The 72,089-nt window shown below is 30.9% G+C and overlaps 3 protein-coding genes and 1 long non-coding RNA gene across 28 annotated transcripts; 2 read left to right on the forward strand and 2 right to left on the reverse strand.

The window, feature by feature from the left end:
* The first annotated feature begins 11,111 nt into the window (after positions 1 to 11,111).
* On the forward strand, positions 11,112 to 13,424 carry LOC107938824 (flowering time control protein FY). 25 transcript variants are annotated; one of them, XR_005912437.1, is made up of 7 exons: positions 11,114 to 11,402; positions 11,495 to 11,587; positions 11,662 to 11,864; positions 12,404 to 12,495; positions 12,843 to 12,903; positions 13,054 to 13,140; positions 13,251 to 13,424. XR_005912437.1 is itself a non-coding variant. In XM_016872061.2 (4 exons), the coding sequence occupies exons 2-4, from the start codon at positions 11,774 to 11,776 to the stop codon at positions 13,335 to 13,337; spliced, it is 270 nt and encodes an 89-aa protein (XP_016727550.1). In that variant the 5' UTR covers positions 11,114 to 11,402; positions 11,495 to 11,773; the 3' UTR covers positions 13,338 to 13,424. The 25 variants fall into 25 exon arrangements, 2 of the variants coding, with proteins under 2 accessions (XP_016727550.1, XP_016727551.1); XR_005912435.1 differs by having other exon boundaries at positions 11,118 to 11,402; positions 11,655 to 11,864; XR_005912433.1 differs by having other exon boundaries at positions 11,495 to 11,864.
* Positions 13,425 to 25,303: 11,879 nt separating this feature from the next.
* On the forward strand, positions 25,304 to 26,978 carry LOC107938830 (protein CREG2). Its single transcript, XM_016872066.2, has 5 exons — positions 25,304 to 25,616; positions 25,912 to 25,947; positions 26,146 to 26,347; positions 26,435 to 26,513; positions 26,590 to 26,978. The coding sequence occupies exons 1-5, from the start codon at positions 25,456 to 25,458 to the stop codon at positions 26,709 to 26,711; spliced, it is 600 nt and encodes a 199-aa protein (XP_016727555.1). The 5' UTR covers positions 25,304 to 25,455; the 3' UTR covers positions 26,712 to 26,978.
* LOC121216310 (uncharacterized) lies at positions 26,943 to 28,027 on the reverse strand. Its single transcript, XR_005912446.1, has 2 exons — positions 27,528 to 28,027; positions 26,943 to 27,266 (listed from the first exon to the last, which is right to left on the reverse strand). It is a non-coding gene; the product is annotated as an uncharacterized lncRNA (long non-coding RNA).
* Positions 28,028 to 56,163: 28,136 nt separating this feature from the next.
* Positions 56,164 to 57,589, reverse strand: LOC107938829 (gibberellin-regulated protein 14). The gene is made up of 4 exons (XM_016872065.2): positions 57,419 to 57,589; positions 57,304 to 57,336; positions 56,651 to 56,990; positions 56,164 to 56,541 (listed from the first exon to the last, which is right to left on the reverse strand). Exons 1-4 carry the CDS (start codon positions 57,587 to 57,589, stop codon positions 56,399 to 56,401), a joined length of 687 nt encoding a protein of 228 aa, XP_016727554.1. The 3' UTR covers positions 56,164 to 56,398.
* Between the last annotated feature and the right edge of the window lie 14,500 nt (positions 57,590 to 72,089).

A 72,089-nucleotide genomic window follows, 5' to 3' on the forward strand; every position in this document is an offset into this window, starting at 1 on the left:
TGGTATTATTCCAAGATTATTCAACATATTTTTGTTTTTAAATAAAATGTAATTTATTTTAATTTATACAATTTTTTTTTTCTGCGGGTTAAAATTAAATATTGAATTGAGTTTGTATTTTAAAAATTAAGACAACACATGTCTATAGTAAGATATTAATTTTGGGTGTTATGAGGGTACTAAAATTTTAATAATTTTAATATATTTTAATTAAGACAATCGCTAGAATTAGTTATTGCCATTAAAAATTCTATTAATTAACAATAGATTATTGATGTGACATTTTTTTAACTTTTGACTAAAACTAAAAACTTCATTATAATTAATCTAAAACACTTTTTCTTTTTTTGTTTATTTGCAACATAAAAAATTTTATCATCAATTCTCAATGCTACCCAACGCTCACCATGCAAATCACCAATCCTCATCATTTCCCATCCCCTGCTCCCCCATGCACTCCTCACTTCACTGTTTCACACTAGAAGAATTACCTTAAACGACTGTTTCTCCAACACGGGTGATGTAGTTATCCAATGAATTTAAGAAATGGATGTAGGTGATGTCTTCAATTACGCCCACCACCATCTTCACTTTTTTATTCTAGTTTTTATTTCAAGGATCAACCATAGATGACCCAAGATTTGCTATTACTCCCTTAATTCGATTTTGATCAAACCTTGGCTTTGATAATGAACCCAACCCTAATCAACATAGTTCTATCATTGATACAAGCAAGAATACTCAAGATTGAACAATGCCGTCATTTTATTATTTCCTTCTAATCATTTTCAATTTCCCTTATTTCATTTTTGGGAGACAAAAGAAACAGATAGAATCAAATCCCCCAAGCATTAATATTTAAATCTTGTTCAATTTTTATTTAAATATTTTGGAAAAACAGTCATGTAAGGTGGTTTTTATGGTGCGGGGCGACAGAGTGAGGAGCGATAGAGATGAGGGAGTAGAGATGAGGGAGTAGGGGATGGCAATGATGAAGATGTTTTTATGTTGCAAATAAATAAAAAAATGGTTTGGACTAATTATAGAGAGATCCTTAGCTTTAGTCAAAAGTAAAAAGATGCCACGTTAGCAATTCGTTTGTAGATTAAGAGAATTTTGAATGACATTGACCAATTTGAGTAATTATCTTAATTAGAGTGATTAAATTGAAAAAAATTAGAATGACTAAAATAAAAATAACGCTATTTTAGAGTGACCCCTGGTGACTTTGCTAAAGGGGAAGATTGTTGAGGCAATTTTCGAAAAGTGCCTAAATTAATGTATGGACTAGTGCCAATTAGTAGACTGTTTGCTAAAAAAACACTTTCCATGTTTAAGTTGACTAATTTTGGCAACATATCCTTTGAGATTGGTTTGGATTTATATTGAAGCAATCAATTTTCTAAGTTTGATAGATCGAATCAAATCGAGAAAAACTAGGAAGTATATCTTGAAGTTTCAAAATTTATCCTGAGTTACTTGAAGATATTCTTTATGTATATTATCTTACTTATTTCGAGTGAAGATTAGTTGTAATTGATATAGTATGTTAATAAGTCTTAATTTCATATATATATATATATATATATTGTGGAGACTTGTATAGGTATTGTATTAAATTATGAGCATCCATTTTTGTTCATTTGAAGAACGTTTCTTTGAGTGCATTGAGTGAAATAATTAAGTGTGACTTAATTAATATCCTAAATTATCTGAAAAAAAACTTAGAAGAGAGTTGTTTAAATCTCACATACAAAATTGAGAAATTAAAAAAAAAAAAAGGTGAATGTTAGAGCTTAAAAAAACTTCTACGAGGTGATGAGTGTAAATGTATCGTGTGTTTATCATTTTTGTTGATTATTCATCTTTTGTGTTTGAAGCAGTAGGAAGTGCTCTCAGCACTGCTTATTTCCCAGTTGCAAATATTGATTTGACTTAACATAAACGAAGACAACAATTATGTTGGATTTATTTACAAGATGGTTTATATTCACAAACAAATATAACAATGTATAATAATGGAAACTAGGTTTTTTTTTTCTCTTAAGATAAAAATTTTATTAAAAGCCCAAAGGGTAGAACTAAACAAAGTCCCAATGACATCATAAAACACAACTTTTACAAAACAACTAAGCACTTATCATTGCAGTACAGAAAACACTATAATAAACGTACCCAAAACCCTTTTACAAAGCAACTAAGCACTTATCACCACGAATTTTTTTCACTTTGCACACACTGATGGCAGTAAAAATGCGATTACGACATAAAGTAAGGCTTATTCATTATTACAGATGATTGTTCCAAGACAAGGTGTATACCTCTGGGAAACTTTTGGCATACAAATTGTATAAACAATAAACATACTCAGAATCTCACATTTTGTATTTGAGGTACTCGTCAACTGTGAGAGGTTTAGGGCCACCTAAGCCGTTGATTATGAATATGTTTTCTATATTGAGTTTGAAAAACTGGAAGTTATGACTGCTAGGCCACCCTGTCCATCAACTGGGTCATCAAAATCAACAGTTAAAAAGAACACAAAATCCAAAATACATTTTCAAAAACAAAATTAAATAACAGGGATTCTTTGTAATAATGAATAAAAAACGTAGAAGAAAATTTATTACTTTAAAACACCCCAAGTATTGTTGGACACCAACCAACGAGCATAACCGGCAACCTTGTCTACGCCAGGTTTTGATGAAGCTAACAACCACCTTCCCTCACAACAATCTTGACAACTCAGAAAAAACAAGACCAGAAAACAATAAAAACCTTTGCTTTTCATGTTTTGGTTTCTCTATGACTATGTAAGAAATATGAAGTTGAAGATAAAATGGACAGTATCTGTATTTATACACAAAGATTTGCTGTTTTAAAGACAGGTATGGGAGCAAAGGCAACGGATTTACCGTTTCCTGTTGTGTAAGCTTTCAGGTTATCTTTCTGATTTAAAAGTTTTTTTCCTTTTGTTCGAATCTATCTGAACTTAGATTATGCCGCCATAGAACTGTTTTTTTAAAGATGGGGTGTTGTAGTCCTATGCTGTCAAGAACGTGATATGCTTACGACTCTATTTTTGTTTATCAAAGTCAAAGTACATAATTGTAGAATCATATTTCATATTTATATATAATTAGTTACTTCAATTTCAATATTTTATATTATATAAATATTGGAATATTTGTATATTTATATTATTTTTTCTCCTAGGTTTATTATATAATTTGGAATCTCTGTAACAGCCTATTTTTAGTGGTATTGGAAACAGTGATTTGAGACCACTAAATCTGACTAGTGAGTCTTAAAAATTAATAAATTAATAATTATGGGTCAAGTGTGAATTTAGAAGAATTTTTGAATTAGTGAATTTTGTGATTTAGTGAATTTTTGCGATTTAAAAAGAATTTAATAGGTAAACTGGGTCTAAAACGAGGTTTCGAGACCTCGAATTCATAAACAAGCCATAAATATTTTTAAAAATATTTATGGAGTGTCATTGAGTTAGTATAAAAGTTTCGTTAGAAAATTATAACGTTTGGATAGTCAATTAATTAAAAAGGACTAAATTGAGAATAGTGAAAAATTGTTAAAATTATGATAAATAGCTTAAGTGACTAATAAGGAGGGATTTAAAAGGCAATTAGGCCCAAATTATATGGGCTGGACAGTTGGGCAAGAAAAATCAGCAGAAAGTAAAGAGAAATAAGGGTAAAATTGGAAATTTTACAAATTAAATATATAAAGCAAAGATAAAAGTGAAAAATCTACATATCTCTTCATAATTTATCAGCAAAAACGCCATAGGAGGTCTGAAACAAGCTGGTTTTTCATATTTTTACACCATGTGAGTTCAATTCTTGCTTTTTCTTTGAAATTTTCATGTTTTGTTACTTTTACAACTAGGTCCAACCATTGAATTCATTAGTTTTTGATTCCATGGGTGATTTTGTAAGTTACTATGAATAAGTTCTGGAATTTTATGATGAATTAATATATATTTAAAGTTTTAATTTCATTATATTATGATTTTATTAAGTGATTTTAGTAGAAAATGATTTTTAGGACCTAATTGTGAAAAAGTTAGGAATTGGGGTTTTGTACTAAAATTCTGAATATCAAAGGCTGTTCAGTAGTCTAAAATGGTTGGATAAGATGTTAATTGAGAAAATTTTGATCAATTGAAGGGTTAATTGAGTAGGGACCAAATTGTAAAAATTGTAAATTTTGGAGGTAAAAGTGTAATTTTGAAAATTGAAAGGCATAAATTGTGAAGTAAATTAGTATTGAATTAGATGCTAATGAATGGAAAAATTTATATTTTAGATCGGGAATCCGAAGATAAACGCGGAAAAGAGAAAGTATCGAACTAGTTTCTGAACTTTTACAACTTCTACAAATCGGCCCAGGTAAGTTCATATGGCTGAATTTTTTTATGATTAATTGTTAATGTGGAAATGATATATTGTATAAATTCGTATATTGTTACTGAATTATGATTATGGTAAAAATGAGAAGAATATGAGATTGTTAGTTCAAATTAAGGGATACGCAGGATTGAGTACACATGTTTGGCAACCAACGACGAATTGACGGATAAGTCCATGGTGGATCCATGGCAAAGTGTGAAAAGTAGGTATGGTGTTTCGGTGAAGAAAACCATACTGAGTTGTGAAAAGTAGGTATGGTGTTTCGTGAAGAAAACCATACTGAGTTATGAAAAGTAGGTATGGTGTTTCAGTGAAGAAAACCATACTGAGTTGTGAAAAGTAGGTATGGTAATTCCGTGAAGAAAGCCATACTGAGTTATAGCAATGTGAAATATTCAAGCAAATTGTGGCACCGGGCAAACGATGTACTCAATTCCGTAAGACTATCCTTAATTTGACAGGTATTTGTAAGTGCAATTGAAGCTAAATGTCGGAGTAGAAGTTGACTTCTGATATTGAGCTCGATTGGATATATTTATTATTTGAGATTGTGGTTGGCAGGAAATGTTGAATTTTTATTTGTTTGTTAATGTTAGTGAAATTCTGGTAAGATTTTATTATGAGCCTGTGAACTTGCTAAGCTTTCTGCAAGCTTACTGGTGTGTGTTTACTGTTTCTTGTAGATTGACGTGTATATATATATTTCGGAGGATCGGATCTACAACAACGATCACACTATCCAGATTTACTCCGGTAGATTTTGTTAAACAACTTTTTGGATTTATATGGCATGCATAGGGAATTGAAGTAAAAAGTATTAGTATGAATGACTAAGTATGCAAAATAAATTTGAATGTTATGGTTGTGTTAGATATCGAAATATATACATGCTTTTAGTTTGAAATGGTTGATTGGCTGAACTTCATTAGTATTTAAATGAAGTAGTTGAAATACTGGAATTGGTTGTGATTTAAATTTGCAGGGAAGGTTAGATAATTATAAAGGGGTTATATTGAATTTTTTTTTTTAAATTTGCAACGGAACAGTTTTTGGATATATTCATTGAGGTAACTTTGAAAAATCATCAAAAAGGGTGGAAATTGAATTAGAAGCTGAGTGAGATACTAAATTAAAGCTGAATGAGTCTACTTTCACATGAAAAAAATAGAGTAAGAAAAAGAGTTGTATATTTTTAGATATTTGAATTTTAGTGGGACAGGGTCAGAATGATTTTGAGGTCCCCTGTTCTGACTTTAGAAATTCATTAAAAATTTCACAGAAGGAATTATGAGTTATAATTTATATGTATATATTCCTTGTTGAGTCTATTTTCAGGATAAATAGGTGGAAGCACCATATGAAGTCTTTACAAAGAGATAATTGAATTTTAGTGACAAGAGGTCAGGATGGTCGGTCACTGAAACAGGGGAGACTTTAACTAATAAACTGTACTAATTGGCTAAACCAAAAATTTTGAAAATTTTATGGTGAAAAGATATATGAGTCTAGTTTTAGGGAAAATTTACGGATCTAAATTTAGAGTTTCATAACTCGAGTTATAATTAAATAAGTGACTGTTGCGCAGGTGGACAGATTTGCTGTAAATAGTGAAATAAATTTTCAAACCAAGTTTTTATGCTCCGAATTAGTAAGATAAGCTAAGTAATGCCTCGTGCTCGACTCCGAAAACGGTCTCAGGTAAGAGGTGTTACAATCTCGGTTTTAAAATTTTGCTCAATGCGATCATGTACTTGGTAAAAACTATATATTTTGATTTTTAAAGATAATCGTGTTAAATTTTTATATTTAATTTAAGTTTTAAAGTTGATTTAATGAAAGTTAATTTAATATATATTATAATAACAAGATACATACTTGCATGGTATTTGAGCTATCAATATATGTTTTAATATAGTACTTGTACTTTTATAAAACATTTAATACGATACTTGTACTTTGAAAATATCCAATCTAGTATCCAAATTATCAATATGAGTTTTATTATGATATTTAGTGTTAATCCCATTAGTAAATTGCTAAATCAACCAATAAAAATTCGACAGAAATTTTTTCCCCAAAATAATCAGGTTTGCATAGATGATATAACTTTATATGAAAAACTAAATAATAAACAAATAATAAACATATAGTTAATAAAGAAAAAAGTAAATACTAAACATGCATACTTGATCATTTACTTAAATGGAGAACTTTACATTTTTACTTAGGTAAATTTACCTCTTTTTTTTATTAACCATATATTTAGTTAATTTCTTTTCAATTTAATTTAATTTAATTTTTTTTATAGTTTTCACATAATGTTTTATAATCCATGGACTTGATTATTTGAAAAAAATAAATTCTACGCGTCGAATTTTTTTTGGTAAGTTTAGTAATTCACAAACAATGACAACATGTACCATAATAAAACACATATTAATGGTTCAAGTACCACATTAGACATTTTCAATGTACAAATTTCATATAGGACATTTTATGAAAGTACAAGTACCAAGTTTGACATAATTCCTTTAATTTTTCACAAACATTTCTTGTAACACCCCTTACCCGTATTCAATACCGGAATAGGGTACGAGGCATTACCAAAACACATGCACTTGTAAACGTATTTAACCGAGTTATAAAATTTCATCTAAATTAAAACTTTCAAAATAATTAACATGCTCCTATAACTTTTCACAATATATCCTCAAAATGTTATAATCATAATAATTAGGGCTTACGAGACCCGATACATACTTATGCAATTCAATGCTTCATTTCCATTTCCTTCAATTCGCAATTTCTCATGCTCACGATTTAGATCATATCACTAGCAATTTCCATTTAATTCACGTACAATTCAATGACATCAAGTTCAACACTAATACGTATTTACCATTTAACTCAATGTTTATTGATTATACCATTCAATAACACATTTATGAAATTCTCAATTTTGCAATGAAAATATCACTTTAGCTTGAATAACAACATCGTCCTGATATAAATACACTACCACTTATCCATTTACTTTAATTTTTTTAGGTCCATTTGTCACTTACCATCCTTAATCAAATTAGGGAAAGGTTACGGAAAATTGAGTACTTCACTTTCACTTTGCCATAGTATAACTATGGTCTTACGTATGATTACTTATCACTTGTCCCTGATCAGATAAGTGTAGCTAGGCTACCACTTATCACTTTGTCACTTGATCAGATAAGTGTAACTAAGGCTAACACTTATCACTTTGTCACTTGATCAAATAAGTATAGCACTTATCACTTTTTCACTTGATCAGATAAGTATAGCACTTATCACTTTTTCACTTGATCAGATAAGTGTAGCTAAGGCTAACACTTATCACTTTGTCACTTGATCAGAAGTACTCAAATCCGGCGTTTCGCTTAATTTGATCATTTATTCGATTTTTTTCACATTTTTATTTTATTCTCATTTCAAAAATGAATACATTTCATCATACATTGTATAATTCATGAAATTAACATTTAATCATTAAATTTCAGCCATATGAACTTATTATTTCATTATCTTTCCACACTTGTTTCTATGCACATCACACAAGATATAAGCATATCATTCAACCATAGTTGCAAGCTAGTGTATTTAAACATGACTCTTTTTGGAACTAACCACACGATAAACCATTGCAATGCATAACTTATAAATTTAACGTGGCATAATCTAGCCACTACTTGGCCAAAGTCTAAGCATATACACCAAATATGTTAGCCAAATACACGTATAGCATAAGTATTATAAGCATGGATGAGCACAACATTTATTCATGTATCAGGCTTACCAACATGTGTTAATTCATAAACCATTCATGACATTATTTCATGCCAAATCATATACCGAATATACCATACACACATACTATGAAACTTTTATTTTCACACATGAGCTTAAACCATGACCAATAATGCACAAATATAAGCATCATTTCTATTTCATCGTTTATCAATTAAAATCAAGCATATGACCAATTATACACAAATCATTCATATATTTCCCAATTTTCCTCCTCCTCCTCTTCATTCCGCATCCTTAATGTGTATAACACACTTAAACAACATTAGCTATAATTTCACTATTCACTCACATGTATATTCAAAACTGTTTATCCGAGTCAGAGTCACTAAATTATTTTTTTTCCAGAGCTACAGAGCTCCAAATTAAGATCCGTTAATTTTCCATGAAACTATACTCACATATCTTCATACCATAAAATTTTCAGAATTTTTGGTTCAGCCAAATAGTACAGTTTATTCTTTAAATTTTCCTCTGTTTCTCTGTCTGACAGTTCCGACCACTCTTCACTAAAAATTAATTATCTCATTGTACAGAATTCGGATGATATTTTTGTTTGTTTCTTCTAAAAATAGACTCATTAAGGATTCTAATCATATAAATTATAACTCATAATAATTTTTTTACAATTTTTAATGATTTTCCAAAGTCAGAATAGGGGAACCCGAATTCATTCTGACCTTGTCTCACAAAATCTATTATATCTCATGATTTACAATTCCATTGCTCACACTGTTTCTTTTATAAGAAACTAGACTCAATAAGATTTAGTTTAATATTTTATTCATCCTCTAATTCAATCTCTAAAATTTTTGGTTATTTTTCAAAGTTACACTACTGCTGCTGTCCAAAACTGCTTTAGTGCAAAATGTTGATTTCCATTTTGCCCCAAATTTCACAGTTTATACAATTCGGTCCTTTCTCAATTAACCCCTCAATTATTCTAATTTTCTCAATTAATACTTTACCTAGACATTATAAGTTGTTACAAAACTATTGAAATTCAGAATTTCCACATTTAACTCTATCTTCAAACTCTTTTACTATTAGGTCCCAAACATTCACTTTCTATTCAATTCTTTCAATAAAATCAGCATATGAACAATTTAAAGCTCTAATTACATGCTAAATCATCATATACTTCCAGCACATATTCATATCAACTTTCAACTTCTTTCATAAAATCAAAAACTAATGAATTTAACAAGTGGGCCTAATTATAAAAGTCATAAAAATACAAAAATTTCAAGAAATAGTCAAGAATTGAACTTACTTGTAGTAAAAATATGAAGAACCAGCTTGAAGAAGCCTTTCTATGGTGTTTTAGCTGATGATAATGCAGAAAAATGAAGAGAAATCTAGATAATTCCACTTTGGTCCTAACTTTATTAAGCAAATTTTGCAATATTCCAATTTTGCCCTTAATTCTTCTTACTTTCTTGCTGATTTCATGCCTTTTCGGTCCAGCCCAAATAGACCTTGGGTCTATTTTCCTTTTAAGCCCTCTTCCTTTTATCATTTAAGCTATTTAATTATTTCCTAAAATTTTGCATTTGTTACAATTTAGTCCTTTTTGTTCAATTAATTATCGGAACTTTAAAATTTCTTAACGAAACTTTAATACTAACTTTTTAACACTCCATAAATATTTATAAAAATATTTATGGCTCGGTTTAAAATCCCCGAGGTCTTGATACCTCATTTCGATTCTAATTGTTTTAATATTTATTTCTAGTGCACTATTCACTATTTCAAAAATTTTCCTAACTTCACATTTAACTTATACTTACTAAATTAATAATACTTTCTACCCATTTGTCGAATTTAGTTATCTCAAATCACCGTTCCGACACCTCTGAAAATTCAGGCCATTACATTTTTTTTTCTCGTCGGATTTGTGGTCCCGAAACCACTGTTCCGACTAGGCCTAAAATTGGGATAAAAATATTTATGGCTCGGTTTAAAATTCCCGAGGTCTTGATACCTCATTTCGATTCTAATTATTTTAATATTTATTTCTAGTGCACTATTCACTATTTCAAAAATTTTCCTAACTTCACATTTAACTTATACTTACTAAATTAATAATATTTTCTACCCATTTGTCGAATTTAGTGATCTCAAATCACCGTTTCGACACCTCTGAAAATTCAGGCCATTACATTTTTTTTCTCGTCGGATTTGTGGTCCCGAAACCACTGTTCCGACTAGGCCTAAAATCGGGCTATTACATTTCTAATTTAAACAGTGGCGAAGCCGGGGTCTGGCAAGCGCCCGCCTCCTAAAAATAGAAAAATTTTCATTTATACCCTTTATAATTTAAAAAATATTAAATTAGTAATGATAAAATTACACTTTGGCCCCAAAAATGATAAAAATTTGATTTAATCTTTTAAAAATTATAAAGATATAGACTATTAAAATAGTGAAATTACATTTTTATTATTGAAAAAATATACAATTTAATTCCATGTCCTCAAAAAAAAATTTCTAAGTCTGCCATTAAATTTAAATGTTGACGTGACTATCTAATTTTTTGACACATAAAATAAGTATAAATAATATTCATTTATTCATACAAATGATGATCATAATAATTATACTAATAATAATTTAGTCTAAACAACAATAAATTACTTTTAAAGTTCAAATTAAATTAATCTTATCTACAACAAATGAATAAAACCAGATAGTTAAATTTTATGTATAAATCATTATTAGTAGCAAATAAATAATTATTAATTAAATAAAATATGCACTATCAATAAATCAGCATTAATTTAAAGGAATATTTAAAAATGTCGAATTATTAAATCTTAAAGCATGTTTGGTTGGCATGAATAGCCCTTCCATTCCTTGCCTATTCCGCGTGCTACATTGAATACACGCTTATTCCACTGTTTGGTTCATCGTTTACTATTCCACCGTTTTGCTATTACTTGTTCATTCCCTCAGCAACTGTAATAGGTATTCAGGGGTGGGGGCAACGAATTGGTATTCACCGTTTATTGATTTCTTCTCCCCAAAATTTTGAGACCAAAATATCCTACTTTCTTCTCCCCAAAAATTTTGCTCCAGATTTCATATCCCCAAATCAAGCATCGATTTGCCTTCATCTTCATCTCCCCAAAGGTAAGTTTTCACAATTTCTTGCAGTTCCCGGGTAAGACTAGTTCAGTTCTATTTAGGGTTTTCACAATTTCTTCATCTTCCGCTTCTTGCAGCGACTGACAAACAATAGAGGGAAGGGAGGTAATCTTTTTTTATAGTCATCAAGCTTCATCCTCTCCGATGTTTCCCTTCCATTGATTGCAGAGGTAATCTTTTTACTTCATTGTGGTTTGGTTTTGTGCATCCTTGATCCCAACCCACCGCATGAAAAAGTGTTTAGGATCTCTGGGGTTTTCACAATGATGTACGGTGATCTGCAACAGCAACAGCAGCAGTAGAACAAACCGCACCCGCAAGTTGGGGAGTTTTAGAGAGGTCCTCCGCCTCCGCAAATGATGCGGCAGCCGTCTGCTTCTTCCACTACTCTTAACTCGAAGTACCACCACCCTAGTGCTCCTCCTCCTCAGATGCCGCCTTATGACGGTAGAGTAATTATCTCTGTTTCTTTTTGTTCGGGCATTGTAAGAATTCTATCGAAAAATAGTTACTTGGTTCTTGAAATTCAATGTTCAAGTTGGTTCATACTAAGGCACTTCTAGAGATTAGTAGAACACCCGGGGGGGACCGTGCTTAAGGTTGAGAGGCTTCGCGCCTAGGTTTATGGTTGCTTTATAGATTCTTCTGGAAGGCATATTTGCTGCTGGAATTCTAACAAACAAGTTCTTTAGGCTTCAATTAATTTTTGCTTTTGTATAACTTTGTCTGCCTAGTTAATAGTGGGGATATTTGATGTTCTTATACTACAGGCTTTTATTGCAGTTTGCTTCTATTGGCTCTAAGCCTTATGTATTTACACTCTGATGTTCATTTTCTACCATGAGCTTTATCTTTTGGTAACCCTTCTAGGTCTATGGCTACTCTCAACTGCCTGTTTAAATGAGTTACAATTCAAAGAAGTTAGGCTATCTAAATTTTAGTTCTGACAAAATTCTTTTATTTTTTCTATTAAATACTTCTTTCAGCTCATGGTGACAATTTTGCTACGAAAAGAATGAGAAAGCTGACCCAAAGGAGAGCTGTTGATTATACTAGTACTGTTGTGCAATATATGCAGGTATTTTTTTCATGTTTAGTTGTTTTCATAAGCATTTTTTTTCTATATCTTTCTATAAGTTGTTGCATGGTCAGATTGGTGAATCTGATTAACATGGATGCTTATGTTTGTTCTTAGATGGCTTAAATGTCTCTTCATTATTGTGGTTGTTGGCCTTCTCTTTATTAATATGGGCATTGATTTCTCTATCATAGAAATCAGTTTGCTTTTTTCTTCTGTAGCCTTTTGCTCAAGTTTATTATTCAATGTACTTGGCTGATGTATTTTAAAGTTTATAAAGCTCTGTAGCACTATTATAGCCATAATTGTATCTTTATGATAGCTTAACTTATGGAGTTGTGTTTCAGATTGCTGCTGGAAAATCCATTAATATAGAGGCAAAATGACTTGGTCTTGCTTGCCATTGATGTATGGTGTTAAGATGTTCTTTTTTTGCTTCATGGGAAAAATATTAAGTTGATGTCTTTTTATGTCATATTTTTCCTAGTTGCTAAGAGTATCTCCTCTTTATCATAACTTGGACCAATGCCAATTGACTTTGTGTTCATCATTATTCAGTTCATGATTCATGAGTAGAACCTATCATTACACCCATAATCCTTGTTCATGCTTAGGGGTGTAACGGTTTATATCCTTAGGAAGAAGGTGAGAAGGTGTTTATTTTGTTTGAATACATGTTCTCCTCTATTGATATTAAACGCAATTTTTCCCTTTTGAATCTCAAATGATGTTGACGTCCTTATATCTAATAACAGTGGCTTTGCATATTCGAATGTCACAGCGGGATTCATGGGACAGGACAATATTGCAGATTCGAATGTTCTAACTTTTTGATGTTGTAAAACTGTATAGCATATGGATTATGACATAGAATTTCATGAATTTCATGTAACCTTTTATTAATATATAAATATTATGTTTATGCAAAATATAATTCTCAAGTTATTTATTACTGCTAATATTTTTTTATTGTAGAATAATTGAATTATTTGTTTCACTAATGATACTTTAGCACATTAAATATGTATTGCAGTTTAAAAATAATAAAGTAGATTATATATTATTTTTATAGTATTATATATTATGATTTTAGTAAATTCATATAAGAATAATTATATTAAGAATTTTATTAAATTATATATTTTTATTAAATTATATTTAATAATTATTATTTTAAATTATATTTTATAGTATTATATATTATGATTTTAGTAAATTCATATAAGAATATTTAATATTAAGAATTTTATTAAATTATATATTTTTATTAAATTATATTTTATTATTATTATTTTAAATTATATTTTATAGTATTATATATTATGATTTTAGTAAATTCATATAAGAATATTTAATATTAAGAATTTTATTAAATTATATTTCATTATTATTATTTTAAATTATATTTTATAGTATTATATATTATGATTTTAGTAAATTCATATAAGAATATTTAATATTAAGAATTTTATTAAATTATATATTTTTATTAAATTATATTTAATAATAATTATGTTAAAATATTATTAAATTATTTATTATTTATATGAATAATCTTATTAAAATTTAATAACAATAACAATAACCATCTACTTAAAAAAATTCTGCTAAGGGTATTCTAGTCATTTTAGTTTTTTTCCTTATGCTATTACAACATTATTCCATTCAACCAAACACAAGAATACTATTACAGTTCTATTCCATTCCATTCAACCAAACAATTGAATTACTATTAAGCCTCTATTCCATTACAGCTCTATTCAATTACACCTTTATTCCATTACAGCGAACCAAACGTGCCTTAAGAATATTAAGAAACTATTATTAAATATAATAATTTCATACATTACATGAGTAGAAAAAAGGGTTAATTACTTACATTGTCGTTAAATTTTTAATGTGTTTCTGTTTTGGTTGCTCAACTAATAAAATTTCAATTAATCGCTACAGTTTTCAAAAAAAAATTTAGTCATTCTGTCACTGTAATGGCATGTCATTTCCTTCCCCAAAACCTTGACTCTTTGCTCCCAAAAGTCCTTGTTAGCTCGATTAATCAATCCGAAATCGCTAAAAGGAGGTGAATTGACCTTTTAAATATTTGTGGAAGCAAAGAGAATAAATAGAGACAATAAACACAATGAGATATGATGGTTAGGTCCCAATTGCCTACTCCACTACCTTAGCTTTCCACAAATAATAATTTTCCCAAATTCACTAATTTGACAACCTTTGAGGGTAAGGTTTAACCTTACAACTCCCTTAAAATTTCTACCAAAACCTTATGACTCAACCCTCTCAAAAAGAATAACAAATAAGCAAACTAAGAAATAACCCTTACAAGATCAGAGTGTTTGCAAATTAAGCACAAATACAAAGAGAAACACTTGAGCTGAATAAATACAATGAAAGCTCACAAGTGGTATAAAGAAAATTGTTGAGAATTGAAAGCACAAGGTTGTTTTGATTGATCTATAAGCTTGATAATATATCTTATTGCTGTAGGGCCTTTGAAGGATGGTATTTATATCCCCTAATTGATTTCCAACCATTGTGGTTGTTAGAAAAATGAATAGAGCCATTGGGGATGAAATAACCAGTGCATTTAATTCACCTGCAACCATGAGCAATGATATTTGCCAACAAAGTATTGATATTTTTAGCATTTAATGCAAAATTCAGTGACCGTTGGAGCCACAAATATCGATACTAGTAAACTTTTTATCAATACCACATGAAAAGTAACGATACTTGATAGATACTTGGCTAAAATGTTTAAGAACCAAAATTTCAATTTGGTATTGATTTTTGGTGAGGTGTCAATACACTATCTATGTGGGGGAAAATGTCGTGTGTACTCTGATCACAAGAGCCTGAAGCATTTGATGATGCAGAAAGATTTGAGTCTATGCCAAAGACGCTAGATGGAACTACTAAAAGATTATAATCTGGATATAGACTATCACTTTGGAAAAACTAATGTTGTGGCTGATGCTTTAAGCAGAAAAATAGTGGCAACATTAACATCTCTTTGAGCAAGAGTAAGTATGGCTGATGATGGATCATTATTGGCAAAGCTAACTGTTAGGCCAATTTTTCTCTCTCAAATTATGGAAGAGCAGATGAAAGATGTGCAGTGTAATATGTATAAGTATTATATGATGTTTTATAATGAAACAAATTTCAGTCTAGGCAAAGTTGGTGAACTGCAATTCATAAGAAGAATGTATATGCCAGCTAGAAATGGCTTAAAGCAAGAATTGCTAAAAGAGACTCATCATGGACCCTTGTCACTTCATCTAAGAGGTGTCAAAATGTATAGAGATTTGAAAAGTTTATACTGGTGGCTTGGAATGAAGAGAGAAATTATAGAATATGTTTCAACTTTTCCAACTTGCGAAAGAGTTAAAGTAGAGGATCAAGTTTCTTCTAGTAAGTTGTATCCTTTGGAGATGCCAGAGTGGAAATGTAATAGAATTACTATTGATTTTGTATTAAGACTACCTCTCAGTCCTTCAAAGAAGAATTCAATTTGGGTGATAGTAGATCGACTCATTAAGTTAACTCATTTTCTTCCAGTACACACCATTTATTCACTGGAAAAGTTAGCTGAGCTATATGTCTCTAAGATAGTGTGCCTTCATGGAATTTTATCTTCTATAACTTTAGACAGAAATCCAAGGTTTACATCAAGATTCTGAAAACAACTACAAGGATAATTGGGAACCAATTTGCAATTCAGTATTGTATTTCACCCTCAGACAGATAGTCAGCCTGAAAGAGTTATTCAAGTCCTGGAAGACATGTTAAGAAGTTGTGTGATTGACTTTGGGCTAAACTGGGAAAGGTAACTTTCTCTAGTTGAATTTGCGTATAATAACAATCATCATACCAGTCTGGGTATATCCCCATTTGAAGCTCTGTATGAAAGAAAGTGTAGAACACCCACATTTTGGATGGAGCTTAGTGAAAGAAAATTGGTAGGACCTAAGTTAATACGAGAAACAGAAGAAAAAGTCTCTGTCATCCGTAGTAATCTATAAGTTGCCCAAGATTGCCAGAAAGCTTATGCTAATTTAAAGAGGAAAGAGATTTTTTTAAGTTGGTTATAAAGTATTCTTAAAAGTCTCTCATTGGAAGAAAATTATTTGATTTGATCAGAAATGAAAGTTGAGTCAACGATTTGTAAGGTCATATGATGTTTTAGAGCAAGTTGGACCAGTGACATATAATTTGGCTTTACCTTTAGGGTTATCAAAGATTCACAGTGTGTTTCATGTGTCTATGTTAAAAATATATCGATCAAATCTAGATCATATTGTGCATATTGAATATTTAGAGGTGGAACCCAATTTTTCATATGAAAAAAAGTCTATTTGTATCTTGGCAAGAGAGGTGAAATAGTTAAGGAATAAGAGGATTCCGTTGGTGAAAGTATTATGGAGAAATAATACAAAAGAAGCTACTTGGGAAAGAGAAAGTTTAATGAAATAGCAGTATCCTTAGCTATTCATAGGTATGAATTTCGAGGATGAAATTTTCTTAGTGGGAGAGAATTGTAACAGCCCGTCCGACGAAGTCTTTGTATTTGGTTAGTATTTGGCATATAGATGGTAAATTAAGGATATATTTGAGTAAGTAAAGTATTTGTTCTATCTATGTATAGAATTCTGTGTAATACGTCATTTGGTGAAATCTTAGTTTACGAGCTTTAAGGTTTGGCAGAATCTTTTGTTAATTATCCACCCAACCAAGATGTTTTGGGCGAACTCGTTAAGTTCGCAGTTGTTTAGATTTGTTTATTATTTTGGTATGATGATTTAGTTAGTCAAGTTGAGGTCTTGTTAGAACAAAATTGGACTACTGTAGATGAGAAGACCTAAAATTTGTTAAGTGTACTTAATCCTTGTCTCTATGCTTAAGTATATAAGGATAGTGGTAGTCTTTCTAAACACCTTTACGCATTCTTCTTCTTTCTTGATTTCTTCTGAAACTTTCTGAAAACCTAACTTTAGAGAACTTCTTCAAACTGAAGGCTCGTAGTATCTAGCTAACTTATACATTAGTATCAGCTCACTGATAATTACTGATTAACCTTGAAGTTGTCATTGAAGTAAATTACGTGCTTTTTGTATTGCATGCATAAATATTAGAATGGTGTGTGAGGAAGGAAAATTCCTGATTCAGGATTAAGCATTGTTGATTCTTGCATGCATGTTCAGATTTGATAGATTGATGATATGATATGTATAAATATCTTTCTTTTAGCTCAAAAAGCTAACAAAGGTCTAAGTGATAAAGGCAAAGGACCTGATTTGTATATTGTGCTAGAATTTCTAGTGAGTTTCTTCTTACTCCCATGTGTTGTAAATTTCTTGTTTATATAATTCGTATAAGATAAGTAATCGTCCTCTGTAATAGATGAAAAATGTATATGTGGATAATGATTATCCAAAGTCATCAGTCTGAGTTCAGTCTGTTTGTGAAACGAAGTAAGTGCCATTCTTCATGCTTAAACCACTACCATCTGCTTTTGATATGTATGGTATGATCTGATATGTGGTGGTGGAGATAAAGAGATATGTTTGTGTAGCCTCCAGTAGGAAAACTATATTTCCAACCAGATTGGCGGATCATGAGAAAACATGCTATTCTGAATGAAAATGATATAAGGTGTTAAGGGGGTAAATGTATGAAAATGAGAATGTATGATATGCTTTTGATTTTGAATTTTGGGTACGTGGCCAGTATGAAGATGAGTTGTCTAATTTATGTTAAGTTGGCTTGTAATATACACCCATGTGTTAAGTAAGTTGGCGTACTTATTCTGTCTGTGTTCTGTATATGCCATTGGGCGTACTATGTTCATTGTGTATAAGTATCATTGAAAGGTTATGTTGTGTTGTAAGTAATGTTATATATGAATTCTTTTTGGAACTCACTAAGTTCTTTTGAACTTACTTTGTAACACCCAAATTTTCAGTAGTGTTGGAAACAATGGTTTGAGACCACTAAATCCAACAAGTGAGTTCGAAAATTTTATTATTTAGTATTTATAAATTAAATGTGATTTTAGGAAGACTTTTAAAATAGTGATTTGTGTTTTAGAAGAAAGTACTAAGTGGTTTCAAAAATGAGGTATCGAGACCTCGATTTCATAAACCGAGCCATAAATATTTTTATAAATATTTATGGAGTTTCATTGAGTTAGTAGTAAATTTTGTTAGAAAATTTTAACGTTTTGATAGTTAATTAAACAAAAAAGACTAAATTGAAAAAGGTGCAAAATTTGTTAGTTAAAAGAAATAGTGATTAAATAGCTTAAATAGTAAATGAGGGAGGATAAAAAAAAGGCAATTAAATACTTATTAGAAGGCTGAAACGGCATGTGCAGAGAAAAATCTAGAAATTGGATGAATTAGGGGCAAAATGGTCATTTAGAAATTAAGGTAAAAGTTAAAACAATGACTAAATTGAAAATCTAGACATTTCTTCATCAATCTTCAGCCAAAAACACCATAGAAGAGTCTCCAAAAGCTGGTTTTTCATATTTTTACATCATGTGAGTTTAATTCTTGCTCTTTTCTTGAAATTTTTCTGTTTTTAAAACTTTTACAACTAGGTCCAATTATCCATTTCATTAGTTTTTATTTTATGAGTAATTTTAAAACTTACCATTGATGAGTGTTGGATTTTAGTGATGAATTAATAAGGATTTAGGGCTTTAATTTTGTTATATGATGATTTTATAAACTGAATTTGATAGATATTGATTTTAGGACTAAATTGTGAAGAATTTAAGAATTAGGGTTTGCTATTAAATATTTATGTATCAAAGGCTGTAAGATAGCCTAGAATACTTAGATAAATTGTCAATTGAGAAAAATTAATTCATTTGGTAGACTAATTAGTAAGGGACTAAATTGTAAAAACTATAAAAGTTGGGGTAATTGTGTAATTTTAAAATTTGAAGGGTACTGATTGTAAAGTGAATTGAAACTGAAATATATGCTAATTCATGAATAATTTTACATTTTAGATTAAGAACCCGTAGATAATCGTGAAATAGGAAAATTAGCAGAATAGTTCCTGAATTACTACAAATTCTACAATGTAACCCAGGTAAGTTCGTATGGTTAAAGTTTATTAATTATATTGAATTTATGAATGATATTATGTATTTAGTATATTGTTAAAAAATGAAATATTATTAAATTGTGAATTGAAATAATTGTTCGGCTAAAGTGGAATGCGGGATTGAGTACGACCGTTATGTGGCAAAGGAAGAATTGACGACAATTTACCCAAGTAAACTGAGGTTCAAAATTTGTTACGAACTTTTGTGTTTACTTTTCGTTTAGCTCTCATGAGCTTCAGTTAACTCATATGAGTTTCAGTTTAACCCTAATTGGTTTCCGTTCAGCTCTTTTGAGCTTCAGTTTTAACCCTTTTGGTTTTCTATTTAGCACTTATGTGCTTCTATGTAGCCTTCGAGCTTTTGAATACGATGTACTCATTTCTGTAAACCGTTCTCCGATTTGGTAAAGCTTGATAAAAGACTTATGTGACTGGAATTGAAAGATATGTAGTTATCATTGATATTGATCTGAAATAAGTGTGATCATCAATTTATGTTGTGTTTGACAAGGAGAATATGTGATTAATTTACTATTTGATTTATTAAATTAAGTTTGGTAGGATTTATGTTTAAAACCATCAAACTTACTAAGCTTCATTAAGCTTACTTGTTTGTTTAATGTCTTTGTAGATTAACTTGAAATCGGAGGATCAGATCAACACATCGGGCCATACTATCCAGTTTGTTCTGGTAGATTTTGTTATTCATATTATTGTTTATATGGCATGTAAAGGGTTGGTATGGATATGAAATACTTTGAAAAATAGTGTGAATGATATAGGCTTGTATGTATGTAATGTAGTAATAGATTTTGATAAATCAATGAGATGGATTAAATAGGTGAGTTTAAGAGATTGAGTATTTGTGATGTTAGGTCATGCTTAAAACATGATTTTGGCTTGATTTAATTGCTTATTTGGGATGTATTGGAGTATTGAAATGTTGTGTATAGGTTGATAGCAAAATGGGTGAGAAAAGAGGCCATAAAATGGCCTATTTTCGTCCACACGGGCGTGTCTCTCGGTCGTTTGTGACACATGGCCTAACACATGGGCGTGTGGTCTGGCCGTGTGTCCCCTACACCTTAAAATTTCAAAACAAAATGCCTAGGTTTTTGCATACGGCCTAGCACACAGGCGTGTGGCTTGGCCGTGTGACCCTTGCACCTTCTACACGGCCTAGCATATGAGCGTGTGGCTTGTTTGTGTGACCTAAGTCAGAGAGTTACACGGGTATGGACACGGTCTGAGACACGACCATGTGCCTCACATCGAATGCCTAAGCGACTTAAGACACGGGAGTGTCTCCTCACACGGCTTGGCCATATGAGCGTGTGTCCCTTACTCTCAAGAAAATTTTAAAATTTTGTGAAAAATTCTCTGAGTTTCTGATTTAGTCTCGATTCACTTCTAATGTGCATATTGGGCCTCAACGGCTCATACAAGGGACAATATAAGTATTTTATGAATGGTTTCTGACATGTTTATTAAATGTTATAAAATATTCTTATTTATTCTGTAAAGTTCGATAATGCTTCGTAACCCTGTTCCAGCGGCAGATAAGGGTTATGGGTGCTAACATTTTCCTTCTTAAGCTTGTTGACTAAAGGAAATCTTTATTAGAAGGACTATGCCAGAATGCTGCTACTATTGTGAATTGACTATTTTGTTTTGTATCATGCATGACTTTTAGGGGTGGCATAAAAATGTGTTTTGGAAATGATCTATACAAAAAAAAGCTACTATTTTTACAAGACTCTATTTTTTACAAGATTTCTATTAAGTATCATTGTCTAGATTTGAATTATTGTAATTTGTTTAATGAAGCTATTCTATTTAAACTTATACGCCAAATGGTTTGAACGTTATTTCAAACTGTTAATGATTTCATTCAAACTTCAATAAAACCACAACTATCATATGTTTATATGTATAACTTTGGAATAATTTTATAAAGCTTCCACAAAATTGTTTTGCTTTAAGCTAGTCCGATTTTGAGTAATGACACATCAAACTCGGATCCTATCATAGGGTCGGGTTTGGCGTGTTACATGACATGCAAACTTCGAAGCTAAAAATCTTAAAATAAGTTATGACCTGCCTCGAGAAATAGAATTCCTTATCTCGAGAAATGAGTTTAAAATAGTATGGGGTGTTACAATGTTTTTATTTTGTTCAACGAACAATAGAAACTTCCAATTTTGTCAATAGTGTTATTGTTCGATTTCGTATTGGTTACAATATGTTAAATTATTAACGAAATTGCTAAAGCGACATTTTTCTAAGTGGTATAATAACACATGTAGTCCGCAAACACTTACACATTCTTTCAATTTGGTCCTAATTCTAAATAATTCAACAAATTTAACCATTCATATTTAAAAATAGAGTAAACTACAGTAGTGACCCAACTATTGGTAAGTTTCTTGTTTGGTTACCCAATAATGAAAAGTTACAACATGGTCACTCAACTATTCGATTTTACCTTTTTTGGTTCCTAGTTGTTAAATGGCTAACAGAAAGAGGATGTGACAATTTTTATATTGGCATAATAGTAACTTTAACCCTCAACGTTTACGCATTGTGTAATTTGGTGTTTTTTGGTAGTTTTATTTTTCTCATGCTTTTAAAATTAACCATCAATGTCACAAACAAAAACAAAACTACAAAGAAAACCAAATTACACAATATGTAAATGTTGAGGGTTAATAAAATAAAATAACCCATATTTCCCGAGAAAACTCCATTGTTTTTCTCAGCAATTCAACAACTTTTCCTCTCAAATATCCAAATCTTCTTTCCCATTAAAGTTTGAAACATTTCAAGTTGGTTCACAAAACCCAAAAAACTAATTTCATCTCTTCAACACCCAAAAATCTGCAACACATTTCATCTTTCAAGTTCTTTCAAAAAAAACCAAAAAACTAATTTCCTTAACAATTTGGTTCCTCCCCTAGTTTAAGTTTTTTCGAACTTCCAAATCAAGTAACATGTTAAAAGAATATTTCTATGAAAAATTGAAGCAAATGATAATTAACATTAACAATTCCACCAAATATCTAACGTATTAACAGTATATGGCATGTAGAAACAAAAGGTTTGCTTGCTTTGTAAAAAGAAACTGTGGGTGCAATACTACTTCCAATTATATTTACAGTTTCAACCACGAAATTTAAAGTGCGTAAAAAAATAAATATCAACATTGAGATTGAATTTTTTTTTAAAAGTAGAAAATTGAAATATTTAAAATAAACTATATTGAAGCAAGAAGGAAAATTTCAATTGAATAACATATTAATAAAAATATTAGTTTAATTTCATTTGGAAGTTCGAATTTTAAACTAAAATATGTGAAAAATATTATGATATTTTAAATAATTGGTTTTTTATATTTGGAAAATTTTAAGAACATTTTTATTTATTGTCATTGGAATATTCTAATTTAAGATTATTTTTCTAAATGATTTAGTTTTAATAAATAATACTTTTGTTATCAATAATATTGAGTGTAATAATAATACACATTGCGCTTTCAAGAGAAAATTCAAGTTCACCTCCTGAAAATAACATTGTTAGGAGGATACTTTAATTACACAAAAAAAAATTTATTACTTCCGTTTTTCAAGCATAAAAAAAATGTATAATATTCTTTATTTTTTAGTAAAGGTATAAAATATCTTATGAGCTTAAGGCTAAATTTTCATAGTTACATACATTTAGCATTAAATTATATCCAAATGGAAAGATTGATTTTAAAGGTTTTTATCGTAAATAATACTTAAATTATCAATGGTCCCAACTTATTTAAAAAACAACATCAACCAATAAAAATATATATTAAATATACATTTTTTTACAAAAAAATATTTTAAATATTAATTTGAAAATCAAGATATAATTTAGGGGTCAATTTTCCACTACACTAAAAATTTATTACTAAAATTTACTATAAAATACTGCTATAAAAATTAAAGAATTATAAATTACACTAACTTAATTATAACTTTTCATACAAATAAACTAAATAGAAAGAAAGATAAACATTCTCGTGTATTCTTAATATTTTCTATTGAGACATTAATTGAATCTTTTATACCCAAATCTTAGTCTCACTGTATCAATTCTCTTCTAAATTTATTTTAATTACTTAATTTAAATTAAATAATTAAAAATTACTATTACTTTCTTACAAAATGTTTTAAAATATAATCAAACCACTCAACACCAAGTTAATATATTATAAAAATATAGAATTTAATGATAAATACTTTTAGGATATTAAAATAGCAAAATAAAATTTTGAATTGGATGGATAAACCATTTTATAATTTGAATAGGATCCGAAGTAAATCGAACAAATATGTTTTAAACTCTCCTCTTTGCCTACTTCTATGTCAGTTATAACCATATAATCTGATGACGTACACAATATAACCCACAAGCAAGAAGTTTGGTGGATTTAGGATCATTTACCTGACTCTAACAATATCTTGAAACCGAAAGCCATAACTGCCGTTTGGGACAACTGAAAAACATTAATTAGATTTGATTAGTGACGGTACGTGGAAATTATATGTAATATGTTATAGTTGATTGAGTTTTAACTCGATTGGCATCGGTATTATTGTCTGTGTAGGAAGACGTAGGTTCCAGTGTGTTAAAAGTGATGGGAAGGGGTTATGGATAGTTTTAGTCATTGTATCAAAAAAAGCAGATATGATAACAACTTATAGTGAAATTAAGTTTACTTAACATGTCAAAATATTAAGAAATTTTACTTAACATGCGATCAAAATGTTATCACGTGGATGAAAGCAAAATTCAATGTTAAAAATATTGATATAAATCATAAATAGAGCGCTAACCTACTTATAAAAACCCTCAGCAATAGACATTAGGTAACATTTAATAATAATAAAAACAAAACCATCGCGAAAATATTATTTTTTACTTTCTTAAAAATAATTTTTATAATAATTTCAATGATTAAGTTGGTCCTGAGTTGAATTACAACACCAACCACATTTATCTATACTAGTAATTTTATCACATGCTTATCATTTAAATAAATAATGAAATATATAAGTAGTTTAAATTAAAATAAAAATAATTTATGTGTGATAAATAATGAAATATATTATTTGAAACTAATAACAATAACATTCAAAATTAAAATAAAACAAGTAGTTTAAATTGTGAGTAAAAATAAATTTATATTCAAATCCCATTATCGATTCGACTCGTGACACCAATTCAGTCACACACTTAAATAATAGTAAGAAAAATACATAGCGCCTAATATGGGTGAAAATATAATTTATGTGAAAATTCATATATAAAAAAAAAATAGGTTTTAGTTAAAATGGGAAACTTAAAGATTTAAATTAATTCAAATCTCTTTACATTTTTGTAAGTTTATTTAAGGGATGAAAATACAAAAATACCCTTTACGTAATATCTAATAATGATTTAAAATTTGGTTTTTTGATATTTTTCTTGATCGACTTGGTGTTGCATTGACTTGTACCACAAACTTTGTCACACACTTAATAAAATTATAGTATAGAAGCATAGATATAACTACCAACGATTTGATTGAAAATATTTTTACGTAATAATATTAAAATATACTAAAAAAAACAACAACAAAAAAGATAACTTGAAAGTTTACACAAACAGAAACGTTGAATTACTTGCCCTTGCCCGATACCTGTCTTTAAAACAGCAATTTTTTATGCATAATTACAGATATTCTGTCCAGTTGAGTTGAGTTCATCTTCATCTTCATCTTCATCTTTCTTACAGAGTCATACAGAAACAAAGAGCATGAAAAGTAAATGCTTTTACTGTTTCTTATTCTTGATTTTTCTGGGTTTTCAAGATTGTTGTGAGGGAAGGTGGTTGTTAGCTTCACCAAAACCTGACAGAAATAATGCTGCTGGTTATGCTCGTTGGTTGGTCTCCCAGAGTAGCTGGGGGATTTTAAGGTTATAATTTTTCTACGAAAATCATTATTTCTAAATGCTGAGATAAATCCATCAGTTCAATTTCTTGTTTTATTACTGAATTAAGTTTTAGTTTATACACTTCATTTTCCTTAAAATGGTAAAATACTTATCTTTAATATTCGAATCAGACATATATAGTTCAAACTATTAGTACATGAACATCTTTAAAGACAAAATCAAACACACCTATGTTGTATTTTCACTACCAAAGTGGAGTAACATACGAAAATATTGTTGTGTAGGATTGGCTTATTTTTCATTTTAAATTTTGCAGTACAATATCAATGGAATTGGGAGGATCACCATTTGGGTAAGTTTTCATAACCTACATTTTATTCTTTGTTAATGAATTGAAGATATTCCTCATGTTTAAGCTCGGCTTTATTACTTTCAAGACCTTATGCTTGTCCATCACCTGATCTATTATGGGTATTTGCAATGTCCGAACATGTCGTGATACTCTGTTATGGCCCTTCATTTTCCCCTACTTCATCAACTCGTGCTGCAGGAATGTTGTTTCGTTTAGCGATGGGGTAGTGGACAAAAGCACTGGCATCCCCTATTTCTACTTGACAACCCTCGATCCCACCGCAAGAAATGCATTGAAAGACCATCGGTCCTCCCTCACAATCAGTGAGAATCCGCTCGGAACTTGTGGAAATGCGGATCCAGAGAACCCTGTTTGTGCAAAAATCACACTCACAGGAAAGGTACATTTGCTATAAATACCAGTCACACACACATCGACTTTTGTAATGAAACTTGAACCAAATTGGGTTCTGTTTTTGATGTTTTAGTTGGTACTGCTTGATGCAAACTCCAAAGAGTCGAAATTTGCTCAAACTGCCTTGTTCACAAAGCATCCAGAGATGAAAGGTAATTCTTAACCCAAACCCAAAATGACTATCATTTACTTGGTGTAGCGACCAAAGTTGCATTCGTTGATTAACAGGGTGGCCTAAGAGTCATAACTTCCGGATCTTCAAACTTAAGATGGAAAACATATTCATGATTAACTGGTTTGGCGGCCCTAAACCTCTCACCGTTGGTCAATACCTCAAATACAAAATGTGAGTATCAAAGCTCTATATTGTGTTCACAATTTGTATGTCAAAAGTTCCCAAAGGTATACACTTGGTACTGAAAAATCATCTGTGATGATGAATAAGCCTTACTTCATATCGTAATCGCATTTTTAATGTTTGGAAATTAAATCTTTTCGTCACGGAAAAAAATAAAATTCAAATCTGAACTCCATTATTGTACTTCGTTATATTTGTTTATGAATATGAACTAGGATGTAAATAAATCCAACATAATCCTTCCTGTTGTTTACATTTATATGATTCAGAATATTGTATTTTGAAGCAATAAAACGATATTAACGTGGAAAACGTGAAGTTGTATGATGTTTGTAATAGCCCAATTTTGGCCCGGCTAAAAAAACTAATTTTAAAATTAACAGCAGTCCATGGCCCAATGGCCCAACACCTAAACCTTAGCCCAACACAAAACTAAAAACTAAGAAACCCTAGGAGCAAAGTCCTTCGCCGCCGCCTCTAGCAAAGTCCCCAGGCGCCGCACATCTCGCAACCGGCCTTCTCCACGCGCGCCGTACTCCACGTTCACCTGCAAAACAGATTCAAAGAATCCAAACAGTGTAAAACAACAAAAAATAGGGAAAGAAGTAGTTCTCAGGCTATAAAACGGCCAATATTTTGTATTGAAAAAGGGGAGGGGGATTTCAAAAATATCAATAGAAAAACTTTAACGTTTAAATCCATTTCTGCTTTACTCTTTTTCGGCATTTTTTTAGTCTACTGTTATTGTTTATTTCCTACACTATTTACATATACCAAAAAACAAAACAAAAGAAGGGTTTTCACTTACCTCGGTCGCCGAAAGGAAGAGAAAACTGAAGGGATTTCTCGTTTTTGGCCTGATTGTTGCCAAAATCTCGGTGTTTTTGACCCAAATCTGGGCTCTCCTCGAAAAAAGGAGTGAAAAGAGGGGGTTTTGAATTTTCCGACCACCGCGCAAAGCGACGCCGTTGCCGGCAACCTGCGGCCGGCAAGGCGGCGGTTGACCGGACCCTTGGCCGGAGCTAGACCGGTGCCTGGAGGGGGCAGAGGTTTTGAGAGAGATTTTTGTTTTTTTTTTTGAAGAAAGGAACTGAAAATGAATTTTTTTTAAAAAAAAAATTTATAGAGCAGGGTTAAACGACGTCGTTTTGGCCTGTGTGCATAGCCCCAAAACGGCGCCGTTTTAACCTGGATCGACCCGACCCGAACCGCCTAGGATCCGCGGGTTTTTGGAAAAAAGGGGTTATTTCCGCCGCTAGTCCTTCCGATTTTGAGGCTGTTTACAATTTGGTTCTCTTCCTCATTTTATTCCTGATTTCTCCCTTAAAATTTTGTTTTATTTTCAATTTAGCTCTTTTTTTTGTTATTTTAGTTATTTTCTTATTAAAGTAAATAAATTTATTATTATTATTATTATTATTATTACTCTTATTTATTTATTTACTACTATTATTCGTTTATTAATGTATGATTATTTATTATTATTCTTAGTTATTATTATTATCACTATGTAATTATATATACTTTTTGATCCCAAGCTTCATTATATGTATATACTTTTAATTGTTATATAAAGTTTTCTTTTTATAAATACATACATTTTTTACAAAACATATATATCATTTATCTTTTAATTCCAAAGATATTTTTACTTTATTTTTGTAAATATGTACATATATACATATTTTTACATTCATATATATATACCTATATACATACATATTTTAATTTTTATATATACATATTTCTATTTTTTTTTCTTTCATATATTTTATAAGTTATATACATATCTGTATAAATCTAAATACATTTTTTTAATTTTCATAAATATATATACATATTTTCATAGTTTACTTATATATTATACTTATACATTTTTTTATATATTTTGTAAATACATATACATATATAATTTAAATTAAAGCATTTGTTTCATGTTATACATTAACATTTTATCATACTTTTAAAGAAAATATATTTGGATTCATCAAAGCATTGAAATCATTTTTGTTCAAAGGCTTTCAAGATCATGTAATATTCGATATTTGGGGATTTTCGAGAAAATTGAGCCCTAACGTATTGGGTTTCAATTTTTCTTGTTAACCCTAAATAATCGAGAATATTTTTAAAAAAACGCATAAATAAAAATCATTTTCGAGAATACAACATGTTGTGTCCTAATGTATTGGGTATGACATATTGTTTTCTTGAGATGAAAGTTTTCCTATAAAAAAGGGGTAATATTCCAAGTTTGGGAGTTTTGAGAAATTGTACTCTAACGTATTGAGTCTCGATTTCTTCATTTAACTTAAACAATTGAATAGTCCCTCAATAAGAAGATTTTAATATGTATACAAGTTTTTAAATACAAAGATCATATTTTAAAAATCTTTTTAACCTTTTGACATCACGGCATTAATAATCAATTTGGTACCGATTGTGGGCGTTACAAGGGTGCTAACCCTTCCTCGTGCGCAACTGACTCCCGAACCTGTTTTCTCAAAATTCGTAGACCAAAATAGTTTTTAAGGTGAGCCGATCACACCTCAACATAGGATCGGTGGCGACTCCAATTTTTATTTTTTAAAGTCGACAACTAAATTTTTTTGTTTTCAAAAAATGGTTTCGAAAATGTTTATAAAGACAAGTCATGGCTCTTACGGCTAGCAAAGGTCTAAGTTACCTAAACTAGGAATCCGTGCGGGATAATGAGAAAATCATGCTAAACTTTTTCAAAGGACTTTCATTTCCCAATAACAAATATTCAAATATGTGGGCAATATGAATACCTTAAGGAAAAGGATATCATGAGTAAAGTTGGAGCCGATGCTTGATATTCAGGCAAGCAAATGTTCCCTTTGTATGATCCCATTCTTAGTGAATGTTATTTCAATCATTCGTTATTTAGAAATATTTGTATCTGACATATTTGAATATGAATACAGAGATATAAGTCAGCAAGTATCCTATCAGTACATAAAAAATACATATGCATTCAGAGGAACTTTTTTCTCCCTTTCGTTCTTTTTGAATGCATTTTGGGTTGACTTTGGCAGCAATTCGATTATAGATATTGAACATTATGAATTGTACAAGTTGTGATAATAGATACCAAGCAGCATTCATCTCTTCATTTTCAAACTCATTCACTCATTGAAATCCATCAAATGCCAATTAGCGGTTTGACTTCTTATAATATTCATATCACAGTTTTGGTATGTGTAATCTCATAATCCTGTTCAAAGTTTTATATTTATAAGATTACGGAAAGTTTTTTTTTTGTCGTATCATATTTTCTTTATTGAGTTTTTATTATATAAGATAGTTTTCGATGAGCTTTGAATATGATGTGGGTTTCACATTGAGCAAGCTCTTGTCATTCATGCGCATAAAATGTTCCTATCTGGGAAACTAATCATTCAGCGAATTTGGTGAAAGAATTTGCTTGTAAACATGTTACAAATTCATGTTTCCAATTAGAACATTTTTATAACTGTTCAATAGTTTGATTAGCAGTCGGGATTTCAGATGGTCAAAGCGTTTCTTTTTTTTTTAAATATGAGAATTTATTTTTATCTTTAAAGTAGATAATAGTTTATAGCAAAGTTTCTCCTTTATCGGAAGAGTCTTTCTCTTCTGCTTTACTGGAACGATCAGGATCCTCGATCTTTGAGGGCCTCAAGAGACCCCCAAAAAAAGTTAAGAATAAATCTCCTGATGATCCTGAACTAGAGGATGTGGTAATGGAAGATGGCTTCCCAAAGATTTCATGGCAAAACAAACTTGTAGGAAATGTGGAGGATAGGGGGTTAGGGGATGAAGTGGTTGTGGAGTCAAAACTTGAAATTGGGGAGGATGACTACACGACTAGTATTGAAGGCGAGTATCTTGAGATTACTTTTTCTGAGCAGACTCATGAATGGATTGATAGGAACATGGCTAAGACAGTTGTAGTGCTAAGACAATTGTAGTGCGTTTCTTTGGAGAAAAAAATTGGCTACAAAGTTATGGTAGGTCAGCTACAGTCATTATGGGGTTTAACTGGGAGATTCCAAGTGGTTGACCTTGATAAAAATTCTTCCTGGTTAAACTCAGTAATCAAAAGGACTATGATAATGCTCTGATGGAAAGGTAATGGATGATTATCTTGTGGTACAACCACAGACTCGAGATTTCACAACAAGTGAAAGTTATCCTTCAAATATGGTAGCCTGCGTAAGGTATCCTTGACTCCCATATCAAAACTATACTAAAGGTTTGTTGAGAATCATCTCCCAAGTGGTGGGAAAGATTATAAAAGTTTATTATAACACGATAGAAGCGAAGAGGGGTCGCTTTGCTCGCCTGGTGGTAGTGGTTGATCTAAAAAAACCTTTAATTTCTTGTGTTGGTATTGATGGTCATGTTCAATATATGGAGTATATGGGCTTGCTTGTCATCTGTTACAAGTGTGGCTACTATAGGCACACTAGGAAGAGTTTTCTGAAATAGCAAGAGAATGAGAAAAAGGTGGACTTAACAGAGCCAACGATGGTGCTAATTATTGATATTGTGACGATTACAACTATGGGTGCTACGAAGGATTTGGTTTCTCTCTACGGGCCTTAGATGCAAGTTTCGACCCGTAGACGATGACCAAATATTTCGGGAAAGTCTACAATGAAAGGAAAACAATATCAACTGTTAGTTGAAGGAGTGAGCAAATCATGCTTCCAAATCTTGGAAGATAATGGTGATGAGAATGAAGTTGTTTTTGATAAGGACACTGAATATTATCAAATGAAAAATAAGGAAATTGAATATTTTCAAATGAAAGATAAGGTGAATTTGAAAGGGAAATAATCAAGGCGAGAGATTTTATAGGGATTAAATTTTGAAAGGTTGGTGAATGATTCACGTGAAGGAAAAATTAATGGTGGGCCAGTCACGAAGACTAATGAGAAAAGGTCACAATCTACCCTTGAGAAAGACTGATCCAAGGAGATGAGGTAGGAGAAAGTAAGGGAAATGGGCCTTTGATCCTACCTAGTTTCAATCCAATCATGATTAATGCTACTACCTTACCAGAATCGAGTCACACAGCTGTGATCATTGAAGACAACAAGACCTTAATGGGTAAGGCTTGTTAAAATTGAATGTCGATAATGGCAATATAGAATGACCACAAAGCAATAAGAAAGAAAAAACACTTATGTGAAAACCCTTTCAGGAAAAAACTACGGCATAGGATAAGAAAATTCAATAATGTTGAAAATCGAATGATACAAGAGGAGTTTCGACTACATCTATTTAAAGGTTAAAAACCATATTCTAATCAATGTCAAATAGAAGAAGTGTAGTTCTATATAGATCATCTAGTTTTTCCACAGTATTTTATTTTAACAAGGACTAGGGTCACGCAACTCTAACAATCTCCACATTAACATGAATTCTCAATGAACAAGTTTTTCACCATGAACTCTCAACGAATAAGTTCTCCACCTCTTCCACGAAACCCCTAAAGGGGTATTCTTCAATAATGAACACCAAGTCCAAGCAATGCTCAAACTTAGTTATAGGAAGTGGCTTAGTCATCATATCTGTAGGATTATCATGAGTACTAACTTTGCTCACAACAATATCACCACAAGCAATAATATCACATACAAAATGATAACGAACATTAATGTGTTTTATTTTCTCATAAAATATTTGATCATTCGTAAAGAATATGGCATTCTAACTATCACAAAACACTGTACTAATATGAAGGTCTTTACTAGCTCACCAAAGAGTCCCTTTAACCAAATAATTTTTTTACAAGCCTTAGTAATTGTCATGTACTCAACTTCAGTAGTGGACAAAGCAACTATAGTTTGCGAAGTGGCTTTCCAACTAATTGCACAACCCTCAATAGTAAAGACATACCTTGTGAGAGATATTCTTTTATCAAGGTCTCCAGCAAAATAAAAATCAACATACCCAATGACTCCATCTCAAGTTCTTTCAAACTATAAGCAAACATTAGTGGTACCTCGTAAGTATCTTAAAATCCACTGAACTGCTTTCCAGTGTTCTTTACCGGGATTTGTCATGTATCTACTAATTGTACTAATTATACATGATAAATTTAGGCTTGAGCAAACCGTAGCATACATGAGAGATCCCACTACACTAGAATATGGAGCACGTGAAATGTAGTCAAACTCATCATCTGATTGAAAAGACAAAGCCGATGAAAGTCTAAAGTGATTTGCTAATAGAGTACTAACAGGCTTGGCACTCTACATATTGAATCTACAAAGAACTTTATCAATGTACCCTTTCTAACTTAGGTACAATTTACATGTGTTTTTATATCTGGGAATCTTCATCCCAAGTATCTTCTTTGCTACTCCCAAATCTTTCATTTCAAATTCTTCACTAAGTTGGGCTTTAACCTTTCTTATCTCTCTTTTATCTTTGGTTTCTATCAACATATCATCAATATAAAGGAGTTGGTATATAAATAAACTATTACTATTTTTCTTAAAATAAATACAACTGTCAAAGTTACTTCTTTTGAAATCATGAGTAGTTATAAATGAATCAAACCTCTTGTACCAATGCATTGGTGACTATTTTAAGCCATAAAGGGATTTTTTAGTAAACAAACATAGTCCTTCTTTTCTGAGACTATAAAACCCTCTAGTTGTTGCATATAAATATCTTCCTCAAGTTCTTCATGTAAGAACATTATTTTTACATCTAACTGCTCAAGCTCTAAATCATACATGGCCACAATACCAAGTAAGGTTCGAATCGAACTATGCTTCACAATTGGAGAAATCACATTTGTGAAGCCTACATCTAGAATCTGGCTATAACCTTTTTACAACCAACATTGTTTTATATATGGGTTTTTCAACTCCTAGGGTCCATTCTTTCTTCTTGAGCACCCATTTACAACGAACAACCTTTTTACCCTTAGGAAGCTTCACTAGGTCCCATGTTCTATTATTATAGAGTGATTTCATTTTTCTTATATGGAAATCATTCACTTTCCTGAATCTTCACAGCTAACTGTCTCAGAATAAGTAGATGGCTCTTGATTTGCATCTATATCTTCAGTCAAGTTTAAAGCATAAGCAACTAAGTCAACCTCGGCAAACCTCTTTAGAGGTTTAATTTCTCTTCTAGGTCTATTCTTGGCAATAGAATATTGTGGTGAAAAACCAACTCTACTCTAAGTTTCTGTAACAACTTGAAGAGTAGACTCTATTGTAGGTCGTGGATCAATCTGAAGCTCCGCTTGATTTGAACTTTGTTGGTTTTTATTAGAAGAGTCTTTAAGAGGTAAGTTAGGCAACATAGCAAGTTCATCAAAAATAACATCTCTACTAATTACAACTTTCCTCGTTTTAGGACACCATAATTTATAACATTTAACACCAACCTTATAACCAAGAAAAACACACTTAATGGATCAAGGTTCTAATTTCCCATTATCAATATGAGCATACGCAGGACACCTAAGAATCTTCAAATCAGAATAATCAGCATGATTACCAAACCATACCTCTTGTGAAGTCTTTTTCTCAATGGCAATGAATGGAGACCGGTTAATCAGAAAACATACAGTAAAGGCTGCTTCAGCCCAGAACAACTTTGGTAAACAAACATTTGACAACATACATCGAACCTTTTCCATGATTGTTCTATTCATTCATTCTACAACGTTGTTCTGCTGTGGAGTATGGCGAACTATCAAGTGTCTCACGATCCGTTCTAATTTTCACAATTCATTAAACTCATTAGAACAGAATTCCAAACCATTATGTGTGAGGGTGTTTTATCTATTTTCCTGTTTGTTTCTCGATTATAGTTTTCTAATCTTTAAATGTGAAAAACACATTACTTTTCAGCTTTAGAAAGAATACCTAAACTTTTTCTAGAAAAATCATCAATGATCGTTAACATATAATTAACGCCACCTCTTGAAGCCACTCTAGATGGTCCCTAAAAATACAAAATATATATAATTTAACGTTTTCTTCGCGTTATGAATTCCTCTGGTGAATCAAACTCTCTTTTGCTTCCCAAAAACATAGTGCTCATAGAACTTTAGTTTGCTAATACCTTGTCCATCAAGAAGTTCTCTTTTGCTTAATTCTGCCATGTCGTTCTCACTCATATGCCCTAGATGCATATACCAAAATCTAGTAACATCATCATCTGACAAGGAAGAGGAAGCAACAACTGCATCACCAATAACAGTTGAATCATTCAAAATATATAACTTGACAGTCTTTCTCTGCCCTTTCATCACAACGAGGGAACCCTTGTTAATTTTTAGAACCACACTTTTAGCTATGTACTTGAACCCTTTTGAATCAAGATTACTCAATGAAATCAAGTTACTCTTCAATTTTGGTACATGTCGTACGCCACTAAATGTTCTGATGACTCCATCGAACATTTTAATTTTGATCGTGTCAATGCATGCGATTATACATAAAGCATTATTTTCCATCAAAACAACATATTTAGACACTATTTCATATGTTGTAAACTAATCTCGATTGTGACTTATTTGGAGGGTGCAACCAAAATCGATGATTCACTTCTTACTTACTTTAGAGTTGTCAGCAGAAGCAACTAAGAGTTTACCATCACTGTAATCTCTCATAACATCAGTTTCACCGGATTGTTCTAGTTGTTTTCCCTTTTGATTCGTCGTTTTTCTTTTGATTTTATTCTACAACTTATAGCACTAAGACTTAATGTGCTCTTTCTTCTTACAGAAGTTACAGGTTTTATCTTTGTTTGAAGATCTCGATCTACCTTTAGATTTACTGCGAGGATTTCGTCCTTGTGTCCTCCCACGATTATCATTAGTATTTCGTTCTTGTCTCCCACGAATAATGAGAACCTCTCCCTGAGAGTTAGATCCAGGCACAAGATGCTTCATCTTATCATACAAGGCTAAGGAAGGCTAAGGAAGCATAGACTTCATCAACTATGAGAGATTCGCAACTATACAAAATTGTATCTCTAAAAATTAAATAAGACAAGGGCAACGAACAAAGTAGAATTAACCCTAAATCTTCTTTATCATATTGAACATTCATGGCCTCTAGGTCTAAAAGAATTTCTTTAAACACATTTAAGTGTTCGTACAAAGACACACATTCCTCCAAAAAATAAGCATAAAAATGCTGCTTCATATGCAGCTTGCTAATTAGGGTTTCGACATACATAACTGCTGCAGCTTTGCCTATAATACAGTAGTGGTCTTCTCCTTCAACACGTCCTGTAGAATTTCATTCGATAGATACAGTTGTAATTGTGTTAAAACCTTTCGATCTTTACGCTTCTTCTCTTCATTTGTCAATTTCGAAAGTATATTATCTAACCTTAGAAGGGCATCCTTCAAATCCATCTGCGTAAGAACTGTCTGCATCTTTACCTGTCAATCTAGTGTTGCAGTCAAACAGTGAAATATCATACTTCATTGTCACAATTATCGTGATCGAGAAAAGTAACCTGAAAAGCTCTGATACCAGTTTGTTAAAATTAAACGTCGATAATGGTAATATAGAATGATTGCAAAGTAATGATAAAGAAAAATAAAACACAAATTTACATGGAAACCCTTTTGGGAAAAAATCACGGGCAAAGGAGAAGAAAATTCACTAATTTTGAAAATCGAATGATACAAAAGAAGTTTCGACTACATCTATTTAAAGGTTGAAAAACCTTATTCTAATCAATGTCAAATAGAATAACTGTACTACTATACAGATTATACTTATGCAACATAGTCTGTACACAAATCCTCTAGTTTTGCCATTGTATTTTAATTTAACAAAGATTCGGGTCACACAACTCTAACAAGGCCCATCACATGGGCCATTGTATTACTTCTTCTTCAGAACATCCCATGTATGCAATGAGGAGGGTTGGTACGCCTGTGCATGAAATAACCAAGTGTGGGTTTAAAGTACAAAAATAAACAAGGTCATGCCAAATCTTCAAGGTCGTTGTTGTCTGCATAGATTGATTCAATGACTCGTTAGTTGGATAATGTTGATAATGTTTCGGGATAATTCATGGTTGTCGTGATGTGTTATTAGAAATAGATTATTTGGAAGCGTTGCATCATATTAAGGGTACTCTAATGATACAACAGTCGAATTTTTATGTCATTCATGTCATCTGAGACCTGTTGCGTCGAGATTGGCTATTGGTATTAGACATGTGCGTCGAGAATGCGATAGGATGGCTGATTGCTTTGCAAAGGCTGCAGAAGGAATGGTTATTGACTTTTACTCTTGGTCCTAACCTCCTAATTTTACTTTGAATATGTTGTATGAGGATATTACTAGTTTATCTTTTCCTAGATTGATTGATATGTAATAGCTTTTACCTTCCTTAATAAAAAAAAGTTCAATTCAGCAATTCTTATAAAACCAGATCAACACATGATTAGCTAGGAGATGTATCTTTAATCTAACAGGATTGTGTTTTCGCCTTTTTATCCTTCATTTGATTAACATTAAATATTATTATTGGATTTTAATAATATCACATTATTGAATCTCAAACTGTGACTATTAATAGGATTTTTTTTAAGAATAATTTAAATTTAAATCATCATTTTAAAAAATAACATTGTATTATTCAATCATCTCATGTCAATTATGTATTTATGAAATATAGGCCTTTTAGACTATTAGGCTTGAAACCTAAATTCCAACTGGTTAACGAATGGAATCCAATGATTTTTTTATCAATAAAAAGATTGCAACCTTTTCTCAAGTTTTTCGATGGTCGAATGAAAATTTTGCAAACCCAAAACTTGGATATTCACTCTTTACGGAGTTAAAGTGAGAAAATCCAATTATTACACTATTTGAACATTGAAAAAAAAAAGTACCGTCAAGAACAGTATTTGAATGTAAGCCCCTCCATTCCCTAATCACAAACATTTTAATTTTAAATAATATTAATATTTTCATTGATTGCAACCTATCTGTAGTATAATTCATGTTATAAAGTAAAAGTGGAACAGTTGATGTTTGATGGGATCATTTGATTTTCACTCTGTACCAAAACAATATCCGACATTACGATTATTCTTGGTTTGTCTGCATTTAATTGAATGAGAAGGACAAGAATTTATATCACCAAGGATGGATAATATTGAAGAAATTATATCACCCATAATTCCACAAGCAAGTTTGGAGGTCATCAAAGTCATTTAATGTTTTTATTTGTTAATTTTGAGCTCTGTTATTATTAGACGTATTTTTCATTTGTTACTGAATAAAAATTCGTGAAATATTCAATAAATTTTTAGAAACTGTAATAAAAATTTTGACTGTTTGACCAAAATAACTTTTGATACTTAACAAAGATTGAAGATTTTTGAAGAAATTTCGAGAGAGGTGTTAACATTTTTTTCTATGGTCCAAGCAAAGGATGTGAATAAAAATGGATTTTTTTATCTAAAATATTAATAAAATCAATTAATCATATCAAATGTTATTATTTTTATATGTGAAATGTTTTAAATAATTATTTCAGATACACATACATAATATATATAATACTAAAATATTTATAAAATAAAATAACTATTTTGAAATATTTCACATATAAAAATAACTATTTCAAATATCATTACTTTTAGTAATTATAATTTTTATATGTAAAATATTTACTTTTTTCATTCATATCATGAGTGTGGCAAATTTTAGTATGATATATTTTTGTATGTGCAGTTGAAATAATTATTTGAAATACTTTAAATATAAAAATTATAATATTTGAAATAATTATTTTATAATATTAAAATTTATCATGCCCACAATGGAGGTGAAAAATAATGATATTTGAAATAAGGATAAACTACACCCAAGATTACTAAACTATTAGTACGTTTAAGTTTTAATCACTCAATTTTAAAAAAGTTATAAAATGGTCATTGAATTTGTTATTAAAGTTAGGAAAAGAAAGGAATGAATTTCAGTATATCTATTGTTGTACAAGTACTAGATATTTATACTAGTACTTAGAAACTATACATGGAAACTAACTAGTCAAGATCCTAAGTTATAGCCTAATTTGCAGGCTAAAAATACAAATTTACATTAACATAGTTAAAATCCTAAGTTATAGCCTAATTTACATGGTAAAATACAGATTTACATTAGCATCCCCCTTCAAACTCAAGGTGATGTTGTGGACCATAACTTGAGTTTGGAAACTAAGTTATGAAATCTGATTGAAAGATGCGTCTTTGTGAAAATATTTGCGATCTGGGCTAATGAGATGACAGAAGCAAGGTGTAGAGTGCCTTGAGTAACATGATGTCGTACAAAATGACAGTAAATCTCTATGTGTTTTTACCTTCATGAAACACATCATTATGGACGATCTGAATTGCACTATGATTCTCACAATGCAGAACAGTAGTAGTAGGAGACAAGAGTCCCATATCTTCAAGTAGTAGACTTAGCCAAAGTAACTCCAAATTTGTATCAACAAGAGCACAATATTCATATTTGATGCTAGAGCAAGCAACAACAGCATGTTTCTTACATTGCCAAGAAATAAAGGAATCATTAAAAAGAAACAATAACTAGTGGTTGAGCATCAGTCTGTAAGATCTCCTACCCAGTCAGCATTAGAATATCCAATAAGAACCAATGAGGAGTGAGTAGAGAAATGAATACCATAAAAAGTGTACCATTGACATATCAAAGAATACGAAGAACTGTTAAAAAATGAGATGACCTGGGAGATGTCAAGAACTAACTAACCATATGAATTGCATGAGTGATATTAGGTCGAGTCACTATAAAATAAACTAGGCTGCCAACAAGTTATACGAAGTAGGGTAAAAAAGATGAGTGTCATCTAACGGAGCAATTTTGGCATTTAGTTCCAAGGGAGTAAGAACAATCTTACTGTCAGTAATATTGGCATGAGAAAGTAAATCAGAAGCATATTTTTCCTAAGAAAGATAGTAGCCATCGTCGTCAAAGGAAACTTCAATACCCAAAAAATAACTAAAAGACCCAAGATCCTTCGTCTCAAATGTTGACTAAGGTACTGTTATAGTTCAATAATCTCCTTTGTGTCATCCTCTGTGATAATCATATCATCCATATAGAGAGTAAGATCATACTCGGATCAGAGCGTCGAGTAAATAATGCAAAATCATGAGGACTTTATACAAGACCAAATGCAGATACAATAGAGCTGAATTTAGCAAACCAAGCTTGGGGGCTTATTTCAAACCATATAGTGCATGTTGAAGTTTACACACTTGATTGAGAGAATGAGAATACCCTGGTGAGGGATACATGTAGATTTCCTCCTATTAATCACCATTGAGAAAGGAATTCTCGGCATCCATCTGATGCAATTTCCAGCATTTACCTGTAAATATGGCCAACAGACTATGAACAGAAGTGAGACGTGCCATAGGAGGAAACGTTTCATCATAGTCAATACCATACCCCTTCATGTACCATTTGCCTGCAAATCGAGATTTATAGTGCTCAATAGATCCATTAGAACGGGTCTTGATTTTGTACACCCATTTACAGCCAATCAGTATCTTTCTAGGAGGAAGATCAACCAGATCCCAAGTATGAGTTTTCTCTAATGCCTGAAGTTCATCAAACATTACTTGCTGCCAAGAAGGATTGGTACTAGCCTTACGATAGGATTGAGGCTCATGGAAGGTGACAATGGCATAAAAATAATGATAATTTTTTAAGTGAGAAGGTGGTTCTCTTACCCGATTAGACAGACGAATAACAGAAGTAGGAACAAGATCTTCAACTGATTCAGATTCAGTGGATGTAGAAATGGAAAATGGAAGAGAATTGAGCTCATCTGATGCATCAGAACAAGGGAACAACTCAACATAAGCATTTGTGAAAAAATAGATAAGAGGACAAGGAAGAATAAAATGTGTACAAACAAAACTTAACATCTTCCCAAAAGATAACATGTTGAGAGATACACAATTTATTGAATATTGGATCCCACCAACGGTAGCCTTTATGCTCAATATCGTACCCAAGAAAATAGAAAAGATGAACAGGAGGTTCAAGTTTAGTATGTTCATGAGGTAGAAGGATACAGATCAAGCACATCCAAAGGTTTTGAGAACTGAATAATATGGAGAGTTGTGAAAAAAAGTGTTCATGTGGAGAGAGATCATTAATAACTTTAGTGGGTGTATGGTTGATTGTATGGGCAGTGATTAAAGCAACTACCCCAGAATTTTTCAGGGCATTTGGCTAAAAGAATGAGGGCCCTAATGGAATCCAAGATGTGTCTATGTTTACGCTCAGCTTTGTAACGACCCGAAAGTCAGTAGTGTTGAAAACGGTGGTTTTAGAACCCCATCTCCAATGTCCGAGCTCGTAAATATTATTATTTGATATTTACATGTCTGATTTAAAGGTATATTGAGTTTTTGTCCCATAATTTTATTTAATTTATGGTTAATTAAGATTCAAGGACTACATTGTAAAAGTGATAAAAATTAATCGTTGTTGATTTTTATTAGTTAAAATGGTTAACTGGTATTTAACCCAGGTTTTAAATGGAAAATAGGCCATTTGTAATTATCTTGGACAGTTAGTGTATGTTTCTTTGCTTTTATATTAAAACAATTTGTTTAATTAAATAAATATTATAGGTTTAAAATATGAAAACAAAATCATCATCTTTATCTTTCTTTATTCTTGCCCGAAACACCAAAAACAAAATCTTGGAAGCCATTTTTGGAAGCTTCATCTTTTGTTCAAGCTTTCATCTTTGCATGGTGAGTAAATTTTAGTTCATTTTTTGTAAATTTTATGTTTTTGATATCATTGTAGCTCGATTTAGCTAACATGTGTGTCAATCTTTGAAACTGCTAAAGTTTATAAATGATGCCATTAATGAATACTTGAAGTTTTAATGTTAAATTGTTAGTTTGTAAGTTTAGAAGTGAAAAATGACTAATTTGTAAAGTGAAATTGGTTAGTTTTGAACATATGGACTAAAGTGTAAATATTTCTAAGTTTATATGTAATTTATATAATTATAGATATTATAGGGTTGTATAAGGATAAAATTGAGATTGGTTTCGAAATCGAGGCTCAAATTTGAAAGTTATGACTATTTCAGTTTTAGGGACTAAATTGGATAAAATGCAAAATATTAGGGGACATCCATAAAATGAATTTGAATTGATATATGTTTATAATAGGTTGTTGTAAAATGTTTGGAATTGATAAATTGAAATAAATTATTATTGCTCGGGAATTGAATTAATCGAAGGATAATCATGAAAAAGGAAAAAAATTACAAATTAGTCCTTGACACATTGTTTGTAACACCACATACCCGGCCTATACTTGGCCTAGAAGTTACGTTCGGATCATGGAGATTACATCTAACGCACAAAAAATTCAACTGAATAATTTATTTTTGAAGAACACAGTGATTTTTTTTTCCGAAATCGCAGTTTAATTGTGTCAAAATGTCAAGGGGTAGATTGTTGGAGTTTTGGACATTGTTAGTTCCATATTTTGTTAGAACAAAAAAAAAAATTCTATTTGGGCCATGGGATATTTTCTGCCTCATGGACGTTTGACATTTTTGGCCTATGGAGCAGTGGCATGTTTGACAAAACAACATGTGATTTTCACCCAATACTCTCTAACTCTTCAATTAATCCTTTTAATGAAGCTATGAGTCTACTGAATAAGGATTAAGTTCCTATCATTATCACCTTTGTTGGATGAAGGGTTGATTAAAGGATTTTTATCAGATTTATCCAAGGAAATTTCCAAGAAAATTATTTGCTACTTTATTGAAGATTATCTTGTGATATCAAGTTGCTAATTGACACTATAAATAGGTGCCACTTTCTCTTGGGCTACAAGACTTGGAGAGTTGGAAATTTCACAAATTCTCAAGTACTTTTTGTAACCAACCTTTGCTTATTTTTCTTGTGTTGTGCATTTCGATTATTTGGTTGATTGTTGGTAAACACTCTTGAGCGGAGTTGAATGTTACTCTTGGTGTATGTTGATTGAAATATTGTTCTCCATTAGAGTTGCATGAACTTAGCTTGTAAAGGGGTTTATGGGTTTTAACTGATAAAGACGAATTGTTACGGTTATTTGATTCAGTGATTGAATAAGAGTATATCTTGAGTAAGGCTCCATAGACGTAGGGTCGTTGTGTCTAAACTGCATTAACAAAGATTGATTTTGTCGTTTCTTCTTCCTCTTTCTTATTTCTTTACAAGTTCTATTTATCGTTGCAACAAAATCTGAGCATAGTAGAATTCATCATATTTGCGAACTAATTTTATTTCAAATTTGATCCTAAATCTAAAAAATTCAAGAAATTTAACCCTCAATGTTCACAATTTTTCATTTTAGTCTTAATTAAAATATTTTAAAAATCTTAAAAATTTTAAAACTAAATATAAATTTTAAAAAATAAATTAAGTAAATATAAAAATATTTTTAAGATTTTTGTACCCAAAATGACTTTCAACGATATCTTACACTTTGTTCTTTCTTTCATTCAATTGGTGAAGTTGAAATTCATTTTGGGTACAAAAATCTAAAAATATTTTTATATTTCTTTTGAAAACTTTTAAATTTTTTATAAATTATATTTATTTTTATAATTTTTAATATTTTTATAATTAGGACTAAAATGACAAATCTTGTGAATTAAGTGTTAAATTTGTTTTTCTTAGATTTAAGATAAAATTGATAAAATTTGTAAACATTGGAGAGCTAAATTTATTATTAGGTCAATAAAACAAAGCTTACGTTAGACTTCCATTAAGCAAACTAAGGGAAAAGTGACTAAAATATTTAATTTTGAAAAGCTGATTGACTAAAACAAAAAAAATTAATAGTTAAGTGACTAAAATAGAACGAATTAAATAATTGGATGAATATTGTTATAGTTTACCAAATTTTTTTACTTTTTTTAAATATAATTAGTATATTTGGTCATATGTTTAAATGTTAGTGATTTTGTCATTTAGTCATGGATTTGATTTCTCTCTCTCACATTTGTATTTTTTATTTCAGGTTGGTTTAAGCTTTTTATTATTTTTAATTAATAAATATATTATTTTCAATTTTTTTATTTTCATTTCATCTTTTTAATTAATATCTCTTTTAATCATAAAATCAAATAATAAATATGTAATTATATAATAAAATATATATTTTACATATATCATTATGTTAAAAATATTTGAAATTAATAACTCCTTTATATATAATATAAACATCAGTTAATTTTCTTAATATATTTTTCTTTATAATATTTAGGGTAAATTACACCCATGGTCACTTTTGTTTACCTTAGGTTACGTTTTAGTCACTTATGTTTGAAGTGTTACGTTTTAGTCACTTATGTTATCGTGTTGTAACATTTTAGTCATTTAGCCGTTAATTGTCGTTAACGGTATAACGATAAGCTAATGTGGCGCTTTAAATCATCATTTCAAACAAAAAATTAGGTTAAATTATATAATTGGTCCCCATATTTTTCATTTTGGGCAATTTAATTTTTTCTTTTATGTTCTTTTAACTTTTTTTTTTCATTATTTTCCATTCTCTTCTGTTTTTCCCTCTATTTTCCTACCTTCCCATTTCTTTCAACATATCAGGAAGTCGAATTGGCAGTGAAGAAAAAAGCATGGTATGGGTTTAATGGGTTTTGGTTATAGGCAATGATGGTTTTCGACTTCCTACTTATTTCTTCACTGCCAATTTGACTTCTTGATATGTTAAAAGAAATGGAGAATGTAATAAAATATAAGGAGAAACATAAAATAATGGGAAATAATTAAAAAATTAAAAAAATTAAATATGAAAATAAAAAAATTAAATTGCTCAAAATGAAAAAATATGAGGATCTATTCTTCAGTTGCATGTATTAATAATGTTGTTGATTGAGTTGATATTATAAGTTAACTAAATATCAACTCAAGATAGATGGCATTACCATGATAAACAATTGTAGTACATTTAGTTTTGTTAATATGATGTATTTATGTTTTAAATTTCATTTTACTCACAATTTAATCTATTTTTTTCAATTTAATATTGTGAATATTTAATGTGTCATTATGATTGTTAGAATTAAGTGACTCAAATCCTTATTTAAATAAAATATAGTGGTAAAATAAAATAAAAGTAAAATCCATATAGAACTACACTTTATTTTATTTTATTTTAGAATAAGGTTTTTTTAAACCTTATTAAACTCCATCTATTTGATATTGATTAGAATAATGCGTTTCAATCTTACTACACTCCTATTAGAATATGATTTTACAAGCCTATAAATAGATATAGTCTACTCCTCTTGTAATCATTCAAATTCAACATAGTGAATTTTCTTCTCCTCTGCCCGTGATTTTTCTCGAAAAGGTTTTCACATAAAAATCTATGTGTTCTTTATTTTTCTCTCTTTTCTTTGCAGTATATATTGTCATTACCGACATTCTATTTTTTACAAACTGGTATCTGATCTTCCGGGATATTCATCTCAATCACGGTAATGGCGTCTTTGAAGTATGAAATTCCACTATTAGATCGCAACACCAGATTTGCGTTGTGGCAGATTAAGATGCAAGCAATTCTTGCGCAGATGGATCTAGAGGATGCCCTGCTAGGGATAGATAAGATGCCTTCGACATTAACGGATCAAGAGCAGAAGTGTGAGGATCGAAATGCGTTAACAAAATTACACCTGCATTTGTCTAACGAAATTTTTTAGGATGTGATGAAGGAGAAGACCGCCGCTGCATTATGGAAAAGACTGGAACAAATATGTATGTCAAAAACTCTAACCAGCAAGTTGCATATGAAGCAGCATCTTTATACTCATCGTTTGGTGTGTCTGTACACGAACACTTAACAGTGTTTAAAGAAATTTTCTCAAACTTGGAGACCATAGAGGTTTAGTATGATAAGGAAGATCTAGGGTTGATTCTACTTTATTTGTTGCCCCCGTCTTATTCAACCTTTAGAGGCACGATTTTATATAGCCGCAAGTCTCTCACAGTTGATAAGGTTTATGATTCTTTGACCTTATATGATAAGATGAGGCATCTTGCGGTTAAACCTGACTCTCAGAAAGAGGGTCACATTATTCGTGAGAGACAAGATCGAAATACTGATGATGATCGTGGAAGGACACAGGAACGAAATCCTCGCAGTAAATCTAAAGGTAAATCAAAGTCTTCAAAGTGAGGTAAAACTTGTAACTTCTACAAGAAAAAAGGGCACATTAAATCTGAGTGTTATAAGTTGCAGAACAAGATCTGAAGGGAGGCTGCGAATCAAAAGGGAAAACAACCAGAAAAATCTGATGAACCTAATGTTGTAGAATACTACAGTGATGGTGAACTTCTAGTTGCTTCTATCAATAATTCTAAAGTGAACAAGGAGTGGGTCCTTGATTCGGGCTGCACCTTCCACATGAGTCCCAATCGGTATTGGTTTACAACTTACGAAACAGTGTCTGAAGGTGTTGTTTTGATAGGAAATAATGTTTTGTGTAAAATTACAGGTGTTGGAACGATTAAAGTTAAGATGTTTGACGGATTTGTTAGGATACTTAGTGACGTGCGGCATGTTCTAGAATTGAAGAGAAATTTAATTTCGTTGAGTACTCTCGATTCAAAAGGATATAGATACACATCTAAAATTTGGGTTTTGAAAATTTCCAAAGGTTCACTCGTTGTGATGAAAAGATAAAGAAAGAGTGTCAAGTTATATGTTTTGCAGGGTTCTATTGTTACTAGTGATGCAGCTATCGCTTCCTCTTCCTTATCAGATGCTGATATTACTAAACTTTGGCATATGGGCCTAGGGCATATGAGTGAGAATGGCATGGCAGAATTGAGCAAAAGAGGACTTTTTGATGGGTAAAAAATTTGCAAACTAAAGTTCTGTGAGCACTGCGTTTTTGGGAAGCAAAAGAAAGTTCGATTCACCAGAGGAATCTATAACACAAAAAAAATGTTGGAGTATATTCATTTTAACTTGTAGGGCCCATCTAGAGTGCATTCGAGAAGTGAAGCTAATTATATGCTAACTATTATTGATGATTTTTCCAGAAAAGTTTGGGCGTTTTTCCTAAAGCAGAAAAGTAATATGTTTTCCTCATTTAAGTCTTGGAAAACTATGATTGAAAAGCAGACAGGAAAACGAATAAAATACCTCCACACTGACAATAGCTTAAAGTTTTGTTCTGATGAGTTTAATAAATTGTCTAAGTTAGAAGGGATCATGAGACACTTAACAGTTCATCATACTCCACAGCAAAACAGCGTTACAGAACGAATGAATAGAACATCATGGAGAAGGTTCGATGTATGTTGTCAAATTCTAACTTACCAAAGTCGTTTTGGGCTGAAGCAGCCTCTACTGCATTTTTTTTATCAGTCGGTCTCCATTCGTTGCCATTGAGAAAAAGACTCCACAAGAAGTATGGTCTGGTAATCGTGCTGACTATTCTAATTTAAAGATCTTTGGGTATCCTGCTTATGCTCATGTTGATAATGAAAAATTGGAACCGAGATCAATTAAATGTGTTTTTCTTGGTTATAAAGTTGGTGTAAAAGGGTATAAGTTATGGTGTCTTGAAAATAGAAAAGTTGTGATTAACAGAGATGTTGTTTTTGATGAAACTGCTATGCTACCTAACTTATCTCTTAAAGACTCTTCCAACAAAGAAAATCAAAAACAGGTGGAGCATCAGATTAATCCAAAATCTATAATAGAGCCAACTCCTCAAGCTAGTACAAAAATTCAAAATAGAGTTGCTTCTTCACCACAATACTCTATCGCCAAAAACAGAACTAGAAGAGAAATTAAACCACCAAATAAGTATGCCGAGGCCGATCTAGTTTCTTATGCTTTAAATGTGGCTAAAGATATAGATGCAAGCCAAGAGCCATCTAATTATTCTGAGGCGGTTAGCTGCGAACACTCAGAAAAGTGGATGTTTGCTATGCAAGAGGAGATAAAATCACTTCACAAAAACAAAAATGAGATCTTGTGAAACTTCCTAAAGGTAAAAAGGTTGTTCGTTGTAAATGGGTATTTAAAAAGAAAGAAGAGACTCTAAGAGTTAAAGAACCCAAATATAAAGTAAATCTTGTTGTAAAGGTTTACAGTCAAATTCCAAGAGTGAACTTCATAGATGTGTTCTCCTCAGTTGTGAAGCATAGTTTGATTCGAGCTTTGCTTAGTATTATGGCCATGCATGATTTGGTGCTTGAGTAGTTCGATGTAAAAACTGTATTTTTGCATGGAGAACTTGAGGAAGATATCTATATGCAACAATCAGAGGGTTTTGAAGTCTCAGAAAAAGAGGACTATGTTTGCTTGCTAAAAAAGTCTCTTTACAGTTTGAAACTGTCACCAAGACAGTGGTACAAGAAGTTTGATTCCTTTATGATTTCTTATGATTTCAAAAGAAGTAGCTTTGACAGCTGTGTTTACTTTATGAAAAACAGTGATAGTTCTTTTGTGTATCTACTCCTTTTTGTTGATGATATGTTGATAGCAGTGAAAGATAAATGAGAGATAAGAAAGGTTAAAGCCCAACTAAGTGAAGAATTTGAGATGAAAGATTTGAGACCAGTAAAGAAGATACTTAGTATGGAGATTCTCAGAGATAGAAAAGCAAGTAAATTGTACCTAAGTTAGAAGGGGTACATTGAGAAAGTTCTTTGCAAGTTCAATATGTAGAGTGCTAAGCCTATTAGTACTCCTTTAGCAGCCCATTTCAAACTTTCATCGGCTTTGTCTCCATAATCAGATGATGAGATTGAGTACATGTCACATGTTCCGTACTCTAGTGCAGTGAGATCTCTCATGTATGCTATGGTTTGTTCACGTCCAAATTTATCATATGCAGTCAGTTCAGTTAGCAGGTACATGGCGAATCTTGGTAAATAACATTGGAAAGCAGTTCAGTGGATTTTAAGATACTTACGAGGTACTACTAATGTTTGCTTACAGTTTGGAAGAACTAGAGATGGAGTCATTGAGTATGTTAATGCTAATTTTGCTGGAGACCTTGATAGAGGAAGATCTCTCACAGTTTATGTCTTGACAATCGGAGGTTGTGCAATCAATTGAAAAGCCACTTTGCAAACTACAGTCGCTTTGCCTACCACTGAAGTTGAGTACATGGCGATTACTGAGGCTTGTAAAGAAGCCATTTGGTTGAAGGGACTCTTTAGTGTACTCAATGAAGATCTTCAAATCAATACAATATATTGTGACAGTTAGAGTGCCAATCTTCCTTACAAAAGATCAAATGTTTCATGAGAGAGCAAAACACATTAATGTTCGGTATCATTTGTTCGTGATATTATTGCTCGTGGTGATATTGTTGTGAGCAAAATTAGTACTCATGAAAATCCTGCAGATATGATGACTAAGTCACTTCTTATAACCAAGTTTGAGCATTGCTTAGACTTAGTTGGTGCTCATTGTAAACACCAAATTTGCCCGGCCTAGTAAACACCAAAAGAAAAACCAAAAATAAAACACAAAAATAAATAAAAATTAAATAACAGTCCAAATGTCCAGTTATACAAACCCAATTATAAGCCCAAAATTACAACTAAAAAGCCCAATCCCAAGCCCAAACATAGTCCACCCCAGGCCCAAAATCCACCGAAACCCACTAGCTTAACCTAGTTACAATACTAGCCCAAAACCAAAAAAACCCTAATAGCATTGGCTCCCAGCGCCACAACGGCCAAGCCTTCCCCCACGCGTGCTGCGCCACCCCGCGCACGTGCGTCCCCTAGCTGGCCACCGTACGCCAGTACCTGCAGCAAACAACAAGCCAAAGCAGCAAAAAGAAGAAGACAAAATAGCGAAAAGGAATGAGATTTTTGTATTTTCCATTTTTATTATTCTGTATTGTCGGTGTATAAAATAGATTGAAAACCGAGTGAAAAGAGGAGAGGAAATAGATGTAAAAACACAGAATCAGGATAATAGAAAAAAAATAAAAATATTCTGAAAGAAGGTGTTCTTTCTTTTTTCATTGAATTCTTTTTCTCTCTGCGTTTCTTTTTTCTTTTCTGTTTTTTTATTAATCGTGTATAAAAAAGGAAATAGGAAGAGTCGAGGTCAGGGAAACTTATCTAGTCGTCGAGCCGTCGCTTGCTCCGTTGTAATCGGGGTCTGGCAAAGTCGGAAGGCCTTAGGGCGGTCTGTTGCGGCTAGGGTTTTTACCCATTTGAAAATGAAAAAACCAGTTTTAAGTTGGTTTTATGTAGATCTCACAACGGCGTCGTTTAAAGGCCTGCTAGGGTGGCCTCAAAACGACATCGTATTGAGCCATACTCGATGACCCGACCCAGATATGGATAGACCCGCGTGTTTTGGTGTTGAGCGGGATATTTGTACTTTTAATCCCTCCATCTTATTCCATCATTTCAATTTCAATTTCGTTATTTTTAAATCTTTCTTGTGTATTTTGAATTTGTTTCAATTCTATCTAGATCCAAACGCTACGTTTTGAGGGTGTGGGATTATTTCCCTTTTTGGTCCTTCGTATTACGCGTGTGTTACTATTTGACCTTGTGGACCTTGTTTAATTTCGTTTTCTTTCCCTTGAATTTAGTTTTGACTTCGATTTAATCCCTTTTGCATTTTTTAGTTTACTATTAATTACTATTGCTCTTATTATTATAGATTGTTATATTTGTTCATATTTTCATTTATCTTTATATGTATGTACTGTTATTTTAAGTTATTATCATATATTAGTATTTAATCTCATTATGTATTATTTTCTTTTTTATAATGTATTATTAGTATTATAAATTCATTGTGTATTATTATATTAAGTTTTTTTATATTATTATTATTATATATTAATTAATATTTAATTTCATCATCATTTTATATATTTTCTATGTTAATCTAATATAATATATATTTTTTGTGTGATCTTATTTTATAATACCTCTTTTTTTAAACCCATTTATATACCTTTGTGTTTTAAAGATTTATAATATTTTGTGCAATACTATTATACACATATATAGATATACAATTTATATTAAACTATTTTTATTATACATATATGTACATATAATATATTATTGATTTCATATTATTATATATCTTTTACCTATTTCTATATATACATAATCTATTTCTTTTAAAACCCTATTTTATTTTATTTTATTTATTTATTTCAACTTTTTACATATACTTTTAAAATTCATTTAGATATTATTATTTTCACATAGTATTTATTTTTATCTTCATTTTTTTCTTATTTCAAACTCATATATGCATATTGTTTATTTTAAAATTTTAAGCATATAATTTTTTTTTGTATTGATGATTCATTTAATTTTTGAATGTTGATATTGTTAGCATTTGCATAATAGAGGATTAAGATTATGGTTGCTATGCTTGTTTGTATTTATCTATTGGTCATTCGTTAATCATTAGTACACATTTTAGTTTATGAATTATTCTTCTGCGTTATACGTTACCATTAAATTGCGCTACATTAAAGATTACGTTTAATTAAAACATTAAAATCGTTTTATACATAAGTTTTCAAAATACTTGGTGTTCACGATTCTCGAGAGGATCGTGCCCTAACTTACTGGGCTTCGATTCTTTTCGTTGAATTTAGATAGCCAAGTATTTCTTTTACAATAAAACCGTACAAATTGCAAATAAAAGTTTTTTTTTCTCTTTCGGGATTTCAAAATATTGGATCCTAACTTACTGGATATGACATTTTGCTATCTTGAGTTAAGGATTTTTAAAAATAAAGGCAATATTCGGTATTTTGGAATTTTGGGAAATTGAACCCTAACTTACTAGGTTTTGATTTTTCATTTGACCCAAATAACCAAATATCCTTCTCGAAATGCACAGTTTTTAAAAGTCAAAAGATAAACTTACTTTTGAAGATTAAAAATGTTGCGCCCTAACTCACTGGGTGTGACATTTTATATCTTTGAAATAAGAGTGTTTTATTATTCAACTTATTCAAGTTAAAAGGATTGTATTTTAAAAATCTTTTCTAAATTTCGACACTAAGACATTAAATAATCAATTCGGTACCAATTTTGGGCGTCACGAGGGTGTTAACCCTTCCTCGTGCGTAATCGACTCCCGAACCTGTTCTCTCAAATTTCGCAGACCAAAGTCATTTTTAAGGTGAGCCGATCACACCTCAATAAAGGATCGATGGCGACTCCCATTTTTGTTATTTTTAAGATAAGTCAACCCAAACTTTTGATTTCAAAAAGTGGTTTCGACAATATTGTTGTGAGCAAAATTAGTACTCATGAAAATCCTGCAGATATGATGATTAAGTCACTTCCTATAACCAAGTTTGAGCATTGCTTAGACTTGGTTGGTGCTCATTGTAGAAGTTAAACTCTTAAGGGATTTTATGGAAGAGGTGGAGAACTTGTTCATTGAGAATTCGCGATGAAGAACTTATTCATTGAGAATTCGTGTCAAGGTGGAGATTGTTAGAACTGAGTGACCCGAATCCTTATTTAAATAAAATATAGTGGTAAAATAAAATAAAAATAAAATCCATATAGAACTACACTTCTTTTATTTTATTTTATTTTAGAATAAGGTTTTTTAAATCTTACTAAACTCCATCTATTTGATATTGATTAGAATAAGGTGATTCAATCTTACTACACTCCTATTAAAATATGGTTTTACAAGCTTATAAATAGACATAGTCTACTCCTCTTTTAATCATTCGAATTCGACATAGTGAATTTTCTTCTCCTCTTTCCATTGGTTTTTTCCCCGAAAGGGTTTTCACGTAAAAATCTGTGTGTTCTTTATTTTTCTTTCTATTTTCTTTGCGATATATATTATCATTACCTACATTCTATTTTTTACAATGATTAATTAGTTTCAAACCATACATTTCATTGTTTATTATATGTTATCTTTAAACATATATCTATGCTCTAAATCAGTGGTTTCCATACGCTGAAGCGAAGCTAGGTGACTAGTAAGACCTTGGCCTCCTAAAAATAGAAAAATTTTAGATTAGTCCCTCTAAAAATAATAAAATTATAAATTAATATATGATAAAATTACACATTAGCTCCCTAAATATGAAAAAAAATCTATTTAGTGCATTTCAAAATAATAGAATTATAAAATAATACATGGTAAAATTACATTTAAATCTCTTAAAAATTTTATAATTCAATTTAATTCCTTAAAAAACTTTAACTTTACCCATGTCCACATGCATATATACGCGTGTGATGGGACTTTAGTATGTAATAGAAGTTATATAAGAATAATACTATAGAAATAACATATAACTTTACCTATTTAATTTCAATGGTTCTTTCTACAGTATTATTTTTATATAAGTTTTAGTTTTATACCATATCATTTTTATCCATTAAATAATTTTATTTATTAATTAATTTTAGAGTAAATTACATATATAGTCATTCAACTATTAAAAATTTTTATTTTAGGCACTCAAAATAAAAAAGTTTACAATTTAGACACCTATGTTACATAGTTCGGTTATTTTGGTACTCCTGTTAAAATCATAAACGACAAGCTGACGTGGCAATTAAAAAAAATCAATATACTAACAAATTTAGCCCTCAACTTTTATATATTATATCAATTTATTTATAATTATAAAAAATTAACCCTTAAAATTTAAAAATAGTCTCAATTTGATCCTAATTCTAAAAAAATCAAAGAAATATATAAAAATACATAAATATTTTTAAAAAATATAATAATAAATTTAAATTTTATATCAATGTTTATATTAATAATAAATAAAATAAAAAATCCCCCACGTCGCTCTCCCCTTCCGGACTAAACCTCCTTACACCCACAAGTCTGGAGAGGGAGGGGGAGAGGGAGAGGGATGTGGAGAGGTTTTTATTTTTTAATATTAATATAAATTTATTATTATATTTTAAAAAATATATATTTTTAATTTTTATATATTATTATTTTTTGTTAACCATATTTTTTAACTATATATATTACATTTATTATTATATTTTTTAAAAACTATTTATGTATTTTTATATATACCTTTTGAGATTTTAGAGTTAGGATCAAATTGGGACCATTTATAAATTTTGAGGGTTAATTTTTTAAAATTATTACTAAATTGATATAATATGTAAAAGTTGATGATTAAATTTGTTATTATATCGATTTTTTAACCACCACATCAACTTAACATATGTAATTTTAACAGGAATGACCAAAATAATCGAACTATGGAATTTTAATTTTTAAATTGAGATATTTAGATATTTAATTATTTGTGTAATTGGATTTATATTTAAGTTTAGTTGGGTTGGGTTGGGTTTTGTATTGGATATGAGTTATATGGTATTAGATTGTTTGGGGTTGGATATAGGTATGGGTTTAATGTTTGTAAATTAATATGAAAATTCAAAAACTCACTAATTATACCGATTTAATCCACTAAACCAAATTCCTTGACTGCTTCAATTCGGGCCTTTTACTTCTCTACATAGCTTTTCACAAGCTTGGACTACAACTGTGTTAAGGAAAGGAGTTGTTGAAGCCTATAATTAAAAAATATGACATCAAACATTTTTCAATGTTGATAATTCTTTGTGTAATTACACAATTTATTACCTAATTACACATATCACAAATCTCAAAAAAAAAAAATTGTGTAACATGAATTATGTAAAATAGGTAAAAAGATTTTTCTAGTCTCTCTCAACTTAATGTTGAGTAAATTAATTTCTTTCAAACTTGAAAGGGAGCAACTGAGGATAATTAATTACGATATTAATATTTCTTTTTATCAATTTCACATCATTTTGATTGGTATAATAACAAATTTAACTCTTAAAGTTTACACATATTCAGACAATTTTGTCTTGATTTAAGAAATCTAGCTCGCAACATTGGGTAAATGTGTAAATATTGATGTTAAATTTGTTGATTTTTTAGAATTAAGACTAAATTGACAAAATATATAATATCAATCAAAATTATGTACAGTTGACGAAAAACATTAACGTCGTGATTAATTGTCTTTAGTTACTCGTTTTCAAAATTGTCAGGAACTAAATTACTCTAATCTTTTTTTTAGAAAGATCAATTTACTCAATTTCGAAATTAAAAGAGGTTAGAGAAATTCTTACCCGTAAAATATTATTCAATTACATAAATTATTATACTTTTTATGTAACATTGAAACCGTATTAGAAAACTCTCTTTAAAAATTTTCAAAACACTCATTGTCAACGTGGCCATAAAATGAAGAAAGATGAGGTAATTAGAATTTGTGTGTGTTGGGGTTGTTGGTCCCAATGAAAGCTGATTGGGTTCTTCCTAGGTTAGTTTAGGTCATTCCCATTCTACCATTAAAACACAGCTTGTGGCTGATGACCCTAACTTTTACAAGCTGTCGCCATTCATTATTTTCCCTTCGAGGGCTCGGCCCGTATATGGTAAGATTTTAGACATAGGTCTCATAAATTCCCATCGGCTTCACCTTATAGGTTCGTTTTTTTTTAATGTTAAAATTAAATAAAATTTTGCATTTATGGAAAAAGAGCACGTTTACAATAAATATTTTACTAAAGAAACAAAAATTGGTAAGACATGTTTGATTAATTATTAAAATAAGTCAATAATTCCGTCCTCTCAAGAAAACGACTTTTGAAGTCTCATGAGAAAATCCACTTCAAAGTCGTATCTTGTTGTATATAAGAATGTGTTATGAGCACTTTTTTTGTTTTTTAACAAAAAGGAAGGCATTAAAAGAAAAACTGGCTAACTAAGCAAAGCAGCAGCAGCAGAAATGGACCCTCGAGCATCAACTTCCAGCAGCTGTAGAATTGCCGGTATAGGGTTCCTCAAACAGATAGAAACTAGAGCCTGTTTAGCTAGAAAGTCCGCCACTCTATTGATCTCTCTTGGGATATATTTTATAGAAATGTTCCAATGCCTCTTGCACATATTCTGTATATCCTTAATCAGTGCCAGTGAAGGAAGTATATACTAGAGTTGATCAAATCCACGTCCTTGCAATCCGTTTCAAGAATCGCCTCTCAGTAACCCGACTCCGAACAAGTGACAATCCATCAAAGGAATTTAAAATGAAAGCATGGGTGATCTGAGAGTTGTAATATGAATGCTCCATTACGACCACCGGTGTCGTCGGCAGTTGCTGGGCTAGCCACTCGACATTTTAGCGTCGACCGAAATAGACTAAGAATTTTAATGTTAATTTTTTTTCCTGACTCAAGCGACCTCTTTGAGAAAAAAAAAATTAAAACTGGATATATAACAACTATGTTAAATGTTTACATATGGCTGCATAAAAGGCATATATATTATTTGAACTCAAATAAATAATAATAATAATAATAATATGTTTAACTTTTCATATATAATTAACAGATGGAAAATCAACGTGGGTTTTGATGAAATTATGAAAATAACAAGGTGGATTAACAAGAACATATGGTGGAATTGACCATCCATTTTCAGGGAACTTATTACATAGGGTTTTTAGCATATCGTAAATAGAGAAGATGAAGAAAGTCTGGGGGTATTCAAGGGCACTTGGGCTTTCCCCTTTGGGTATTCAAGGGCATTTGCCACACCATCTGTTGATATATGTCCCTGGTGGAAGACATTTGCATCCGTTACAACATGGCATGCATCGGTTCATGCAAAGGTTAGTCCTTGGCCTAAATATGCAGCTTTTTCTACAGTAAGGGATGCAATCTGCCACCAAACATCAGTTGTCAGAAAAATAAGGTTTCCAGAGTTATTGGAAGCTGATATTAGCTTTTCTTAACCTTGGTAAGTTTAAAAAAAATATCTAAGTTCTTACCCTTTATCGACTTAACAGGTGGCGATGGTCGCCTTGGCGGATTCCATGGTGTAGTGGGAGTTCGGGGTGCCTTGTAAGGTGGTGCTGCAGTTTTTGGTGGCTTATTTGGCGGAGTAGGAGCCTTGGATGGTGCTGGAGCTGTGGGTTTATAAGGGGGATTGGGTGCCTTAGGTGGTGGAGCAGGAGAACTTGGGGGCTTATACGGAGGAGTGGGACCCTTGGGTGGTGGTGCTGGAATTGGAGCTTTGTATGGTGGTGCAGAGGTGGGTGACCTCACTGGGACCGGAGTTGGAGCTGGAGCTGGAGCTGGAGCTGGTATAGGAACTTTAGCCTTTTTTATCTGAATATTAACTTGCAAAATTTTTAGCCAACAATCAACACTGAATAACTCAAATATTTAGAAGAAGATTTGATATTCAAATTCCAAATACTACTTTGTACAATAAATAAATCACATAAACACAGGAACAGAATGCGCAATGCACAACTGGGATGAATGGAATTGCTGCTTTAAAAAAGCTAAATTACATAAAGAAACAATCACTCTAATTACTAGTATTGTCCAGTTAATCAGTTAAAAGTAAACTTTGGGCAACCATTTTTAAGAATTACAAGACAAATAAGCAGCAAATACAATTTAAAAGAGAAAATACCTCAATCTTCTCTTCCTCCTCACTGGATTCAACCTAAAAAAAAACGAGAGAGGATAGTTAACAAACAGAACCCATTGTTGTTGAGTAAAAAATGAGAGGAAGGTAAGGCATGTACTCTAACGGAAACGACTAGAAGAGTAGCCATAAAAAAAAGCATGGCTCTGAAACTGAAAGCCATGGTGAAGATGCTCACAGATGAATCAGTAGGAACCCCACTCTTGTGGTTTAAATAGAGTTTGAGGAGGTGATAATCCACGTTATTTACTTTTTCAATAAATGTTTGCATGCCAACTTCACCATTTCACTCATGGTATTAGTTAAGCTTAATTTTACTCTAATAATAATAATAATAATCTTTTATAAAATTTATTAATTTATTCCATGAATAAACAGTTGTTATCTTAAATTTTCAAACCGAATAATGCAAATATTAAACTACTTTAGTACTAGTCTGCAGTGGGCACGGTAGAGTCTAACTCAACAACTCGCTACTTATTTTGCCTCAACAGCATCATATAATTTTGGGAAAATATTAAGGACAGGCTCCATCAACATAACAAAAACTTCAGCCACATCATAATATAAATATTATTGCACGTTGACAATTGGTTCTATCGCAACGTAAGTACGATATATTTAAAGTGATTATAAGCACTTAATATGATAATAAAATCAACTCCGAATAGTCCAAAGTGGCAAGCAAAAATTGAAAAAAGAAATTGAGCATCCACTAAATTGGAAAGAACGACGATAAAATAGGTCTGGAAAAGAGAAAAAAACATATTGAATGAATGAAGAGAAAAATTAAAATATTGATGGGAAGGAGAAAAAGATGAATGGTAACCAGCTTAGAAACTAACACCGTTCCTAAGTAAAATAAAAGAGAAGAAGCAAACTAATTTGAACTTTTCACACCAATTCAAGTTTGGTGTGGAGGTAACCTGGCTCCATCAATAAAATGTGGACGCTTTATTACCTTCATCAATTGTATATGTATTTGTTTGTATGCATATATATACAGAATAAATTGTATGTGCATCAATTAAGGAAGCATAATGTGTTTTTCATTAAAAAATACTTTTAATTTAAGCAACTGCTTAGTGTCAAATACCAGATTTCTTCAAAAAATTTCAAAAGGTTTTAAATCAATCCAAACGCTTACAACTGGATTTGAATGTTTCCCAGAAATAGGCAAGTTTAAAAGTGATATTATTGATTTCATGACATGTGATATCACATGTCATGAGTTTGGAATTTCGTTTCATTCCATCCTTCTGCAGAAAAGGTAGATTTTCATAGCACATATTCCTCTTTGATCCAAATCCAAGTGTGTGCTGGAATTCTTCTAGAAATGGACATTTCCCCATATTTATAGAATAAACATTGCATGTATCTTAGAATTTAACATTTATGCATCCTATGATGTTAGAATTTAAATTTAAGATCAAATACATTTTCAATAAATGGATAATTTAATCCGAATATTGATTTCTTAGAAATAAAAGGCTATGAATATATGATTAGAAAAGGTGGTATGGGAATGGGCATTGCCCCACTCAATGAAATAAATGATTACCCAACATGTCACTGCTTCAGCCAGATTATCGTAAGGGAGAGATAGCTACAGGCAACTCCCAGTTTTTTCTTCTTTCCCATTTTCATCACTTCAAATTTCTTGATTTTATTTCACGAAAAATGATTTATTTACTCCAACGATTTATTTATTATTATATTAATTATGAAATAATTATAATTATGATTGATGATGTAATTATTTTTTTTATAAATTTATTTTAACATCATATATTTGCTTATTAATATATAAATTGTAATAAAAATAAAAGTTGTAATAATTTATCATAATTTTATAAAAATCGAGATTAAAAAAATATTAAAGGAACTAAACATGTCAAAAAAATAAATTTTATAACAAGGACAGTTTAGTAAAATGTACTTCTAGGTAAAATTATATTTCGTTAACCAAATAATTGAATCTTATATTTCAGCCAAATGAACCAAATAAGTTAATGTAACATACCAAATGTTCCACCTATAATCTTTTATTTTCGTAATCCTATTACGAAAGGTAACATTACATTCCTTAAACCAAATGTTCCCCTTAATGATATGTAAGCTTAAACCCTAAACGTACAATTAAATTTATGATAGATTATATCATTAGCTTTATATAATTAGCGATTATTGCATGACTTGATTGTTTGACATTCTCATGCGTAAGTTTATGTTTTGAATATTTTGTATGGTTTAAGAAATTAAGTTATTTGGGATTGTTATGAAACTTTTAATTTGTTTGGAATTCTAGTGTTTAAGTTGTTAGTCGTTAGACATATTTTTGTGAAACCGTTATGTTTAATTTGTTTGGATTGTTAATTTAACTAATTTTGTTAATTTATTTTGTATTTATTTATTTTTAATTATGAATAAATTTTGTTTAAAATAATTGTGACAAGCCAATTTTCAGTGGTATCTAAAAATGCAGTTTTGAAACCTCATTTTCGTAAATTGATTCAGTAAATATTAAATATGAATAATTACAGGACATAAAAGTATATTGATGTTTGATCTATCAATTTCATCTATTAAATAGTTAATTTAGGTGCAAGGATTAAATTGTAAAAATCCAATCGCTATAGGTTTTTAATTAGCCAAAGACCTAGATAGTTAAATTGCAATTAGTCAATGGTCCAAAATAGTAAATAAACCTTTTTGTTACATAAGATAGTGGATAATAATGTTAATCTCCACTATTTTGACTAATGGTAAATAATGTTTAATTCATTAAGGTTTAATTAATTAATGGGATATTCCATCTTCTTCATTTTCTCCTAATCAGCCAAACATAGAAAACCTAAAGAAAAACCATTTTTGAATCTCAAACATTTGACCACTTTCTTAGGTAAGAAATTCAAGTCTTTTTCTTTTATTTTTTTTTATGAATTTGAAGTCATGGAAGCTTGATTTAACTAGTCATTGTTGATTTATTGAAGAATTAGACTTGAAATTGATAGAGTTTAAGCTTTGATTATGGAAAAGGACTAGATTGTAAAGTTAATTTAGCTTAATTGTTAGTTTCGAACACAGGGACCAAATTGAATAAAATGCAAAACTGTTATAAAATTTTGGTAGGGATAGAAAGTAAAGGGTCCCTAATGAATGTTTATAAAATCATAGTTTTAAACTGAGGCTCAAATTAGAAGTTATGGTTATTCTAAATTCAGTGACTAAATTGAATAAAATGTAAAATTTTAGGTGTATAAAAAATAAGATTATATAAGTTCATTCATGTCATGGTATAATATGAAAATATTTGGTATTGATGGATTGTATAAAATAAATGCTTAGATCAAGAATCGTATCAAAGTAGAGTTAATTGAGAAAAAATTAAAATTGTTTATTAGTCCCTGAAGAATCAACTTGTTTAGTATTTGATCAGGTAAGTTCATATGATATTTATTTACTTAGGTTGTTATGTGTAACACCCCGATACCCAATTCGATCGCTAGGTCTAAGTTACAAGGTGTCACATTCGTTGTTAGAGCAACTACGATCAGTCACAGTAAATTTATATAATCAAAAGATCAACTTTCAACTCAGTCATGTATACAATACTATATATAATGGTTTTGGGGTCTTATACGAGCTTACAAAATCTCTAAAGTTAACTCGAGACCAAAAGGACTAATTTGTAACAATTTCCAAAACATCGAGTTGGCGTTGTGATTCCTCGTCGCAACGCAACGTGCTATCTAACCTAATTGTAATGACCAAGGTCTGGCGTCGCATTGTGCCATGGCATTCAGATCTCATCGGGACGATGTTCAAACGACGTCACGACGTCACATACTGTTTATGCAATTCTTAATGCACATTACCCTGCAAATTTTCCAATTACTAACTAAGAAAATTCAACTCTTAATCAACCATTACATATACCCCTAAATTATCAATTCAAGCACATTAGTACCTATTTCAACAGTTTGCCAATACCTTATTACCTATAACTATCAAATGCAATTCATTCATATCATATTCATATAAACTATCCACAAGTACCATTTGAAAATACATCTTTAATAGATTACAAAACTATATGATAAACACATAAGCAAAATTTGTCTCCATATGATTAATACCATTTGTAACACCCCAAACCCGGCCTAGACGTTATTGCCGAATCTGGAGATATCACATTGAAGTGTTTTTCGAAAACATAGTTTCAATGAAAGAACCTATTCTATATTAATTCTTGTTTATTGAAAACTCAAGTTGTCTTTAGCAGTTTGTTGATCATATTAGTTTGTTACTATATTTTAAACATTGTTTGATGCGGAAGCTTTTACAGTATTTTATGAAAACGTGGTGTCTTGAAAAGCATACATCTTTTCAAAAAAAAATTTGCGTCCTACTACTATCAGTAATATTTTAAATAATTAAAATCCCAAATAAAAAGTTAACGATTTAAAGAGGCCTTATTACAATCAAATTCCCAAATTAAATTTTCATTAGTAAAAATCCAGTATAGAAGCAAGTGCGGTTGTATAGCCACCTCCGAGTCTCTCGCAGCACCGGTCCCTAAAACTAGGGATTACCTGTAACATAAATAGAGGGGTGAGTTTACGAAAACTCAATGTGTAACCCCATATAAGCAAAATGGCCAAACAGTCCCTAGGCAAGTACAGTCTAGGCTTAAGCCCAATTCAATAATAGTTCAGTTCAGTTGGGCCTTAGCCCATTATAGTATCAGTATCAGTGTGGGCCTTAGCCCATTACAGTGACAGTAACAGTTCAGACATGCAATCAGAAATCCTACCCAACCAACCTCTACATTCCACTCCATCCCTCCCAACACTCCATGTGGGGATAAAATCACCCACCCATCCCTACACTCCAAAATTAGCACCGGTTGCGGCACTAAACAGTATTTGCAGCAGAACTGCCAGTACAATACACTTCCTCCAATCATAATAATCCCATTCCCATGCAACATATCATACATGTATGCAACATAAACATATATCGTCGCATGCTCATATAAAGCATACAATCATTTTATAATATAGGGGCATAACAGTCATTTCATATTAGTTTGGGGGTTTAGGTCTACTTATCGACCCATCAGTAGGTCCACAATCGTCTCGGACGGCCCGTACAATCTTAACAGCTAAACAGTAAAATTGGGCCTAAGGCCCATAATGCGGGCCCATGTGGCCCAAAATGGCCTAGGACCACGAAATCATTCATGGTGGCTGCAACAGTCTAATGTCCACATTTTATGCGTTCAGTTTACCACACGAGCGAGCGCACGCTCGTGTAGCATCAATTTCCATAATTTTAGGCTTTTGTCGGTTTACGTTTTGGGCAGGGTTTACACACCTGATTTCTATTTGCTGAGAAAATTGCCCCAAGTCTTTGAAACCTAAATTTGACCGATCAATCACCAATTATTCATTTAAACATTTACTCAATCAAAAACATAGAAGTTGACCAAGTATTAAACTGACAACAACAATGCCTTCACTAGAGTAAGGAGAGAGGTTTCACCCACTTAAGACATCAATCAGAGACCTTCAGCCCTTTGGTCAACTCTTAAACAACCAATAGAAAATCCCCTTAAACCACTTAACAAAACAAAAGTTAATCAAGAAGTAGAAACAAAACTTACCGTACCACGAAAACGTACGCTTACTCACGAAACGAATGAACACAATGAAGCAAATAGGAAAATAAAATAAGATGAGGGGGAAAAAACTTTTGGTAGCAATTTTGGCAGCAAAGAGAATAAATTCAAATTATCCAAAGATTAGGAGCAACCGAGATTTGGAAAAAGTTATCATTCAGCTTAGGGAGAAAAAGAAAAAAGAGGAGCACAGAAATATCAAAATTTCGGTTCTATCCAAATTCTTCCATCCAAATCTCCCCAAAACACTCCCCTCAATCCCCCCAACAATATCCTAAAAATCGGCCACAACATCCCCATACTCCTCAAATACTCAGAATTTTACCATATTTCAAACTCCTTCACGACACATGTACAAAAAAAAAACATCCCCCTTACACGTACATGGATTTGAACTCATGACCCCTAGCACCATAACACACCACTTAACCACTAGACCAACAAGCTCATTCTGACACTTTTTTACAATATTTATTTTTAAGCCTACTGACTAAAGATAAGGGTTTATTCAATTAAAATAAAAATTTTGCCCAAGCAAAGGCTTGAACCCAAGACTTTTCAGACACTCCCATAATACATAACCACTGAAGCAAACATATATTTATGTCACAAACATACGGAAACAAATATATAAGGGATTTTTGGGGCGTTACACCATTTATCCACTATCAATTCATTATTCCCAAAACATAACAAAATACCAACCAACTCAACCTAGGTACATGTCGAATAACCAACAAAAGAAAACTATACAAGCATTGTTGAGTTTGGGATCTTTATTAAGATGTTGGAGTTGATGCTCGGGACCTTGACATGTACCTAACCCGCGCCACGGGAAACAAAATTGTATGCTGAGCAATAGAGCTTAATGGTATTTTTATGATTCAAGCCAATATAATGCAAAATCCTAATCAATTGCTTATAACTAACCTCGAATAAAAATGTTAACTAATTCACATTTAAGTTATGCAAACCTTCAAATTATAAAAAAATTCAACCATTGTCTTTTCTTATCAGCTTTTAGGCTCATTTAACCGGTTTGCATACTCTTTCACATGCTATCAATATTCAAATTTCGTAAATAAATACATGTAGTGCAACATGTAACATTTGATCATTTCCAATTCTAATCAACCAATTAATACATTATATCTCCTATTAACATGACTTGGACTCGAACGGATAGACGAATACTAACCAACACACCATAATTAAAACCTAGTGCCTTATCAAAAAGCCCGAAGTAAATAGCTTGCACCCAGCGCTCAGCGGTATAATTGAAGTAAAAGTTGTCCCCAGCACTCATCGGCATGTAGTCGAAGTAACCCATACTCAATCTATCCTACGGCATGCCAATCATATCCAACTCTGCTCGAACAGCTAATAGGGTAATTAATTTTCCAATTCCTTTATATAGTCCAAATTACATTTCATCATTTCCAATTCCTTAATCAGTTCATCATTTTATTACATAAAATTGCCAGATTCAACCCAATTCAAGGCCAATTCCATAATTTCATCTAGATACAATATTTTTAATTCTGTTCAATTTAGTCCTCTATCTCGATAATCAATCACAATCATACCAATTCAATTCACCATTTTCAAATCACCTCAATATCTTGCCATGCAAGCAGTATAAATATGCACAAATTAAAGTGATTCAAATTATAGAAATATAAATCGAAAATTCGAATTACGCGTCATTGACTTTCTTTTTTCTTTCCCTCTCGACGTCCCCTCGTCGTCTTTAAATAGAAATAATAATCGGACAATACAAAATATCAAATTCTATATCAAATCACATTCAATTACTAAGCCACACATATTTTGCAATTTATCCCCTAAAATCAGGACTAGAATAACTTTCAATTTAAAGCCTTGGATTAAAATTTGATTTCACCAAAACTCATTAAGGACTCTCTATTTCTATCCCTATCAACAATTTATGACAATTTTGCATTTTATTAAATTTGGTCCCTAATGTAATATAGGTGGTGGGCTCGAAAAAATGCCCAAACTTCTTATCTGATTAAGAATGTAGGTACGTAAAGAATTTAAAAGAGTGAAAGCTTCAAAATTTCTATGAGGAACATACTTCATTATGTGATCATTGGAGACCTCTAGAATGCCCTTGGTGATTCATTCTGGGATTAATTCATTTATTGTCTTCTACCTTGGACCCGTAGGCTCTAAGAAGGAGGACCTTGCTGGACACACGTACCCTGGCTACCCCTAAACTGCCTATCATTCCTCTGAAAGGTGTCGTAAGCTGCTCTTTTAATTTCCTCTACCTCAACAAACTTATACACCCTATCATATAAGTCTGCCAAACTCTGTGGTCTATTATCAATAAGTGAATACTGCACGTACTCATTTTGAACCCCCATAATGAATGCATCAATAGCCCATTGGTCCTCTAAGTTCTTTGTGTTCAACTTGGCTACATAAAACCGTTTCACATAGTCCTACAAAGATTCTTCATCTCTTTTTTTTATTGACATTAAACCCATTGGAGTGCTTATTATTATCTTTTGAGCACGAAATCTACCTAAGAGCATATGAGCTAACTACAAGAAGCTCTGAATGAAACCTTGTGGCAAGGATAAGTACAAATCTTTCACACTTCCCCTAAGAGTCGTTGAAAAAGCCTTACCCTTTGCCGTGTTTGAGGCCTCTAACACATTCATATAATCATTATATTGCATGAGATATGCCCTGTGGTCCCTTCTACCTTCAAACATTTTTTCTGGCACTTTAAACTTGGATGGCAGGCTCACAGCTGCCACTTCTGAAGACAAAAGGTTGTTAGAACAAAACAACTAGTCCATGTCTTGTACATCAGGGTGTAATGCTTGAATATCTTTATGCAAAGCATCCATCTCATTCTGCTATGTCTTTGCATGTGTCCCCACAGCCTCCTCTTAAAGATGCACAACATTGTCTTGAAGACGAAAATGGTTGAACTGCATCTTTCTTCTTAATTCCTCGTTTTGTCTCAACAATTCCTAGTGAAACAGTTGCTATTATTCAAATCTAGTACTTTGTTGAGTCATTTTTTCTTTCATTAATCTTAGTTGCTCCTATAAAACCAAATAATTGCTATGTTAATGCTCCCTAATCAGATGGAAAGGATGGCCCTTGACCAAAAAGGGCATCAAGATCAAAGAAATTAAAAGTACCTCATTGGCCTGAGTTGCCTAATTTTTTTGGCCGATCAACAAACCACCAAGTAAAAAGATCCATCTCTTAGGGCTGGTTACTAGTGCCAGAACCCCTTATTTGGTCCGATGGAAAGTTACTGGGAAAATTCTTATTAGGGTGTGTCATCTTGGTTTTCTAATTTTCTGATTGTCGAAAGTCTGTCCACGCTCACCGCACTAAATTTTTGAGTGTTTTGTGTGTCTCCCCTTCAAAGAGGCTAATTTTTCTATTTATATGATACAGTCCACTGGGTGTGACGTCCTAGGTAGGCCCCAATGTAAGCCAACACATACCCTATTCTAGGATTAACACGTGTTCTCTAAATATTTATTCACTTGCATGATGATGCGAACCCATCACGCAAGATGCGAACACCCCACGTATGAACTCATGCTAGCAAACTATGCAAGCTACCACAACTAGATCGGGTTGGTCCCATTTAGGTACTCGGGTTGCAAGTCGGTAAAGGTGAGCACCATAATATATATATAAATGTGCAAAATATGTTGTATTAGAATATAGAATGAAATATATGTACTTTTCAATTTTCTTAAATTTTAATATGGTATCAAAGCTAATTTTCTTGTGAAAATAGTTCTTGATATTGATTGATTGATTGCTAGTTTAATCTATTAAATCTTGACAGTCTTGGTGATCTAGAAGTAGGGAATCAAAATCCATTTTTAATTGCTTCCACCGCACATAAGAACCACCAATAAGAGAGTGAATATTCAACTTGATGAATCAAACTTCCCTTTTTAGATAGCAGGTGTTTCCTATAGTGAGAATTTATGGTCTTGAAGCCTATCTTAAATGTACACAAGTCCGAGTTTATTTTGAATGTCACATGAATTTTACATTTCATCCAAATAAATTAAACAATGTAAATTTATATTCCACCTGTAAATTTACATTTTTTTAATCTTATTCAAAATGTAATCTAAAGTTTAGCGAACCAAGTGCACCTTAGTATCTTTATTGCGTCTTGTTTATAGCTTCAACTTTCTTTCTTTGTACTGAGCTTTGGCTCTTGTTTATTTGTGATCATTTTTCTTTTATGAAGGTTCCCTATTGAAAAAAAATCTAAAACATTAAAAAAAACTTTCTTGGTAAATCTACCTTAACTTATTATTATTCTTTTTTTTTCTATTCTTCATGTCCAATTTATGGGTCATCTTTGGAATTCCTAGTTGTTCCTACCAACAATATCATTTTTAAGGTTTGAATATGTATTCTCTTTTTGAAAGTGCAATTTATCTTACCACTGTACCAACACTTGTTGATTTTATTCTTATCTAATACTTATGTTTAATATATACTAGTATGGTTACACATGCTTCACATTGGATTAATTATTTTTGTCAAATTATAAACTAAAATTTTGAAGGTTAAAATACACTCTAAATCTCTATAAGATTCGTACATTTTAAATTTAGTTTTTAGTCCCTATATTTTTCAAATTTAAAAGTTCATGTTCAAATGTTACCACTATTAAATTCTTCTATTAAATTCACTTGAATGACATTTTAACATTAAGAAAAATCACTTTCAATAGTGGTGTAACAAAAAAATTACATTGAAAATGTTAATGCAAATTTTTTTCTTCTTAAAAACATTCATTTGAATTTTTCATGATAAAATAAATATTTTTATTACAATAGTGTTCTTAAGAAAAAAAAATGATGCCAGCATTGTAATTGAAATGGTTAAAAATATTAACTATTTAGGCTAACTAATGAAATTAAAAGTAGGGGATCAAATTATGTAAAAAAAATTAAATTATATGGATTCAATTTAAGTTTTAGCATAGTGTAGGACCAAAATTAAAATTTTACAACTGTCTTCTAAAACAAGAAAGCTAGGAAAATTCAAAAGATGTGTAAATTTCTAAGAAACTTAGGTCAAATTATATATAACCACATAACATTTTGATCAAAATATTAACAATATTTTAACTATTTGGATTATATTAGAAATTATATCTCAAATTTAAACCGAAATTTAACATTTCCTTTATAATGTAAAGAAAAAAATGTGTGCACGTGTTGACAAAAGGATGCCCTAAGGGCCTTCTTTAATATATTATCATATAAATTATAAAAGTAAATGATCAAATTAAATGAAATCAATATGTAATGATTAAATCCAAATATAATGATAGTAAAGGGATTAGAATTGGAATTTGAGCATTTATCTTTAAAGGAAAAAAAGAGTAATGGATTTGTTTACGTGTCATGAAGCAAAGGCCCCCAGCCTTTCTTTTATATATAGTTTACGGATTTAGATATGACATTAATTTTTTTTAAATAGAGATTTTATAACACGTACGTATTATAAAAGAAAAGTGTATTAAAAAATTATACACAATAAAAATAAAGTGATTGGTTTGAATATTAGATTAATTTATTGCACCGATTCAATCAACAATATTATTAATACTAGAAATTTTATCACACGTATGTGTGTGAAAATAACGTATTTAGAACACAAATGTTTGCTTAAAAATAACCTTCAATAAATAATGAAACGTATGGTTTAAAACTAATTAATAATAATACATGAAATATGTATGATATTAAAATGAAAAGAAATAGATTAAATTGTGAGTAAAATGAAATTTAAACATGTAAATACATAATATTAAAATACTAAATGCACTACAAATGTTTATCATGACGTGGTCATCAATCTTGAGTTATCTTGTAACACCAGCTCAATAAGCAACATTATAAATATATACAATTGATTGGGATAATAAAGTGTGTATAATAAAATTAAAATGTAAAAAAAGAATAAAGTAAAGCTCAGATCGTGTGATAAATTTAAAATTTTACTAACGGAATTGGCATAAGTTCAAATATTTAAAATAAAAAACTATAGTATCTTTGAATAATATAATTTAAAATAAATATAGAAAGATATTAATATAATTTTTCTAACTAAGATAATCAACAATTCACTCAGGAATTTGAAAATTAATATAGATAGACTAACATGTATGAAACCCTCAATCCAATTCGTTGGAGTGTACAAAAACGGAAATATAAATTAGTAAGTCATTATTTTACCTAAGAGGTGCTGATTTAAAATCTAAAATGTAAATTTTAAATACAATATCGAAAGTAAGGATGAGGTCACATAATTTGAAACCCTGTTAATACGAAATTTAAATTACCGTTTCATACAAATCAAAACATTTTAAATACAAATTATATTAAATAATTTAAATATAATATATATTATGTATGTAGAGGATTATTGAAGGGTGATGTTTTAAAACTCATCCCATATACAGATGATCTGAATCACAATTTATAAAATAATAATATTTATATTTTTATGAATAAATTTGGGTGAAAATAAGTTTTATTATTAAAAGAAAATTGGATGGAGCAGAAGGTTTAAACAGATGTACATTCCATTTTGGGTGAGCCCGAAAAGTAAAAGAGTGAATGGCCCATTTATTATCACTAATATAAAGTTTTCGGAAACTTGTACATCTTTCTTCTTCTTTTTTTAAGTTTAAATTGGATTTTAGTTTTCAAAAATATTTTTATTTTTAATTAGTAATCCGATTACTCCGAATTCAAATGTTTTTATCCTTTCTCAGGGGTGAAGCCAATACAAATTTTAACGATCAACATAGTTAATGACGAAAACTTAATTGATTATTTTAATTAACGGTGAGAGTTTAAATGGATACAAATTTAATACAGGGATTTAATTTTTTTTTTAGATTTTCTGAAGGGATTTTTTAATATATAAAACTTATAAAAATATTCATGTCTTTTTAGTAATTTTCTATTTTCATTTAAAAGTAAATAGCTTAAATTATTAAATAAAGGAGAAATGAAATTGAAAAGTTCAAAATTATTTTGGATGCAGATTCAAATTTCAGAGTTGTTTTAATATATCTTTTAACCCACCACATGAACTTCACATGATATATATATATATATGGAAATGTAAAAACTTATTGGTCCACTATGCATGTGTGTAAACAACCATTCGTCAAAGCATGTAAAATTTTTACCTCTTCCCATTCAGCTACTTATAAAATATATTTTGAAACTTTTTCTATATAATTATTTTTAATATAATATTGGGATGGAACTACATTACTTGAATTCATGTCAAATAAGTATTTAACAATTTTTTTATTTTCTAATGTATTTATTAGAGCGAGTTCAATGACTAATCATTTACATTCTATAAATTCAATAAGAGAGTAGACGCTTTTTAAAACTACTTCATACCCAAAACGAGAATTAAATCCTCAGACAAAAACTTTAACCATCATTTTATACAAATCAAAATTATATTATTGATCCCAGATTGACATTGATATTGCAAAATCACCTTTTGGAAACATTGACTTTGGGTTGATAAAAGAATGTCGGTAAATATTTGATTAATATTGTTGAATGGCTGATAATTTTGGCTCTTGCTTCATTTGGGGCCCCCATAATTGGTACCCAATCTTTTTTCTCTTCTTTTTAACCTAACAATAAATATGTGCACTGAAGTACAATAATGATAGCTCTTACAATCATTTCCATAAAATCCCAATAATTTTATTTTAAAACTGAATAAATAATAACAATAATTCTTAATTGGGATAAAAATAAAAGTGGCAAGTGGATGGTTTCTCCATTCAAATTTTATGTTTATATATCTAAATTCATCCCAAATTGGAGTTTGGAAAAGGAAAAACTCTCCTAACTCACCCATTTTATGTTGTTTCGAATTCAACTTCTTTTCTTGAAGCCAAAGTGGAATGAGTTAAATGACTGTGACCCAAATAAATGAAATTTCCAAATTTAATGCATCTTTTACCCACCCAAAGCACTCCATTTCCCTTGGTTGTAGTGGACTCACAAATAGTGATAAAACTTCTGAATTTTCCAAATGAGAATAAAAGGTGAAACAACCAAGTTTCAACATTGGTCACTTTAGTATAAATGTGTCACATGATAAACATCCATTCTTAATTATTTTGTCTACTTTTAGTATAGAATTGATATAATGATAAATTATTTAGCATATGTTATATTATTATACTAGTTTATATATACATGCGATGTATGAACTAATTATGTGTTATGAAATGAAAGTAAAATACAGAGTAAATTCTCTAAAAATGTCTTTTTCTTTTTTTTTAAAAAAATACTGGATTAGGCTTTTTTTTAAAAAATTACGGGACTAGGCTGAAATCACGAAAATGCTTGTAACGCCTCAAGACCCGGCCTAGGAGTTTAGACTGAATTCCAGAGGTCACATTGATCACTGAAGTGATCTGAAACAATTTTTACAAAACGAGTTGTTAAAATCTTATTCGAACACATTTAGGATTTAAAATAGAGAATTCAAGTCACGTTGAAAGCGTTCGGAAATAAAGTTCCAAATGTTATAGAATTCAAAACAAAACTATCTACGAAAATCCCAAATTAGATTGTACCACAATCTTTATAGAAGTTTACAGTTCAAAACAATTCACAAATTTATAAATCTGAAAAGTTGTTTTATTAGTTCGACTTAAAATATATCACTCCAAGGCCTTCGGCATGTACAGAAAACGAGGGTACCTGCAAAGGGATAAACTAAAGGGGGTAAGCTACACGAGCTCAATGCGAGTTCGAAAATAATAGATAAATGAACACCAAAATGTCACAATAAAAAAATAAAGCTCAATGGCAATCCGATATATGAATAGTCTTCACAAACAAATCAAATGTATCAGTATTGAAACACCTCGATCTATAGACAGTTAGTCTCGCAATCAAACGGACAGACAAAATGCAGAATGAATGCAACAAGTAATAAAAACCTACCCAACCAGCCAAACACCTCTTCGTCCCCCAATCACACTCCAAAAAAGAGCTAA

Source organism: Gossypium hirsutum, chromosome D04, assembly GCF_007990345.1.
Source record: "Gossypium hirsutum isolate 1008001.06 chromosome D04, Gossypium_hirsutum_v2.1, whole genome shotgun sequence".
Classification (NCBI taxonomy): Eukaryota; Viridiplantae; Streptophyta; class Magnoliopsida; order Malvales; family Malvaceae; genus Gossypium; species Gossypium hirsutum.

Bases quoted from the DNA above. Each gene is read 5' to 3' on its own strand.
- LOC107938829 (XM_016872065.2), bottom strand. From the start codon at position 57,589: ATGCAAACATTTATTGAAAAAGTAAATAACGTGGATTATCACCTCCTC. The intron at 56,991-57,303 runs GTATTTTCTCTT...GTTAATATTCAG, and splicing joins AGGAGGAAGAGAAGATTGAG to ATAAAAAAGGCTAAAGTTCC. The intron at 56,542-56,650 runs GTAAGAACTTAG...GTTTGGTGGCAG, and splicing joins ACCTGTTAAGTCGATAAAGG to ATTGCATCCCTTACTGTAGA.
- LOC107938824 (XM_016872061.2), top strand. From the start codon at position 11,774: ATGATGCGGCAGCCGTCTGCTTCTTCCACTACTCTTAACTCGAAGTAC. The intron at 11,865-12,403 runs GTAGAGTAATTA...TACTTCTTTCAG, and splicing joins TCAGATGCCGCCTTATGACG to CTCATGGTGACAATTTTGCT. The intron at 12,496-13,250 runs GTATTTTTTTCA...ATCTAATAACAG, and splicing joins CTGTTGTGCAATATATGCAG to TGGCTTTGCATATTCGAATG.
- LOC107938830 (XM_016872066.2), top strand. From the start codon at position 25,456: ATGAAAAGTAAATGCTTTTACTGTTTCTTATTCTTGATTTTTCTGGGT. The intron at 25,617-25,911 runs GTTATAATTTTT...TAAATTTTGCAG, and splicing joins AGTAGCTGGGGGATTTTAAG to TACAATATCAATGGAATTGG. The intron at 26,348-26,434 runs GTACATTTGCTA...TTGATGTTTTAG, and splicing joins AAATCACACTCACAGGAAAG to TTGGTACTGCTTGATGCAAA.